This window comes from Chenopodium album, chromosome 2, assembly GCF_948465745.1.
Source record: "Chenopodium album chromosome 2, dcCheAlbu1.1, whole genome shotgun sequence".
In the NCBI taxonomy this organism is placed as follows: Eukaryota; Viridiplantae; Streptophyta; class Magnoliopsida; order Caryophyllales; family Amaranthaceae; genus Chenopodium; species Chenopodium album.
In genome coordinates this window covers 7,741,708-7,794,479 of record NC_137835.1, presented here as the reverse complement: position 1 = coordinate 7,794,479, position 52,772 = coordinate 7,741,708, and the positions used below count along the sequence as shown (strand labels likewise).

The following is a 52,772-nucleotide window of genomic DNA, read 5'->3' as shown; positions in this document are numbered from 1 at the left end:
TTGTTGTTTCACTAAATTAGAACTCGTGCGATGCACAATTTATATAAAAACCTATTTTTAATTTGTATATTTTAAAAATAAACTGCTATTATTCATGAATTAAATAAAAATTACGTACATTTGATTATTTAAATTTTTTTTATATTCATCAAATTATGATATGGTGTCCGTTCAACGTCGTCTAGTTTATAGTTCAATATATGAGGTCATTTATTAGTGTTCAATTTAAAATTGTTTCAATTTCCTACGATAAATTAATAGGTTTTAAATTTAAAAAATGTTAAATATGATAACTCTACAAAAAAAAATGACATCATCGTTGCATTTAGGCGGAAATCTAATCTAATCTAATATATATAAATAAAGTAGGCATTTTTCGGAGCATTCGACGCGCCTTATAAGAAAAGGTATTATTTTGACCAATGAAATTTTAGATTAATAATTTATTTTAGAATTAAAAAATTCACTCGCCACCTAAGAAAAAGTGACGAGTAAGATTTAAGAATTTTGCCACATAGATAAAAATAAAAACAATTAAAATTTAAATTATTTAAAAAAACTAATAATTATCTTTTTTGCATATATGGATGTAAATCTTTGATCGTAAATATCTTTAATCTCTCCCTAACAAATATTATAAAAGCTAAACTTTTAGCCAGGTCACGAGATAGTGACACTTGGCATTCCAACTTTTCGCCAAGTGTCGTGTCACGTTGAATAGATTTAAATATATTTCATTAGATAAAAAATTCAGTTTAGATTTCTATTTGGATAGAATTTTAGAATAAAATTGTTAATTTAGAGTTTTATTTTCGATAAAATACTTCAATTCCTAACTAATTTGTATCAATAATATATTTTAAAATTTGACATATATCTTAAAATTAATTTACAAAACTAATATATAAAGCTAAACTTCTAGCAAGGTCACGAGGCAGCGACACTTGACATTCTAACTTTTCGCCAAGTGTCGCGCCACGTTGGATAAATTTAAATAGACTAGATAAAAAAAAAAAAAAAAAAAAAAAAAAAGTTAGTTTGAAATTCTATTTTGAATCAAATTTGGATAAAATTTTAGGATAAAATTGTTAGTTTAGAGTTTTATTTTCGATAAAATAAAATTTAAGTGTCGCGCCAAGTTGGATAGATTTAAATAGACTTCATAAACAACCCGGGCATCGCACGGGGCACAAAACTAGTATATATATAAAGGGGAGTTTTTCCCCAAGTTTTTAGAGAGTCACGTAGGATTTAATTTTCTTAGCGCGCCATGTAGGATTATAAATTTAAGTGGTAGCCAATTAAATAAGAGATTATTAATTTCTTTTACATTAAATAATTCAAATGCCACGTAAGCAAAATTGGCGAATGAGATTTTAAATTTTAAATTAATTAAGTACAAAATATTGTCTTTTGAGGTTAGGAATTTTATCTAATATTTTAAAACTAATATAATAACAATTTTAATCACATAAATATGATTTTTTTTTAAAAAAAAAAATACTAACAAACCGTGCATCGCACGGGCTTCATAAGTATATATATATATAAAGGGGAATTTTTTTCCGAGTTTTTAGAGAGCCACGTAGAATTTAATTTTTTTTTAGCGCGCCACATAAGATAAACAATTTGAGTGGTAGCCAATTAAATACGAGATTATTAATTTATTTTAGAATTAAATAATTTAAATGACACGCAAGCAAAATTGGTGAATGAGGTTTCCCAGTTTAAATTAATTAAATATAAAATATTATCTTTTGATATCAGGAATTTTATCTAAATATATAAGAAATTTTAGCACATAAATATATTTATAAATTTTTTTAAAATAAAATTTAAACAAACCGTGCATCGCACGGGCTTCATCTAGTTAGATATTAAAAATGTATTCATCGAAACAAATAAAACTAAATCTCATATCATTATGTTTTTCCTTATATACAAAGAGAAATTTAGAAGATTCCCCCTTATTTTTTTAATAGTTAAAAGATTTTAGATGAGACTAAAATTTTGAAACAGAACGAGTATATAAAAAACGCATTTGCAAAGGACTTATTTTAATCAATAAATAAAATGATTTGTCATTTATTTTTTATTAAGCAAAATTGAAGAATAAGGTTTGGGATTTTAAATTCAAGCGCCATGTAAAATAAATAAACCTACAAAAGATAACTTTAGTGTTAAAATTTAAAAAAAATAAATTATGTTATGATACTAGGAATTTTATTCAAAAATCCGATGAATGATCTTCATATAAATTAAGTTAATTAAAAATATTTACTAGATCCGTGCATCGCACGGGCTTATATCTAGTTTTTTTATTAAGAGAGCGACGCATATGCAGTGGTAACGTCAGCATCTTCTGTTTTGGTAATAATTAATAGATAAATTTGTTTTTTACAACTCTTAACTCAGATTAAATAAAATAAAAAAAAAGTAATGCTAATTTATTCCGATATTTTTTAAAAAAAAAAAATCAAAGTTAACCTGTTTGGCGAAACTTGTGGTAGCTGGTAACTTTTAGCGGTCGGGTAGCGGGTAGCTGTTAGAGTATTGGATAGTTTTTAATTAGTAGTGGGTAGAGGTTAGCTGTCAATGTAGTAGTTAATAATATGAGTATATGGCAAAAATTTATGTTAAAATAATAAAAGTTTGTATAAATAATACAGGTATTATTGATAAAATAGAATGAGCTGAAATATTATTCACACAAACTTTGTGCTATTTTCTTATACCTTGTGTTAGTTTGCTTAAAATTGATAATTTTTTGTATTCAAAACCAACTTATGTGTATTCTCATTTCTTTGAGAGAATTAAATATTACATGAAAATTAATGTTAAGAATATGGCATATTCAAATTAACACAAGAGCTTTATACAGTGAAAAGATCAATGTTGAATATAAAAAAATACAATACATGTATAAAATATCATTTACTTATTTAAAAATAAAATATATAAAAATTGAAATAATAAGAAATTCACATCAAAATAACATGAAATTATGAACTTGGATTACCTTGTGCATGGTATACCAGGAGTACACATGAAAATATGAAATTGCGCATCAAAGTAGTGTAAGGCCATGTTCACTTCATCTTACAAAAAATATGTTCAGTAAAAATAATTTCAGTTCAGCAAAATTAATTTCAATTCATTAAGATAATTTCAGTTTAGTAAAAATTATTTCAATTTAGCAAAATTAATCTCATTTCAGTAAAATAATTTCAGTTTGGTAAAAATTATAGTTCAACAAATTTAATTAAAATCCAATAATAAAAATAATGTCAGTTCATCAAAATTTATTTCAATTCGTAAAAATAATTTATGTTCAACAAAAATAAGGTGAAGTGAATAGGACCAAAGTATAATAAATGTTGTATGGTAAACTTGACACTTTGACAGCCCGTCTTTGTTATGTCTTAGTAGAGTCTTTTAGTGGCATGTGTTCGGTCATGTTCCCCCCAAAAATGATAAAGCATATTGTATAATAATTGGAAATTAGGGTGCGGTTTGGACAGTGCCCTGAGTTACTATTTTGTACTTGTTTAATTTGATAATAATATTCGATTGTCTTTTATTAGCTAGTGTATTGATAATCAAATTTGTACTTGTTTAATTTGATAATAATCTTCGACTATTTTTTTTATTAATGTATTGATATTTGATAATCACTTTTTTTTTGTTTTACACAGTATTGATAATCATGTTGAAAATTTAATATTTTGAAGAAAAAAATATTTGTATTAGGAGAACCAAATTCATTCTTGTATGTTGTGATTTGAATTTATTAAAAATATTTAACATAAAATTCTTATTTTTCACCAAATCCAAAAAGAATACAATTTTTCAGACTTCAAAATAAAACTATTAATTTTTTTTAAACCTGTTAATTATCTTATGATATGTAACAAATAATGCAATTAAAGACTTATCATCTTATCTAAGTTAAGTATAATTCTGTTGGATAAAATTGCACAATACATAGATAGTTTAGGTGGTAATATTTGTAACATATTACTTGTGACATAGTATACCCATTTATTAATTGGTGGTTGGTGCAGGCGGATGCACGATCCGCATTGTGCATCCGCCGCAAAACGACATTGCTTTGTTAACAAAACGCAGGCCTTCAATTTCTAAAAAACGCGGAATGTACATTACGTTGTGTAATAAGGTACATGGTAGTAGAAAAAGAACATTTTATTCAATTTTAATGAACATAAGTTGTTTTAACCTTAAGTTTTGTAAAAAAGGAAAAGGATAAAAAAAGATAAACATAGTAATTTTTTTTTTTTACCATTTCATACTATACTCTCTCTCTCTCTAAAATTTTATTTCTCTAGAATATTTCTCTCTCTATAAGTTTTCTCTACCAAACCGATTCAAATTCTTGAAACCCTAAGATTAATTTGGTGAATTTCGAACTTGTTGGTGCAAAATTGTTCAAGTGTGGTTGACGAAATTGTTCGACTGTAAGTAGTTTTTACAACTTTCTGTTTTTTAATTCTTTTTGTGCTTGGTTTGATTTTTGAGTTCAAATCGATTTTTTGTTTTATTTTTTTTATTTGTTTTTTTTTTATTATGGTTTTGCAGAGAAAAACCAAATGAAAGTGATGAGAATGATGATGAAAACCGTACAATAGTTTCATTATTGAAGGAGAAAAGAACAAGGAAAGGGACAAATTCAAAGAAGAAAACAAATCCAAACACTATTGTGGACCCTAAAATTCTAGAAGAAATAGTTACAGAAAGTTCAATTTTATATTTTTTTAAGAGATTTTGTTTTTTTTTTTTTTTTTTGCTTTTTATAGATCTACTCGTATGATTGGATTTTTTTAATGTTTGGATTAAAAAAGTGTAGATGTTTATTCTCCATGTATTTATTGTTCTTTATTTAGTTGGATTTTTTTTTTTTTTACATAATATTATTTACATTAGATGATACAATGTTCTTTATTAGATAATAAGATGTTCTTTGTTAGATGTTACAATGTTCTTTGTTAGATGGTGGAAAGTTCTTTGTTAGATGATGTATTTAATGTTCTTTATTTAGTTGATGCAATGTTTTTTGATAGCTTATGCAATGTTCACATGTAATTTATGATTAGTTCTTTGGGTTGCTTGGTTTTGTTCAGCTTGTTATGGCAGCAAACCACACACATTTTTGTAGCCTAGTTATGGTAGAGTCTCGTCGGTTGTTCCTTGTTTGTTGCTAAGTAGTACCATATTAACCAGTATAAAACAAGCATCATTAAAGGCACCAGGATATTGCTAATGTAGTACCCATTATGTAGTTATCTCATTGGGTGGGTGGATGGAGGGTATGTGCATTTTATTCAATTACTATAAATTTTCTTCAATCATTGCTTTATAAGCACATACAAGGAAGAGCAACATATTCTAATAGCAGTGATATGGAGCGGGGCAGGGGTGGTAAATAGGGGTCAGGGTTTTGGTGCTTTTTACTTGGTTGGACAGAACTACGCAGTTTTTGTAGGGAGTTTCAGTCCGGCAAATACTTTTTGGATTAGCATAGGACTAATTAACTTTATGTAACTATGAATTATAAGTAATTAATTCGTAAGTAAAAAAAATATCAACTTAGGTTTCTCTTCTAGACTCTAAAAGCATGAGGAATTGAACTTCACGCAGAGGAAATTAAACTGCCACAACTAGTAGAAAATAGAAAAAGGTTTATGAGGCCTGAATCATCAAGATTAGATCAAGTACTTCGTATATGCATCTCTTGTCATAAAATATTACTCGTAACTATCATATCAACAAGAATTTTCTTTAGCCAATATATTACCTCATGTGAAGCTATATAATAGAAGTTGCCAAGTCAAAGGGCAATGGATATATTATGACAAATGAGTGGGCTTGGTAGTTCATGTGTATACTTTTTCATTCAAGTGTATACTTTTTCATTTCAAGTGTCTAACTTTCTTTTAACTATGTGTAAGGTTGCTCATGTACTTTACTTTTATGTCATGTGTATATTCAGATCTCGAGGACAAGTATAGGAACATGTAGTGGAGGAAAAGAAGGAGCCTAAAACAGAAAAAGAATCACAAAGATGCTAAAAAAGGCAAAGAAAAATACCATTTTAAACAAATAGCAACAAAAAAAAAGTAAGCAAATACTATGTTATAATGTTTTTTTTTTGTTGATATTCTATATTATATTGATATGCTAATAGTCTACATTAATAATAGCAAAATTAAGAAGAAAGGAAAAGCTCCTATAGAAGTTGAGGAACAAGAAAAGGAACAAGAGCATAAAGAGAAGAAATCAATTGTTTTGAAAAAAAGAAGGGCTCCAATTGGTGAGCCTTATTTCCCGGTTAAAGAACAACCTGAAAAAGGTGCTTCTCAATCAGTTTCTCAAGTACCAGGAGGTTCAACGATTGTAGAAGTGAGGCAGCCACTTAATAAGAGGGCAAAGAAAGAAATTATACTTGCAAGTGATACTAATGAGGAAGATAAAGAGGAAGATGATGATTCTGATTTTGATGACATCGACCCAATGAGTACAAGGCAATCTGCACAACCTATGATGGTTTTGGTAAGGAGTATACAGGAACAAGATGACAAATTGCAAGCTATTAGAGACATGGGCTTTGGTGGACTTCTTCATCTAGATTTTCCAAGATATAAACCATCCTTTTCTGCAATGTTGATATCCCAATTTGAAACACATGGAGTGTATATAAAGTGTGATAGGAGCAGAGCACTTGAAATTGATGCAAAGGATGTCCATTGTGTATATGGAATTCCATATGGTGGTGAGAAAATTGTTGAGCCCAAGCCTGAAGATCCTTTGTACAAGGAGATGTGTAGTCGTTACAAGAAATATCATGGGGGCATAATTCCTACATTGGGAAAAGTTGCCAATACATTAGCAAAGCTTAATACTCGTGTTGATGATGACTGGAAGAGGAGTTTCTTAGTTTTGGCTGTGAATTGTTGCATCAAGAGCACAAGCAACAAACAACCTTTGCTAAGGTATAATGTTCTTTTCTTTTATATTTATTCTTTTTTATTGGGGAACGTTCATTTATAAATGTACTCTATGTTTTTTAGTTCCTTTTTAGTAATGTTCCTTATTATTATTAGCAATGTTCTTTACTATTATGGTGTGTGTTCTTTTCTTTTATATTGATTGTTCTTTTTGAATAGACTGAATGTTCTTTCTAAAAATATTGAATGTTATTTGTTTAGGTTTTTGTACACTGCCAAGGAGACCAATAGAATTGCTGAATATGATTGGTGTGACTATACCATTGGAAGCTTAATTGATGCTACAGATTATGTGAATGGTGAAATAGGCAGATATTTCTATGGTCCACTTCCTTTCATCATGGTAAGACTAATACATAGTTTCTAACTTATAATATATTAATTATATTGTATAGGTTATAATTTTTTTTATTTTTAAATTTCATTGATGATATATTGGTAATTGGAAACTAGGTTTGTTATTTTGATCGTTAACAAAAGAAGAACGTGATTGAGCCAAGAGAGCATCCACTCATCAAGGTGTGGAAAGGGAAGAAAATCAAAGACAGGGTCAAGCTTGAGATTAGATCAGGAATTGGGCTTGGAACATTGTTGGATAGAATCCAACTTCCAATTTTTGTGAGGAATCAAAATTTGATGATTGAAGGCCAAGAAGAACAACAGCAAGAACAACAGCAGCAAGTAGAAGAAAATATTGAGAATCAACAGCACAAGGAAGAAGAACCACAACAAAAACAGCAACAAAACAACACCCATCAGACTGCTCCAAACAATGTTCAGGCATTAATATTTGTTTCATATAATTAATTTTTATAATTTATATGTTGCTCATTCATTAGATATACAATGTTCTTTATATCTTAATAATATGTTCATTCATATGATATACAATGTCTTTATTTGATAGTAATGTACATGATGTTTGATATGTCTAGTTTATATAGTGTTTTTATCCCCGTCCCTTGGTCGTTATTAGTAGTGTTTTTGGCTCTTTCGGACCACTTTTATTACTAATTTGTGTGTTCTAGTGTTTTCGTAGTTTTAGTTGTATTTTACAGGAAATTGCACTCTTGGAGCATTTTCCCGGGCTTTATTGGATCGACTACGGGAGCCAGAAGGACACGACCACTTTTGGAGCCCAGGATCGGTGAGAGTCGGTGATTAAGGGCTCGGTAATTGGGATCACGAGGCATTTGGACCAAGTATTCGAGACCCGAGAGGAAATCCGGATTGGGCCGAGAGATCTAGCCCAATCGAAGTTCAAGCCTCGAAGAAGAAGACCGGGCCCGATCGGGCAAGCATACGCCCGATCGGGCGGCTGCGCGCATTAGGACCCTCAAGGAAGAGGCGCGCCCGATCGGGTGAGCTAAGCTCGATCGGGCGCGACACATCAGTAAAGGGCATTGTAAAAAAGGCGGGCCCGATCGGGCGCGTGTTTTCTTAGAAGCTGATTAGTTTAGTTTTAATTCTTGTTTTAGGGGAGGTTTAAATACGTTTTGTACGGAATTATTAGTTAACTTCCCTCTTAGACTTTCTCTCTCTACTTAGTATTTTTATCTCTCTTAAATTCTCTCTAAACTTTTGTTCTTAATTCTTCCTTTAATTCCAGATTTATTTTGGTAACGATTCTTCTTCCCTTAATCTTAGTTGTTTATTTTATTCCTTTCATCATAATTTATTTTATTACCTTGATTAGTTTAGTTTTAAATATGTGTGAGTAGTTTAATTTCTAGGGTTTATGGGGATCTAATAAATAATATGAAGGGGTAAATTATTGTTGTTGATTATCAATGCTAGATTAATTTCCTATTGATTGATTTAATGCTCTGTGACTAGATTAGGCCTATCTTTTATGCATGAGTTTGACAATATTGATTCAAGAATCGAGAGATGAGAATTAATGTTTAGGTCTAGCTTCAATAGGCAAGTTAATTTATAAATGGTTAAGTCAAGATTCGAGAGATGAGATTTAATACCGGTAAATTAATTGTGTGATTGTAATACGTAGCGAGAGCCCTTTACAATCTGGTTAATTGATGCATTGATGATTGACTATTATTGATTATTGGTATTGCATGATAATTTCTTATTGGATTGTTTTAATGTTTTACAATTGCGGCTTGTAAAAGTATAGCAATATTAAATTGATGAATCGAGCAGATGTTAATTTGATATTAAAGGCTATTTTCAATAAGAACTTAGATCTAGTAAATTGCGAGAGCCTGTTAGATCTATGTTGATTAATAAATTGCGAGAGCCTGTTAATCATGTTATTTATGCAATGTCAATGATTGATTACTATGTTTTACCCTGGAGTATTATTTATTGGTGAACCTATGCCCTAGATCCTTTCATATAATGTTATATTCCTATTCTCAACCTTAGTAGTTTAGTTTCTTACTTAATTATAAATATTGGTTACTTAAATAATTTAGATTATAATAATAAATTAGAATTAAAAAGACCTGTTTCCCTGTGGAGTTCGACCCTACTTCCCTATCTACTTTAGTTAGAGATTTAGGTAATTATTTTTGATTAGGGGATACGACTTTACCCTGTCAAAATTTTGGCGCCGTTGCCGGGGAAACGGTTTTATTTTTATTTCTGATTGTTTTTGTAGTCTAGATTATTTCTCTTTTGTCTCAGAGAGCGTTAGTTCTCTGAGACAAATCTCATATTTGCTTCTAGTTTTTGTTTATGCCCAGGTGTTCCAGATCAGGTTACATCCCATTCGATCCTGAGATCGAACGTTCCTTCCATAGACAGAAAAACTTCTACAAGCAAATCCTGGCGGATTCTGGTGATAATAACAATAATCACCGCGATCCTCCAACTGATTCTAGCGATTTAGAGGCATCATCAGACACAAAATCAGAGATGACGGCTCCAAAGAAGCTTAGTGATTATTCACAACCAAAGCTTACGGATTTTCCACATCTCACCCCTACTCCGGCTCTTGACGGGGTTCAATTTGAAATCAAACCTCAATTTATAACGATGATAGAGAGGAAGCAATTCAGTGGAGCCAAGGGTGAAGACCTGAATCTTCACATTGCCGACTATTGTCAATATTGCAACACCATCAGGCAAGCCGGGGTCACTCAAGACCAAATCAGGGAGATTATCTTCCCTTTCTCTTTAACTGGAAAAGCTAAATTGTGGTTTAATGGCTTAAATAGAATTACACTTGGTATAACTGACTGGGAATCTCTTGTTTTGAATTTCTATAACAAGTATTATCCTGCAGAGAGAACAACAGTACTACGGAGTGCGATTCAGAACTTTGCCCAAGAAGCCGATGAGTCTTTATATGAGGCTTGGGAGAGGTTCAAGGACTTACAAAGAGAATGCCCTCACTATAATTTAGCGCAATGGCAGTTAATCCAAGCCTTTTATAACGGCATTGGAAATTCCTCTAGAATAATTTTAGACTCTGCAGCTAGTGGGAGATTTATGAATCTTAATGTTGATGATGCAGGTCAGGTTATTGAAGATATGGCGATACACAATTCCCAATATGGGAATCCTAGAGGATTTGCTAACAAGGGGAAGCATAGTGTCGACTCTGTATCCTTTTTGCAAGCTCAACTGACCTCTATTTGCCAAAAATTAGATAATCTGAGTACTGCTAATGTAGCCAATGTTTATCCGGTTAATAATAATTCTAATGAGGCTTTCTGTGAAAATTGTGGTATTGTAGGTCATTGGGAGCAGGATTGCAGGAGTTCCGTGGAGCAAGTTAATGCCTTCCAAGCTTATAGGCAGAATAACCCATACTCCAACACTTACAATCCTGGGTATCGGAATCATCCATACCTTTCCTACCGGAGCACTAATGTTCAAAATCCACCACCACAAGAACCACAGGCGCCACAGCAACAGCAGCAGAAATATTACCATCCCAATGCTAGCCAGAAGAATCAACCACAACAACCCCCCTCATCTTCCGACCCTTCTCTGGCGGAAATTAGAGCAATGTTGGTCAATATGCAAAAGCACATGGAGAGCAGTGATGCGACAATTGATCAAATTTTAGCGCATAATAAAATTGTAGATAATCAAATTGCGCAACTCTCCGCTACTCTACAAGCCCGCCAACAGGGAGCCTTGCCGGCATAGCCTACAAGGCCTACGGATCAAGCATTTGCAATTACTCTAAGGAGTGGTTCGAACTATGAAGGGCCCTCTATGCCCAGAGTTGATGAACCTGTTTTATTAAATAATGCTAATCTTGATTCCATTAAACCAAACAATGTAGTTGATAGCCCTGCAGGGCTAAAGGATAATACTAACATATCTAATTCTACATTGCAGGGTACAACTCTAGAGAAGGTGGCTACTCCAGACAAGAATAAGAATGCTCCAAAGCCAATCATCAAACTTCCTTTCCCCAATCGTCAATTGAAGACAAACTTGGATAAGCAGTTTGGTAAGTTCCTGGAGGTGGTTAAAGATTTGAAGGTAACAGTCCCCTTTACTAAATTGATCACACAAATCCCCTCATATGCAAAATTTATGAAAGAAATATTGACGAGAAAAAGGTCTATTAGTGAGGTAGAGACAATAGCTTTCACTGCAGAGTGTAGTGCCGTACTTCAAAATAAGTCTCCGCCTAAATCAAAAGATCCGGGTAGTTTTTCTATCCCTTGTCATATTGGCAATCTCTTGATTGATAATGCATTATGTGATTTGGGTGCTAGTGTTAGCGTCATGCCATTATCTGTGTTCTAAGTTGAATATGGGTAAGTTAAAAGCTACCAATATAACTCTACAAATGGTCGACCGCTCTTTCAAATACCCCTTAGGTGTTTTAGAGGATGTCCCCGTTAGAGTAGGTAAATTTTATATACCTGTGGATTTTGTTGTTCTTGATATGGCTGAGGATATGCAAACCCCAATTATTTTGGGTAGACCATTCCTTAACACTGCAGGAGCAGTCATAGATGTAAGAAGTGGTAACTTAACACTATCAGTAGGGGATGATAAAGTTGTTTTTAATCTGAATAATGCCCCTAAAAGCTCCATGACTGAGGAGAAATGTTTCAGTGTTAATGTGGTTGTAAATTATTCTAACAAGCCCCAAGCTCTTGAAAAAGATCCCTTGGAGGCGGTATCTTGCGTTGCATCTTTTTCAGATGAGATAGACAAATGGCAGAAGGAAGTCGATGCAATAGAAAGAGCACTCTACAATGTTGGTCTTGGTTTCGAGGATGAACAAGTGGAACCGATCGAGCAAGTTGTGCGAATCGAGCCTACGGTAAGTGTTCCGCCAGATCGAGTTGCAAGTGTTGAATGCAATGACAATTTGAAGCAATCCTCGATCGAAGAAGGATTTTTAGTGCGTAGCATTGAAGATCCCCCGGTCCAAGTCAAGGAGGATCCACCAGATAAGGCGTCTTGGCGTCCCACAGGTTATGTCAGGAAGCCGCATCGCAGCCTAAACATCGCTAGACCGGGTGAGAAACCACCCGATCAAGCGTTAGGCCAAGGGTCCTAGATTTTGTACTTGGTAAGACGGTCGTGCGGGACCTAGATAAACCAGCGCTTTGCGGGAGGCAACCCGTATTTCTTGCTTTCTGTTCTATTTCTCCTTTTCTTTAATTTTTATTTTGAGAGGCGAGGAGAGTGAAACTTTACCGTTTATAAGTGTTTTTGAACAGGTATAGGTTTAAGAGGTCGAAAGACTTAGAAAAATTTGAAGACGAAGAAAAGCTAAGGAAATATGACCGGGCACGGGCCCGATCGGGCGGAGCTCGCCCGATCGGGCGCGCAGGGTGAGCTGAACAGTCGAGCAACCCTCGTCCGATCGGGCGCGTAAAGAGAGTCAGAAACTCCAGAAAATTTCGCCCGATCGGGCGAGGTTGCCCGATCGGGCACAAATCGAGTGGAGGAAAAGATATGTTGGGCGAAGCTCGCCCGATCGGGCGAGCCACAGGGCGAATTTTTCATTCGTGTTCGCGCACGATCGGGCGGAGCTCGCCCGATCGGGCGCGCAACTGCGATTCTGGAATAACAATTATCCGCCCGATCGGGCGCGCCTATTTTTGGCCGTCCCTTATACTTTTCTTCTCCTTTCTTTCCTCATTTCCTCCTTACTTCATCTTCTTCCACTTTACTTTCTCTCTCTAAAACCTCCATTTTTATACCTTCAAACCACTTATTCTTCAAGATCCTCTCCAATCCTTCCATCAAAACTCAAATTTTTTTACATATTTCTAATGCTTTCACCTTTCTCTGCAATCTAAACCCAATTTCTACCATTTTCTCTCAACTTTTTCTAAACCCTAAGAGAGAGAAACCACTAAATTCCTATTATTTACACCATCAATGGCTTTCAAGAGGTCAAGAATGGTGAAGGGCGAAGGCTCAAGGAACCAAGAGGCGAGAATTGACCCGGACTTGCAAATTCCGGGATGGGAGAGGGTGGTCATCACCACCCAAGAGCAAAAACAGAGGATGCTTAACCTCATTACGAGGCAGGTAATTCCCACTCGTTTCATTCATCACCCTACCCTCATTAGACTAGGAATTGATAAGCATGTGGAAAAATTATTTAAAGGAGTTGGCATGAGCGGTTTCTTTAACATGCATTACGATACTTATGATTATTTAACCTTAGAATTCGTTTCTAGTTTTAATGTCATAAAATCAAATGCCTTAATTTCTCATGTTCAATTTCGGTTATTCAATAATGATATTAGATTGACTTTGAAAGAGTTTGGTAAAATTTTTGAGTTGAGATCGGATAGGCCTCTTGAACCACCCCAAGACAACATTGCCGTTGTCTACCAATCCCTTACGGGGGATCCTAACTTGAACCTCCAACATGCTAAAGGTACTTGGATACAACATCCCGTGCCAAAGATTTGGCAACGGTTTGTTGGCCTTACCATTTTTGGAAGGCATGAACCCGCAAATGTTAGGCGGGATGAGCTTGAATTACTAGGATCATACATGATCCCTAGGAGTGAAAAGCTTAATATAGTCCACAAAATGGCCAACCACTTCCAACGGGTGGCCAATGCGGCCGAGGCGGGTAGGTCTAAGGTACCCATTTACTTTGGTGGCCTAGTTACACATATAGCGGTCAAACACCTTAGCTTTGTCCCTAACGATGATGGTAAGGTAGACGGCCCAACTCTTATGGACCTACCCTATCTAGGTAGCCTTAATTGGGTTAATGTCATGGGAGGGGATACTTGGTGGGTGATTCAACGGGTATCGGGTAGGAGAGATAATGCTTTCACTTTACCCCACCCCACCTTGACCAAATTTGAGAAGGGGAAGCCTTCTTACACTTTTGAGCTCAACGGTCAAGGCGAGGTGCAACCACCTCACCCTTCACCTCAACCCCATCACTCTCCCATTGACCTCTCACCTCCTCACCATTCACCACGTTATCCACCACCTCAACCCTTTACATACGATATCCCCACTTCCTCTACCAACTATAACATAGACCCCAACGCCCCTTATGACTTCTCGGCTTTTAGGAGCCAATTGGATAGGATTGAGACGGGGCAAGGGAGAGTTGAGGGTTTGGTTCGGGATTTGGATTCTAGACTAGGGTCTCTAGATAGAAGGGTAGGTCATGTGGAGAGGAACCTAGGGAGGGGTTTATACCCCATGTATGATGACTACGCCCGTCGGGGGGCTATTCCCCCCGATTCACTTGTCCCTGATTGGTTCCGATATCCGCAGGGTGGATATACGAACCCAAGTGCCTTTGGTACCTACGTCGACTACTCATCGGTCCATGGCTATGGGACCGATGTACCTTTTGGTGGGCTTGGGGGGAATTTGGACCCTAACTACTTTGCGGGTGGTTCGGGGTATGGTGGTGGTGGCTCTAGCCATGGAGGAGCTGGTTCTAGCCACGGCGGGGGCTATTCGAGGATGGATGAGGATGAGGAGTGGGCTACTCTCCCAAGTCAATGAGGACATTGCTTGATTTGGCTTGGGGGGGTGTTCTTTCACTTGGTAATTCTCTTCCTTTTCTCTCTTTATTTGCTTTCTAGTATAGTTTTTATTTGCTTTCCTAGTGTAGTTTTTATTGCTTTCTTATATATGAAAAATACAAAAAAATTGAAAAATAAAAAAAATTCAAAAATACGTTCCAATGAATTATGAACCATACTTCCCTGTGCCCCGAACTTGAGAAAAATTTGTTTTGATTCTTGGTTATTGATAATGATATTGTGGATTTGTTGGTCATGATTTGAAGTTTGATTGCTTGGATTCCTAAACATGCGTCAATTTTTGTCCAACTACTTGTGAATATAGTGCTTGACTAGTTGATTTGGTAAGGAATGTGTGATAGTTCCATAATTCCTGGTATGTCAATGAATTTGAGTATTGATTTGCAACTATGAGTAGTGTTTCATGACTTATTATTATGCACATGAGAAGGACGAAGGCGTTCATTCTTTTAGGTAGCCTTCAGAGTATTTAGATACATTTGTTCCCTTCTTGTTACCCATGTTGTTGCTTGTGCCCTTTTATTGTTTATTTAGCCACATTACGAGCCTATATGAGCCCCATTGGTTACTAGTCCCAAGCTTGGCTTGGGGGAGCTATTAGTTGGTGAGGTGAGGGAGTTGTGGTGTGCACATTGTTTGCACAATGTGGGAATAAAAGAAGAGTGATTGTTCTTTGATTTTTGATTGGAAAATATTGATGTTGTGTTCAAAGTTGAAAATTCCAATATGAGTTAAAAAGAAAAAAAAAGAGCAAAAGAAAAATTTATTAATGCTCAAATGTTCTATTTGAAGGTTGTTTTAAAGAAGAAAAAAAAAGAGAAAAATTCAAGTTTGAAAAAAAGTAATAAAGAATGAGTTCAAAGTTTGTTATTCACTCTTGTTCCATATTATCATATTTTTATGAGTGAATATGTAAGTGTTGGGATTGTTTATATTGTTTGGAGTATATTTGGTGGTTTTTGTTGGAGTTGGTTATGTTTATGGAGATGTATGATCATCATTATTTTGATCATGGGTTATTTAGGTTTTGGCTCCCTTTTAGCATAGCTTTTCTCTCACATAATCCCAAATTTATCCTACCTTTACCCTAGCCTTACATTACAAGCTTAAAAGACCTTCCGACTTTGTGCATAGAAGTTATGTAAATGTGAAAGTGTTGTTTATCAATGCAAGTTATGACTTGGCATATTTCGAGTCGACTAGTAGGATGAGCGTTCAATGTTTTTATACACACGAGAGTGTGAGTTGGGAGGGTTGTAATACCCGAATATTTTATGATTTTATATATTATATTTTATAAAAAAGAAATAGTTATTTTTATTTATTATATAACTTTTCTAATCTAATAATTTTATTTAGAGTTAAAAAAGGTTTAAAACCCTATTTTAATTTAAATATGTCTCTTTATTTTTAAGCGAGTATAAACTATTCTAACCCTATTAAGTTTTTGGGATACAATAATATTGTGCAGCCGTTTTTATTTATAATTCTTAGCTTTTCCTTCGTGGGTTTATAGCTGTAGCCTTCTATCAATCTTGGCTTTAGAATAAGTTTATCTCCATGATCACTAATTGGTCAAACTAACTACCCTTTATTCCAAAATTGAGTCATGCACTCATGCGCATAGTGGTGAATTGGTGATCGAGCTGAGCAGTGGAAGTTTGGAGTAATCATATCATGTGAAATTACATTATTGCGTCCTTGTATCTACGTAGTATTAGATCGGTAATCACACGTATCTATTTTAGAGTTGTTTATATTATTATTGAATGATTAATTGTTCATATGCTTTAATTTATATGTATGATTAATGTATACAATTTCATGATTTGATCAGATTTAATGTCTTGTTATTATTGTTGTACGTATATGATGAATCGTATAAATATGTTAGGGTTTTTATTGTTGTTGTTATAGGGAGTATTGTTTTATCGAGGTTTTAGGGTTGTTAATGCAGAGTATTATTTTGGGTTGAGAATTGATTATTTTTGGGAACTAGTTTTATTTCCCTAAGAGTTGAGATGTTTTTGAATTGAATTGAGTTGATCTTGTTATATTATTTGGGAACATGTGCCAATATTGAGATACTATTTATTATCAAGCTTATGATTATTTGATCAAGTATGAGATCAAAAGGTTGAGAATTATTATTTTGTTATTGGTTTGAGGCTCGGCGTTATAGACCTAGTCCTTGGTATGTTGGTAATGAGATAATGATCATGAGTTAGGAATGAGGTACAATCTTTATCTATTTTTCTATGGTCCCCTACAGTGGGAATTGGCCCGTATGTGGTCTGGTTTAAGGTGTTTTCTGGTTATTGGGAGTATTCAAGTTTTTATACTTGTTGGTTTTATTCGAATTACCCATGTCCAAGGCTAGGTATAGAACAAAGAGCATGGCACACTATTGGTTATGAGTTGAGTAAAGGTTCGTACTATTATTCGAGGTTGAGTTGTTAAAGGTTATTTTCAGAGCACAATGTGTAATGTAGTTTCGAACTACATTGTTTAATTGATCTAGTAATGTTAATTATTATATTATTCTTTGTATTCTGATATGTGGTGATTACTCAGCTTTTTTGCTGACGTGTGTGTTATTTTGTTTTGCTACTTGTGTTTGCGGCCATGTCTTTTTCTTATGGTGGCCCTGCGACGATCTATTTTGGAATTTGTCCTTAATGGTGAGCAGTCAAGATTTTCTAAGCAGGTTGATCAAGTGGTCGTAGCTAAAGGAGCTCAAGTGTTTCGATTAGTGTGATGTCATGAGTTTATAAAGTTGTATAAATAGCTCACCTAGTTTATTGGGTTGTAATTATTGGGATTTTGTAAGCCTTAACACTCGATAGGTTGTTGAGTGTGGCGGTAATACCTCCGATTTAAGTGTATGCTTCCGCAATTTTATTTAAAGGTTGTCTATTTTTCCTTTATTTCTTATTTATTATTAATTAGTAAATCGGGGGTGTTACAAGGGCATTGTTCACATTAAAGGGGTTGGTTGGAGAGCGATCGAGTACATTCTTTACTCGCCACAAAAATGAGAGTTGAGTGTGTGAGCACTAGTCTTGAATTCTATATGCTCTTGTGGTTTGCTCTATTTGACAATTGTTGGGGAGGAAGGGTGATTAGATGAATAAGATTGATTGATGTTGAAGCATGTTCACTAGATTTGCCTTGAATCATTGGTTTTTGATTTGATTATTGGGGTGAAGTATGTTTTATATGTTCATTGATGAGCTCTTTGCTTAGGGACAAGCAAAGGTTTGGCTTGGGGGAGTTTGACATGTCTAGTTTATATAGTGTTTTTATCCCCGTCCCTTGGTCGTTATTAGTAGTGTTTTTGGCTCTTTCGGGCCACTTTTATTACTAATTTGTGTGTTCTAGTGTTTTCGTAGTTTTAGTTGTATTTTACAGGAAATTGCACTCTTGGAGCATTTTCCCGGGCTTTATTGGATCGACTACGGGAGCCAGAAGGACACGACCACTTTTGGAGCCCAGGATCGGTGAGAGCCGGTGATTAAGGGCTCGGTAATTGGGATCACGAGGCATTTGGACCAAGTATTCGAGACCCGAGAGGAAATCCGGATTGGGCCGAGAGATCTAGCCCAATCGAAGTTCAAGCCTCGAAGAAGAAGACCGGGCCCGATCGGGCAAGCATACGCCCGATCGGGCGGCTGCGCGCATTAGGACCCTCAAGGAAGAGGCGCGCCCGATCGGGTGAGCTAAGCTCGATCGGGCGCGACACATCAGTAAAGGGCATTGTAAAAAAGGCGGGCCCGATCGGGCGCGTGTTTTCTTAGAAGCTGATTAGTTTAGTTTTAATTCTTGTTTTAGGGGAGGTTTAAATACGTTTTGTACGGAATTATTAGTTAACTTCCCTCTTAGACTTTCTCTCTCTACTTAGTATTTTTATCTCTCTTAAATTCTCTCTAAACTTTTGTTCTTAATTCTTCCTTTAATTCCAGATTTATTTTGGTAACGATTCTTCTTCCCTTAATCTTAGTTGTTTATTTTATTCCTTTCATCATAATTTATTTTATTACCTTGATTAGTTTAGTTTTAAATATGTGTGAGTAGTTTAATTTCTAGGGTTTATGGGGATCTAATAAATAATATGAAGGGGTAAATTATTGTTGTTGATTATCAATGCTAGATTAATTTCCTATTGATTGATTTAATGCTCTGTGACTAGATTAGGCCTATCTTTTATGCATGAGTTTGACAATATTGATTCAAGAATCGAGAGATGAGAATTAATGTTTAGGTCTAGCTTCAATAGGCAAGTTAATTTATAAATGGTTAAGTCAAGATTCGAGAGATGAGATTTAATACCGGTAAATTAATTGTGTGATTGTAATACGTAGCGAGAGCCCTTTACAATCTGGTTAATTGATGCATTGATGATTGACTATTATTGATTATTGGTATTGCATGATAATTTCTTATTGGATTGTTTTAATGTTTTACAATTGCGGCTTGTAAAAGTATAGCAATATTAAATTGATGAATCGAGCAGATGTTAATTTGATATTAAAGGCTATTTTCAATAAGAACTTAGATCTAGTAAATTGCGAGAGCCTGTTAGATCTATGTTGATTAATAAATTGCAAGAGCCTGTTAATCATGTTATTTATGCAATGTCAATGATTGATTACTATGTTTTACCCTGGAGTATTATTTATTGGTGAACCTATGCCCTAGATCCTTTCATATAATGTTATATTCCTATTCTCAACCTTAGTAGTTTAGTTTCTTACTTAATTATAAATATTGGTTACTTAAATAATTTAGATTATAATAATAAATTAGAATTAAAAAGACCTGTTTCCCTGTGGAGTTCGACCCTACTTCCCTATCTACTTTAGTTAGAGATTTAGGTAATTATTTTTTATTAGGGGATACGACTTTATCCTGTCAATGTTCATTCATAATATATACATTGTTCTTTATAAAATAGTAACATATTCTCTCTATAACAACTTCATGTACTTTTATAATGTATCTATAGGAGTATAACAAAATGCTTCGTGAAGAAACAGAGAGAATTGCAGTTGATTTTGTCAATCTCTCAAATGTGCTGAAGATGGGAGAGAAATTCTACTCTTCTCCTTTGGTTGAAGAGAACGCAATGAACAATGTTACATCCATGTGGTCAAAGTGTTGTGGGTACAAGATGTCAGCAGAACTTCAACCACAGACTGAAATTGAAAGAGGGGAGGGCATCTCAATACTTAGTCAAGACAATGACTTGTTTGGAGCTGACTGGTTTGGAGAAATGATTGATGAGGTGGTTATGAATTTTATAAAGCAAGACAACCATGTTGAAGAAAACCAGCCAATCAATCAACAACAACCAGAGCCAAACGACCATGTTGAAGAAGACAAATCAACCAACCAACAACAGCAAGAGCAGTACATCAGTACACCAATCCAATCCCCAATATTGCAACCTCTCGTATTCAGTCAAGTGGCTACACCCACAACTTATGGGATGTCTGAGCAGTCATTTGTTCTAGAGTTGAAGCTCTGTTTAGGATCAGCTGATGTTAAGGTACCAGAAATGGAGTTTGATGCAATTGACTATGACATTTTCAAAGAGCAATAACTAGAGATTAATGCTGTTGACAAGGCTCTGAATAAAGGAAAAAGTAATGTGGACAAGACAGGGTAAACTATTGTCCTTAATGCTTGTATTTTATTTATGTTGGTGGTATGTAATATTTTCATGTGCTTTGTTAGTGTACTTTAGTTGTGCTTGTATTTTATTTATGTTGGTTTGTAATATTCTATTTATGTTTCTTGAATGTATCAAACAGTGTTGTGTTATTTGGTGGTTTGTATTATGATATCTAGTCTAGTACTATTATGTTCTTTAGTGAAATGTTGGATGTTCTTTAGTTATATGTGGGATGTTATTTAAATTAATATAAAATGTTCCTTAGTTTTATCAATATTTATTTTGATGCTTTTTTCATACTATATGATGTCTGTCATGGTAATCAGTGAAGAAATTCAGAACGATGCTGATGTTGAGAATTCAAAAGCTGAAAATGTCTTACAGAGGTATATTCATGTACCTTCAATCTACAATGTTCTTTTTATTCATGTATTTTTGCTCTTTAATTCTATTTTTATTTATTTAGTTTTATATATGATGATTTTTCTGCTGTTCTTATAGAGATGTGGTTAACGATAAAAGGAATGATGAAGAGGAAGTGACAAAGTCAGAGAATGAAGTAGGTGTTGCAGAAAAAAATGAAAATCAAAATGAAAAAGAAAAAGGATTTTATGAAAGGAGGTATGTTTTTTCTCAATTTATATGATTTTTTTTAATATGTATATATATTTATATAATAATGTGTTATATTAAATGATCTTTATGTTTGAAATGAAGGGATTCAATTACTGAAGAAAAAGATGGGTCAGAGGATGTAACAAAGAAGATAAAAAACAAAGGAAATATGGTTAAAGGGTATATATTAATCCTAAATATTAATATAATGTTCTTTACATTATTACATAATGTTCTTTGATTCCTAGTATGTTGATTTTGAATTGTAAAATGTGTTTTTGTAGTGATGAATCACCAAGAATTGAAAAGAGAAAAAGGAAGTTGCCTTTGATCTTCAAATCTCCATATTTAGTTAAATATTCACATTTGTTGGAAGGTTCAGAAGAAGAACAACATATGATGCTGGAATTTGTCCTTACAAATGATTATCCAGGAGAGTAAGTATTCATTCTAGTGATATTGGATGTTCTTTTTAATCTTGGGCAATGTTCTATTTGAATTAAGATAATGTTCTTTATTAAGACATTTGATGTTCACTAAGATGATTTATTAAGATGTTATTTTTGTTTTGTGTAAATGTTCTTTTTAATAAGATGATTACTTCTTTTTTTTTTCCAGTACCTTGTTGTATGATGATGGTACAACTATGTTTAACCGCACACAATTTCAGACACTTTTGAGTGATACATATGTATACAATGAGGTGGTAGATGCTTGGGCAAATATTCTGAACTACAAGAATGTTGAGAGAAATGAGAATAGATTATTTTTCACCAACCATCTATTTGTAAGTATCATTCCAATTGCTTGACAGTTAACTTGAATGTTATCCATGCTTATATGTGCATATTTATGCAGAATTGGTTGTGTATGGATGATGGATATAATGATAGTAGTCAAGATATCACTTTGGAACATAGAACTAACCAGTTCTTGGAAACACTAAAGTTTTATTTGGAAGCAATGGTGATTGAAGACATTAGTAACTTCCAATTGGTAAGCTTTATTAAAAAATTTCTTCTCTTTTTCAATTGTTGTTCTTTGTTTTCCTCATTGAATGTTCTTTCTTTTTTAAATGAAAATTTTATACTTTCTATATTGATGTTGGTTTTTTAATTATCAGACTGTCAGGTTTTCTTTCCGGTGTATGCATCCTTACACTTCTACATTTTCTGCATCAACATGAAAAAAAAATGCTTGGAAATCATCGACAACCTTCCTCTTGTAGAAGGTGTCAAAATAAATGACAAGCATCATGACTACGCAGAGAAAATTGTAAGTGATTTTTAATTTTTACAACATTTTTTGCGTAATTATATATTGTTCTTTTAATAACAATGTGATATGCTGGTTATAATTTATTTTTTGTCATATTAATGTAATGTTCTTTTCTTGATTGTGTGATGTTCTTTTGTTTTTAATTAAGTAATGTTCTTTTGTTAATTATAGAATGTTCTTTTTCAATGTTTGGAAAAATCGTTGAACGCTTATGCAACTTATCTTGGGACTAAAGGAGTGAAGGGTCATGAGAAGGTTCGAAACTTCTCTGTGTCTTTGTTAACTATGGCATGGCAGACAAGCACAAACAAGGTTGATTGTGCCATATACGCAATGAGGCATATGGAGTGCTATTACGGCAAAAAGAGATGGAATTGTGGCCTAAAACCCTCAAATGTAAGCATGTCTTACTTATTGTGTATAGTTCTGAAAAATAATTTTATTTATTATTAACTTGGGTTGAAATATTTATCAAATTTTAGTATGAACCTGTGAAGAAGTTGAGGATGCAATATGCGTATGAGTTGATGAGTCATGCAATGAACAGGATGAGGGCAGAAGTTCGTTATGTTGCATCCAAATACATCCAAAATTTAGTTTGATGAATGAACTACATTTTGTTTTTTAAAAACCAAAGTTATAAGAAACTTATTGATATGTACAATTGGATATATTATAATTTTAGTGGTTGTTCTTTATTTGAAATATTATGTTCTTTATCCCAAACATTATGCTCTACTTTTACTGTATGTTCTTTATACTTTAACAGTATGTTCTTTATATGATTATAGTTTGTTCTTTACCTTATAACAATATGTTCTTTACTTTATAACAATATGTTCTTTAATTTATGTTGTCATGGTCATTTATATTTATGATTGGTTGTTGTGATATATGTTGACACATGTTGTATGTCCGTTGATATATATAATTTAATTATAAACTAAAGCATTTTATTTATAGATGAAAGTAATTATAAAAAACCAAAAAAAAAATGTGTACTATATTGTGTAAAAGGAATTATTACATGAAATCAAAGAAATGTATTGTGTCCGTGATAAAAGTATCTTGTTGTAAAAATGATTTATGTAAACTATAAAAAAAAAATTGATACTCGAACACTGTTGACAAAGCCTACGAAAAATGTAAACCAAGATTAATTAGTAAATAGACTTTTAAATATTAAAATGTAAAATAAATTAAAACTAATTAGTTATTAGGAAAGAGACATACCTTTTACTCTATAACCGGGGCTATATGCACTCCAAAATATTCATCAGGTTCGAAATACTCTATTGAACCACCAAAAAGTTCTGAATGAGCCAATATATTTCCTTCGGGAACAGCCAAAGACTCCTACAAATATAAAGGTAGCCTATTTAAAAAAGCACATTATGAACAAATACAAAGAACATTGTGAACAAATACAAAGAACATAATGAATAGATATAAAGAACATTATTTAAAAGACATTATTATCATGAAATATAATATACCTTTATTGTTTTCTGAGCTTTCTTTTTCATTATGGATACACCTTTTGCACTCTTCTTCTTCCATGACTTAATCTTTTGCCCTTTCAACTTGTTGCATATTTTTTCTTGAGTGCTCTTAAGCCGGGTGTTCCGTTGTCCTTTCTTCCTCGTACTAATGGGGTTTTTAACGGTGGATTCCTTCTCATTTTCAACTGAAATTTCAGCAACTTCTGTCGGTTCTTCATTACCAGCTTGTAACACATCAATAGGCTCTAATAAATTGTCAACTTCAGAGCATTGTGTAGCAGCTTGTCCATTTGTGTTTTCTTCACCTTGTCCTACTTCCTTGTCATCATTTCTCAACAAGACTTCAATTCTACTAGTACACTCAGCAATGGCTTCCTCAATTATATTACGTGTACTTAAATCATGCTGCCCACGATCAACTAATCGAATGAAAGTCCTTACTTGTTGTAATCTCCAAACACTTGAAGGGGTCACCCCAGACTTTTCAACAACATGATCATCCACCCTTGTGCACATAGCAGCCTTAGTCCATCTTTTCATAATGTATTTCTTAGGAATGTAGGTAATATTGTTGAGATGTAGGACACGAAGAGCATGCTTACAAAGTAATCCAACTTCACTATAATTCTTACAAGTACACTCAACCGTAGCATCCGACTCATCAAAAGTTACTGTATGCATAATCAAGTCCTTTTTTGGATGTCCAACATGATACTCAAAGAGTGGAGACTGCATTGCAATAACCTTTGCAATACATGGAACACCATTTATAAAATTGTCTTCAAATTGAAGATAAACTTGAATGGTGTAAATTTTTCTAGCATGCTCTAACAAACCCACATCAGCCCACACTAAATGGCGATTCCCTGTCATACTGTCATAGTCTTTGTCATTTTCTTTGCTCCTCCACTCATCAACAACCTCAATAAATGACTTGTAAAAATCACAAAGACCATGAGTAAAATGAAGTCTACGTGAAACGGATTTATTTGTAGTTTCACTCTTTTGAGAAGAAAGAATTCCTCCACTGAAAAAGTCTTTTGAATATGCAGGACACCACATCTCTCTAATATTATGCAGATTGCTGAGCCATTTGTTATCATTGCATTTGTATTTTGTAATCATACTGAACATATAAAATAAAGAACATCATTCATATTAAAAATGAACATTGCATTTAATCAAAATGAACATATTGTGTATTTATAAAGTACATATTTCACAACTAAAAAACTACAGCAGGTAGGACATACATTATTAATTTCTGAACTAAGAACATACATTATTTCTGAAAAGAATATATAATACTTCTTAATAGAGCATACGTGTAAATAAAAAAGAACATACTATAAAATAAAAAGAACATACTCTAAAATTTTAATGAACATGAACACTGAACAAAGAACATTGAAATTATAAGTAAACAACATTGCAATAAAAATAAAGAACATGAACTTATAAATTAAAAAAAAATAAAATAGAGCAAAATAATTAAAAACAATTCAAAGACATACCTTGTCCAATAATGTTCGAACTCTGCAATTGTATCAGTGTATTTTAGGACAATGTCAAATAAGTCAGTAAAGCCTTCCTTTGCCCTTAGTCCTTTGATGTTTTTCTTGGCATTTTCACCAATGTGCCAAGTGCATAATCGATGTCGACTGTTAGGGAATACAATCCTAATAGCTTTGGCCATTGATGCAGCTTGGTCAGTCATGACGGTAATTGGATGTTTGCCATTCATTGATCTTAAGAAAGTATTGAAGAGCCACTGAAAAGATTCCCACTTTTCATTGATGAGAAATCCAATACCAAACATTACATTCTTATTATGATGGATCATACCCACGAAAGGACCACATATCATACCATACTTATTAGTACGATATGTAGTATCATGGACTAGCAAATCACCAAAAGCATCATAATCAACCTTCATCCTGCTATCCCGAAAGAAAAATGACTGAAGATGCCCTTTTTCATCAACATCAAAATCATAATAAAAGTCATACTCCAAAGCCTTCCTTTCTTTAAAATAACAAATAAGTTGTTTTGTGTCACAACCGTCGAACTTCTTTTTTTTCTCACTAGCTAATGCAACGTAAAGATCTCTTTGAAGAAAGGTAAGATTAGCTTCACCGCCAGCTTGGTTCCTTATTATACGATATGCATCAGCAATAGGAATACCATTTTCAGTCAAGGTAGATACCATTTGAATCTGATCCTCATAAACCTGTAATGAAAACATTATCACATACATGTTCTTTATCAAATAATACAATGTACATTAAAATACAGTACTATGTTCTTTTACTATATGAGTAATTTTCTTTAATGTTGACCAACCTTTCTATGAGATCTTATCAAGTGCCTCTTGAAACGGGAACCCTGCTATGATTATGCTCCATTTCATGTTTGACAACATGATACAAACCAGTGTCCTTATCAACATCAAACTGGATAAATGCTTTGCAACCGGTACGGTAATCCTTTTTTTGGTACACAGAATCAGACTTCACTTTCTTAAAGCCAGCATAGCTACAAACAAGAGTTCGCATTCGAATTGTCTTTTTATCCTCCCTTGTCTTTTTAAGTGCTTTGCGTGTACCAAATCCATGCTTTAAAGCATATGAATTGTACAAATCACATGCTTCTTTGTCTGACATTACTTTTCTAAATAGTAGCTCAGAAGTAGTAGATTTTGTAAAGCCTGTACATAGCAATTAATAAAATTGTGGATTCTCATAAATATAAATGAACATTATAGTCAAAATAAATTAACATTGTAGTTAAAATAAATGAACATTATAGTCAACTTAAATGAACATTAGCCAAAATATAAATGAATATTGTATCCAAAATTAATGAGCATCATATTCAAATTTGATTGGTGTAGAAAGAGACATAATGAACATTGTAGCTAATATAAATGTACATTGGTTAACAAAACAACATTATATATAAGATTCATGTAATGTACATTATATGCAACATTAAATAACATTAAAATATACGGAAATTTCATCAAATGCCCCTGAGTTATTTTTTTATTCACCATATACCCATGAAAATTTTCAAATTCACCATATGTCCCTGAGTTTTAAAAAAATATCACCAATTGCCCAAATGACTAACGGATGTTAAACTCCGTTAGTCATTAGGGTTAAGTACGCCACGTGGCTAGATCTAATTGGTTATTTTTTAAATATTATTTAACTAAATATTATATATATATATATTTCAAAAAAAAAAAAAAACTAAAATAAAATTTCAAAAAAAAAAAGACCTTTAACCCCAACCTGCTTCTGCCGGCGAACCCTAAACCCAGCCACCTCCCCAGAACCGCCACCCACCAGCCTCCCCACTACACACTAGCGCCGTCGGTTCCACCAATCTCGCTCGCCGACAACTCAATCCCCTCCCCCACACTGCTCACCAAAGCCGAAAACCACCACCTAAAAACATTAAACCCCCAAAATTAAAACCCTAGGTTTCAGTTTGTGGGGTTTTTGATTTTGTTAATCGACGCGGTGTTTCATGGGGTTGGAGATGGCAGGGGGAGGGGGGTTTGGGCTCGCCGACACTCTTAGCCAAAAACCACCACCCTTAAACACCAAAACCCCAAAATCAAAACCTTAAAAATCAAATTTAGGGTTTCGATTTTGGGTTTTTTTATTTATTTTTGGGTCCGGCATGGTGGTTCACGGAATGGACACGACTGGGAGGAGGTGCGGCTTGGGTTCGCTGGCGTGGGGATAGGAATTCGGACACCGACGCGGTGGGGAGGGGATTTCAAGGAAGAGATGAAGGGGCGGTTTGGGGAGTAGGTGGTTTGCGTCGGGTTTGGGGTGGCGGTGGGGTGGGGTGGCAGCGTGGGCTGGTTTGTGTCGGATTTGGGGTGGCGCCGGCGCTGGGGTTTTTACGGAAACTGGCAGGTGGTGGCTGGGGCTGGGCGGTGGTTGTGGTTATGGTGGGTGAGTTATTTTTTTTTTAATTTTTTTGATAATTAATTAAATAATTATTTTAAAATTTAAATTATATAAATAACAACCAATCATAGGTTGCCACGTGGCAAATTTAGCCTTAATGATTAACGGAGTTAACGTCCGTTAGTCATTTGGGCAATTGGTGACATTTTTTTTAAAACTCAGGGACATATGGTGAATTTGAAAATTTTCATAGGTATATGGTGAATAAAAAAATAACTCAGGGGCAATTGGTGACATTTTTTTTAAAACTCAGGGACATATGGTGAATTTGAAAATTTTCATAGGTATATGGTGAATAAAAAAATAACTCAGGGGCAATTGGTGACATTTTTTTTAAAACTCAGGGACATATGGTGAATTTGAAAATTTTCATAGGTATATGGTGAATAAAAAAATAACTCAGGGGCATTTGATGAAATTTCCGTAAAATATAATATAATGAACATGTGTGCTAATTTTAAAGAACGTCATCTTCATCATCTTCAACGTGACACATTATAAATAAAAAAACAGAGCAATACATTAATAATTCCAGAAATCAATGCAATCAACTAATAATTCAAGAAATCAATGCAATAATTCATCATTGTGAAAAATAATTATAATTCAATTCAATCAAATGATAATTCAAGATATCAATTCAATCAAATTCAACGAAATTATAAAATCAATAAGAAAATCATGAAATTCAATTAAATTACAAAAAAATAAAACTACATTACCTTTTCCTTCTGTAACAATGTCTTGAGTCTCGCCGAAATCATCATCATCTTGATCATCAAACGCAAAACGGCGATGTGAATCATGTCGAAATTCGGCATGATTGGCCATGTTCTTTAGCTTCTCTCTCTTAAAGTTTGATTTCTCCCTATTTCTCTCTCTACAAATTCACTCAATTTGAAAATTGAAGTCTGAATATAAATTTCCTAGTTTAGACACTATATATATAGAAAGAAGATCCAAAAATCAAGTAATTAATAGTATCCAAAAAACAGAGATTCTTTTTTTCTAAAAAAAAAAAAAAAAAAAACATGCGTTTAGGAGGTGGATGCACCATGCATGGTGAATCCGCCTCCAGGAAGAAAATTTCACCCATTTATTGATATTTATGGTAGATATATTATGGATAAATGAGAAGGAAATACATTATTATAGTACACTAAATATTCTTTTAACCATTTGATAAAATAATACGGAGTAATAAGAAACTCATTGTTTTGGAAAAAAACAACACCATAAAGTGACGTGTGTCATTCGATATTACCCTATAATTTTCCTAAAGCTTTGTCCATACTTTACGATTACGATATTATGAAACGGAGAGTGTACTTCGTAAGTTAATTTAAGGAGTACTCTCTCTGTTCCCATTTAATTGACGCATTGAAATGGGCATGGAGTTTATGAAATGTTTGAGTGGGATAGTTTATAAAGATGTTTATTGTAAAGTGAACTTAGTGGAATATTATTTTATTAATAGAAATAGTGCATGGGCCATTGTAAAGTGAAGTTAGGCCCTCTTCAGTTTACTTTTAAAAATAATACAGAGTTTTCAGTAAAAATAATTTTAGTTTAGTAAAATTAATTTCAATTTAGTAAAAATCAATAACTTAAAAGAAGAAATATATTAGAAAATCAGTAAAAAATAATTTTAGTTTAGCAAATATAAATTAAGTTTAACAAAATTAAGGCGGAGTAATAGGGTCTAAGTTACTCATATGTGTCAATGGGTCTAGAGTAATATCTTGCTGTTTCATAGCGAGGATGGTATCCATAGTAACTGAATTACCAATTTTATAGTAATTCTTTGGTGTTTATGGATCAATAGGAATGGGAAGATTTTCAAAGGGAAGGAGGGAAACTTGGCTAATCTAAAGCGCCACATTGACACAGCAAGAAAGGATATGGACATCTACAGATCACAGCCGAGAGCACACGAGGAAAACTCAACAGTTAGCACGAGACCACCAGGTTTTGAGTATGTGTCTATAGGGAGGGAAGACTACAAACTACACCACAATCAGGTGAGGAGCCAAGGGGTTACAATCGAATTTGATGGTTCGTGGCAAAAGCTGACGGGCAATGCAAGTCTAGGATAGACAAGGATAAAGGAGGAAGATGAAACTGAAGAAGGGGGAGGCCACTACTGCAAGGCGATTTCAAGCCTTCACGCTTAAGCTCTAGCTTGTTTAAAAGCCATCAACTGGGCTCATGGGAAAGGATACATAAAAATATTTCTTCTCACATATTGTATTAACTTGGTTAATATTTTAGGAAGACGCCAGAAGCCGGACGTGGGGATCTTGTGGACAATTAGGGACATTTGGAATAAAGCAAATGAGTTTAAAAATTGTGTAATATGGAAGGTTAGCAGGAGCCAAGTTCAGAGGGCACACCAAAGGGCAAATGAGTGCAAAACCAATTTTACTTGCTTTATTACTTAGTTCTTTCTTTCTATGATGTCAAAAAAAAAAAAAAAAAAGTAAATAGGGTCTAAGTGAAATGTTTGAGTGGGGAGTGACGATAATTTTAATATAAACCTTTTAAGTGTCCGTAAAAAAAAAAATCTTTAAACCGGTGAGCCATTGTGTAATAATATAGAAAATAACTTAATATTAATGAATCCTCGCCATCTTTAATTATTTAGAAACAACCAACAAAAGGAAGAGCAAATTCAAGTTACTCAATTTGAGTAACAATCCATATTACTTAGGGATACGCCGATCATTTCACCGGCTAAGGTAGGGGTAAATTATTAGTCACGCTTGGATTAAAGTAAAGAAGATGGAGTTAAGGTGACGAAAAAACGATGAGAAGGAAAAAACGATGAACTGGGGAAACCGAGATCTTCATTATTTAATAGTGGAGGCTGAACAATTTTTCAACGATGGAGGGAACACTCACAAACAATAACAAATGCCTACCATTTAAGGTTAACCATGTCCTTAACTTCTAATTTTTTTTTAGGGTTTTCATAGTGTTGGGATCGGAGTTTGTTGTGGTGTTAGTAGTGTTGAGGATGATCTATGTTTGTGGTGTTGGACGAATAACACCATTGTTATACTCTTACAGACAAGTGAAGAAGGAAGAAGAAGAGATAGATGAAGAAGGAAGGACTGCTATACACGAATTTCAAGACTAAGGCCCTGTTCTTATTGACTCAACTCAGCTGAACTGAACTGAACTCAACTCAACTGAATTGAACTGAAATGAATATTTTATAAGAGAAGGAAATTAAAAGCTGAATTGAACTGAAAAAAAATTTAACCAGATTGTCATTTGAGTAACAATATTTGATTATTTGTTTCCCTTATTTAAAAATGGAGGGAGTATATAAGTGTAGAAGAAGGGCAAAGCTACAAAAAGCATAGACTAGGCAAAAGCCTTCCTAGCTCTTTATCATCAATCAAATCAAAAACAAAAGAAAACGAGAGAATGGCCGTTGCCTTCTCTCCCCGCCTAAGACCACACATTGCCATTCGTATCTTTGCTCAGTCTCTCCTTCCTACGACCACAACCCTTAGTAATTCAATTCTTCCGAAACCTCGCTTATGCTTCTCCTCCGCTCATCATTCTTCTCCTCTGCCTCGTCGGAGATGCTTCTGCACTCTCATCTCCTCTGCCGGCGAAGATATTAAGCCGCCGGAAAATGCCGATTCCGGTAGTAAAGTCGGACTGTTTCGTAAGAGGTTGAAAATTGCTGATATTAAGGGCGGTCCTGACCAGGGTTTGGACCGTTTAGGCCATACTTTGCTCGTTCGAGGCTGGGTTCGCACCATTCGGATGCAGAGCAGCGTCACTTTTATTGAGGTTTTTTTTTTTTTTTTGAAGAAATGTTTCTAATTCTCTATTGTTGGAATTCACTGATTTATATATTATTATGGCAGGTGAATGATGGGTCGTGTCTCTCAAATATGCAATGTGTGGTGAGCTCAGATGCTGAAGGTTATGATCAGGTACTCCGTCCAAATCTAATTGTCACATTGACAGTACTGTAACAACTAAAGCGAATGTTGCTTATCAATATTTATAGTAAATGAAAACGAGAATTTATCGAATGTTGCTATTGGACATCTAGCTAGTTGAATTATCGAATGTTGATGTAGATGGAAATACTTTAGTTGAAAACTTTTTTATTCGAGTCGAAGCGCCCCAAGCTTGGCGACATGATCAAATTGTGGTTCTTAAAGGGTCAATTGGTGAAAAATACCCTGTATTGATAGTGTTTGTGTTGATCCCTGTTAGGAAACTGTGATACAGTTTGAATCCTCAAATGTTTTACAGTTGTGAAGAAATGAAACTTCTTTAATCACCTATTGTCTTTGCTCCTACACCACAGACTTGTTTTGATGTGGCAACATTATTTCAACTACCATAATGTAATAATGTGACTAGCACTCACATCATATTTTCCAGTCATCCATTCACTATTTTTATTTTATTTTATTTTTTATTTTTTTTCAGGTAGAAGCTGGTTGCATCTCTACAGGAGCATCAATCTTGGTCCATGGCACCATAGTTGGAAGCCCAGGATCGAAACAGAAAGTTGAGTTAAAAGTTAACAAGATTGTGCTGGTATATCATCTTCCTTGGTTGTTGATACATGTTTTACTGTGCAAACTGTTAGGAACTAAATCATGAAAGGAAAGAACGAGTACTGATTAATTGTGATTACCACACATTAATTACAATGAAGACTATTAGCAATAGACTAGCATGAAGGAGACAAGAACATATTTTATCATGGGAAACCCGGAGAAAAACCCACCAATACACTATAGAGTAATAATTTGATGTAGAATGATGGAGGCTTTAAGCTTCAATACACCATTGAAGCGCCCTCCTCAATAAAACTTCTCTCACACTTAAACCCTAAGTGTTTGTGCTATTACAATTGAGGCCCTTTTTTTTTTAATCAAAACTTTTTACATCTATTCCTTCTTACCATATACAATGGCTAACATGAATGTATATTGTGCAAGACATAAAAAAAATCATATAGACAAGAAGGCTCCACATTGCTTGATAAAACATAAATCACTAAATAGGGGCATGAAGGTTTGGTTGGACTATTTACCCATATCACTTGTTTCCATATTCTTCTTCAAGTTAGTGTGAATTGCCATCCATCTCTGGGTGAACAACTCTTCTTCCACCATGATTTAGCCCTGAACCATCTCTCCACACTGTTCCAAACCCAACAATATATTGCAAGGATGCAACTTAGTTCCTTTTTCTTCCTTGCTTCAAGTTATTATTTATAGGTGTCATTCATATCTAATTTATACATGCAAGAAGCTTATAGGGTATAAGTATTCTAAGAGTTATTGAGAACAAATGGAAGTAATAGTTCTTGTATCCTAAAGAAATTACACATTTACAGTAGTTGGGGTTCATAAATCTTTGGACTCTTTTCTCCTTTCACATATTCATTAGATTTTCCTTTGAAATGGAAAAGGAATGTTCCTTTATCTTATGTAACAAATTGTTTTAAATAGGCTGCTTTCCGTAGACACATGAGAAAAAATGAAAATTCTTTTACTATACACCCCTTAAGTCTTGATGTGGATGCGGATGACATTTCCTTTGAAGCGTGCTTTTCCTAACTATAGATAATGAATTTCAACCTCCTGGTGCTCGTCACATATTATGATCATGGTATCAAATTGGAATATGTGTTTATAATTTCTAAAGTAAACCATGAATATCCTGTTAATTATCATGAAAAGGATGTCAACTTGCAGTAAATATATATTTTAGTTCCTTCATCTTTTCTTGCATCTCTTCTATTGAGCTATGTGTAATATGGTGCTGAAATATTACTTTTGTGTTTTTTCTTCTCTCTCTTTTACCGTTTCAGATTGGTGAAAGTGATTCTTCGTTTCCTATACAAAAGAAAAGGGTTAGCAGAGAGTTTTTGAGGACTAAAGCTCATCTTCGCCCTAGAACCAATACTTTTGGTGCGGTATGATCTCATCTTAGTGTTTTTACTAATATACTCATAAAGTCCATCTTTTGGTAAACTAAATGATGTTTGACTTCAAGTATAAATAAAAGAAATATCTTTTTCTTTCATGAATTTTGTTAGTTTAATTACTTATATTTTAGTTGTAGATTTTTTTCGTATTAGAAATGTCATCTTTTTAATGTGATGCTATCATCTTTGATCGTTTTGGCATATATGTTATCCCATCATGGTTATATATATATATATATATATATTTTTTTTTTTTTTCCTTGAATATTACGTGGTTCATGTCTCTCAAATCCATTAAATCATTTCATATATATATATATATATATATATATATATATACACACTTCCTCCATTATATTTTAATTGCAATGTTGGGAGTTTCACGTTTGCCTGTGCACATCTTATATCATGAGTATCTTTAATTTTTATTTTAGTAAATATATATAGGAAGTAAAATTTTGGGAGTATTTATATTGAAATGAATCTAACAAGATCTAACATGACTACATACAATCTCACGTATAAAGCACAAAAGATGATGAAAGGATTGTGTGTGAATAGTGTAAAAATTCAAACGTTACGAATAGAAAAAAACAGGGGAAGTATATATATAATCTTGCTTTTATGTAAAATGTCATCTGCTTATAAATATCAGTTGCTTATTCAGATGCGTGTTTGTCTCTTCAACCGGAATTATAGTTTCTTAATGTATTTGCATTTGATAAAGATGTACCACATTAAGTATCTCAGGTTTATTGTCATTGCAAGCTGATATAGGTTGCAAGGGTGAGGAATGCTTTAGCCTATGCTACACACAAATTCTTCCAAGAGAATGGGTTTGTCTGGATCTCAAATCCCATTATCACTGCTTCAGATTGTGAAGGTGCTGGTGAACAATTTTGTGTGACTACTTTGGTAAGTGGTTGGCAGAGAATTTCTATTTTATTTTCAATTCGCCGGTAGAGTTTTGGGATTTACATTTTTTACGTGGCTAAAGAATTGTGGGTGAGTGCCTTGTATGTTATTCCCTCAGTCCCTAGTAGTTTGCCCATGTTCTATTTTGGGTCGTCCGTTAAAAGTTGCCCTATTTCCTTATATAGTAACATATCACACCATTTATTCCATTTGCATACACTCATAGAAGTTAGAAAGACAAAGATACCCTCACCCACTTTCAAAAGTTTGGTCCAAGCCTTAATAAAACACATTTTCCCCCCACAGAGTATAAATTATTTCCTCTGAAGTTTATTTGATTTTCCATGGAAATTTGTAGTAGGCTTTGTGCTAAAAAAAGCCTTAGTATCCGGAAGTGAATAATTGCTTGTAAATTTGTGTGCTGCAGTGCTGCACCTTGAAATTGCATTAATAGAAGTTGTTTATTGAAAAAATCAGCTTTGACTCTAATTTTGGGAAAATACAATGTAATGCAAGTTGTAGTCCAAATAAGGTTTCTTTGACATTACTACATACGTTTTATTTAGCATTTGTCTTGTTCATTTCAATTCCTATAATATTTTTGTTAATCAACAGATTCCAACCTCCCTGGAAGCTATGGATTCTTCTGCAGGTAAAATCCCAAAAACAGATGAGGGTTTGATTGATTGGTCGCAGGTGAGTCTGATTGCTTTAAAATGGTATGAGAAAATCAGCTAATTTTCCTTTTTTCTTGGATAAAAAAGACTTTGAATCTTGAGACATCTATATGCTTTGACCTTTTGAGGTCTAAAGATGGACTAGTCATCAAGCTCATCAAATATTGGTAAAGGATATATTTGTGATTATCTATTTATATAATCTTGGTTCATGCAGCTGACCCCATCATATTGGGATTAAGGATTTGGTTGTTTGTTGTTATATGTATTTTTTTTTTAATTAATATAATTGGCCTTTATTTCACTGTTGCACATGTAAGGCCAGCGGGTTGGTTATATTCTGATTAGATAGATATAGGATGCCTATATCAGTAGTGAGAGTCTTGCATCGGAAGAATATCACCTATAAGAGTTGCTGCCTCTTTCAAATTTTATGCCATATCCTACCAGCCGATGATATAGCCTGTCAAAAGTTATTCATTTGATGATATTAAACTTAATTTATATCCCCTGTCAGGATTTTTTTGGGAAGCCGGCATTTTTGACTGTCTCAGGCCAACTTAATGCTGAAACTTATGCTACTGCTCTTTCTGATGTAAGCTTGTCTTCTTTTGATTACCTACTGGGTTTGTTGTTGTATCTTTATTCTGATTATCTATGCTTTCCCTTTTGATTTATTGATGTCTTTCTGCCAGGTATATACATTTGGCCCAACATTTCGAGCTGAGAATTCAAATACCTCTAGACATTTAGCCGAATTTTGGGTATACCTTTTTGCTGCTGATTACCTATTTGCTGTTGTCGCGATCACATTTTCAGTTATGGTGTTTATTTTACTGGTTTTGTAGATGATTGAACCAGAACTTGCATTTGCTGATCTCAATGATGACATGGCTTGTGCCACTGCTTACCTCCAGTATGTAGTATGTTATCTCACACTTCTATTGTTATGTTTGATATGTTTATCTGGTATGCTTATAATATTACCTTGCACTTCTTATACGTTTGGTTCTGTTTCTTGTAGGTGAGACACATTCTTGAAAATTGCAAGGAAGATATGGATTTTTTTAACACGTGGGTTGAGAAAGACATCATTAATCGATTGAATGTATGGTTTTTTATTGAAACAATAAATTCTGTTTATCATTGCGCTTTCTTCCATTCCAATTTCTCAATTTAAACAAACTTTTCTTATTCAATTTTCTGTCTATTTAAAGTAACAATCGATACGATGCACAATCACTTGTAATTTTTATAATAAAAAATGCAATATAGAGTGTAACTTGCCAGTTGTCAATATCAATGCATTACTCTCTTTAATGGCCCGATCTGTTGGCAAAGCCTTAAATTTAAAAACAGAGTGACTCTTGAGCTTAGTTTATTTGGGTGCCTTTCTTGGTCAGACCAACCCAACCGGTGATTTCTGTTTGATGCCTAGATGTATGTTCTGTTTTAGAATTTATAATTCTTTGTCTCATCTGCAGGATGTGGCTGTGAAAGATTTTGAGCAGCTTACTTATACTGATGCTGTTAATATTCTTCTGAAAGCAAATAAGAAATTTGAATTCCCGGTATGCTTTGTTGCTTTTGTTATTTTTTAATAGTTATGTATTGATACTGGAGTTTAAGTATGTTGAAATTGTAGTATTACCTGTGTTTAGACTTATTTTCAAGTATAATTTCATTCTCTATTTACTGTTCAGTAAGGTTTTTATGCCCTTCTTTCCCCAGCAAAATCTTCCACTGTTATCGTTTATTGAAATTGCTGCAATTGAACATTAATGGGTAACTAGCTCTACATGTGTCTTCAACTTTTAATCTTTTAGTCTTTATAGTAAATGTTGAGGAAATGAACATTTACGGATGTCTAGCAATTGTTGGTTGTTTGGTACTTTGGTGGATCAGATTATCAAGTTCCAGCTATTTTACAGATATATAGTTGCTAATTGCTACTACTATACCTGATTTCGTGGTTTTCCTCTTTGAGGTATCTTGTATCCATCTGTTTTGTACATTAATATAATAGGTTACTATTCACTTAAGGCTATCTTTTGAACGCTGTCCTTTTTAGTGTGCTTGGATAAGATTGATTGGACTAAAAGGGAGGGGATGGTCTTTGTGAATCAGATCTTTCCTTGGATAAGGAGATTTGGAAAGAAAATGGAAGCACACTCTTCCCTTTCCTTCCTCGTGTCCCTCCATATATGCTAATCAAACACACTGTTACTACACTAGTGCTCGGAAGAGACTATATCCTTTTCTTATTATCTTTACGCATATATGATCACTCTGGATTCTCTTGTTTAAATTGAGTGGTGTTTCAGTTGCTTCACATTTTGGAATTAAAGCTTTGATATTGTAATGCTTCTCACTTTATTAGTATTATTGGTATATTTTGACTCGATAGGTTGAGTAATGATTATTTTGAGCTCTTAAATCGAGTGACAATGTGTTAACTATGCTTCACCCATGAAATAGTAATTGTTGCTTCTCACTTTATCAATATTGTTGTATGTTGTTGATTCAACAGGTTAAGTGGGGTTATGATCTGCAGAGTGAGCACGAGCGATATATTACGGAAGAGGCATTTGGTGGTTGTCCTGTAATCATTAGAGACTATCCCAAGGCATGTTATGATCTGCAGAGTGAGCACGAGGGATATATTTTAATTTTTATGAAGCTAAGAGGCAATTTTATTATGAATTATCCAGGAAATCAAGGCATTCTACATGAGGCAAAACGATGATGGGAAGACTGTAGCTGCAATGGATTTGCTGGTTCCAAGGGTAAGTTCTTGATGCATCTTCTCTGATGATTTATGTACTTTTACACTATCTATTTCCGTACCCCCCCCCCCCCCCCCTTTTGGAATACATGCCACTTTCTCTTGCTTCTCACTTGCTTTTAAATAAATGAACAACACTCTTTCCTCATTGCTACCAATTTTTTAATTGAGTCTTTTTACTTCCATTGATTCTATTCTTGTTTAGTATCCTATTTCATTTCTAAAGTTGTACTCCCTATGTATTTAATTAATTGCTCCACTTTTCTTTTGCGGCCATTTTTAAATAATTGCTCCTTGGAAACTTTTAACAATATTTTACTATTTTTCTCTCCACTAGTAGTCCCTTCATATCACATTTATAGTTTTTAATTCTCTCTCCTCCCTACTTATAACCGCTTTTGCTTTTTCAGAATTTTTATTCTTCAACCAACCCCAAGTCAATCATAAAAATATTACTCTCTTCGTTTCAAAATGATCCTCTTGCTTTACATTTTGTGTATTTCAAAACGATCTTCCCATTTTCTATTTTAATTCCTCACTTATCCTAATTATTAACCCATATTACCCTAGTTTAATGGTCCCAATCCAAAAAAATTGGTCCCAATGTACTTAATTTAAAAATTATAAGTGGTCCCAATGTACTTTATTCCAATAAAGGATGATTTTATTGTATTTAAATAGTCCAAATGTACTTTATTTCAAGATTTTCCCCTTACCTTATGCACAAAAGATTTCAAGTGAGAAGATGATTTTGAAATTCCTTCTAAATCTCCGTGTCCAGAGACGTGGAACAATTAATTACGTACAAAAGGAGTACTCATGAATTATTAGGTTTGGTAATTTGTGGTGTTTAGGACTGTAGGAGGTCATTGATTAATCCATGAGTAAATTGGAAGTATCATTGAACTTTTTGCATTCTTCTGATCTACCAAGTTTTAAATCAATATTTTGAGATTGATCAACTTTTGATTCCTCATTCTTGTTAGGGAACTTGTGGTTTGTAGATTGGTTAAACCCATACTTAATATTTGTTTAAGAAAATTTTAATTTCTAAACACTTACCTTAAACCCAAAAGTATAAGGTTTAGAAGCTCAGATGGGATCATACCACAACTTTGCTCTAGTCATCAAATAAAAAGAAAAAATCATTTCTAAACAACAATCGAACACAAGGTATTAAGAATCAAGTTTCTAACTCTATATCACCTTATATTATGATTTATACATTAAGAAAAAAATATAGTCATGTGGAATCTTGTTGAATTCGTCTCATTCACAATATCAACTTTTTATACACCTTCTATCCCAAATTACTCGCAACGTTTTGATTTTTTGCACTATTCACACATCTCACTTTGACCATCTTTTTTAGCTATTATATAAAAGTTAATGTAATCATGTAAGATATTGTTAGCTCTATTTTAATGTATAGTTTCTTAATATAAACCCTTTATAGCTTTTATAAATATTTAATACTCCCTCCGTTACGAGTTACTCGCAACAAAGAGGGAGTTTGCGGACTTCTAGGCAAAATATCTTAAGTGTAATTATTGGAAAATAAGGGATGTGCTTAGTATTAATCCAATAAAAAAAAAAAACACCAAGCACCACAACCACGAAACCACCACCACCTAGCAAAACCACAACCACGAAAACACCACCACCCAGCGCACCACCAACGAGCCCAGCACCACCACCACCACCACCTGCGAACCCACTACAACCAACCACCACCCACCTCGAAACCCATAACCCCACGAACCCAGACCCACAACCTCGAAACCCATAACCCACGAACCCAAATCCACCACCACCACCATAGAGGACCACGAGACCACCCACGAATTCAAACCCAGAAATTCGAACCCACAAAACCACCCACGAAATTCAAACCCAGCACCACCAAACTCTGAAATTTGAACCCAGAAATTCGACCCACCAAGCACCACAAATTCGACCTACCAAGCACCACAATCGAGCCACCAAACAAACAACGAACCTAGAAAAAGTCAGATCTAGAAAAGGAAGAGAGAGAAAACGAAGGCATCGACAAGGAAGAACGGCGGTGACGATAGTAGCGATCGGTGGTGGTGGTGGTTGTTGCCAATGAAGGTGATGGTGGTAGTGGCCAATGAAGGTGATGATGAATTTAGATGGGAGGTGTTTAATTCAATGTTAATGTTTAACTTAATAAGATAAAATAAGGGGCCGTTTGGTTTACACGGGGTAAACGGAATGGAATGAACAAAGGGAAAGAAATAGAATGGAATGAAATTACCCAAAATTTTCTATGCTGTTTGTTTTAAAAACAAAGGAAAACACTATCACCAATCCCACCACCACACAACCACCACACCACCACCTAAGTTCTTCACTTCCCATCTTTTCCAGCCACCACCCTACCCCCACCACCACTCGCCGCACATCCCCAACCACTCACCGCCCTTCGCCGCCGCTCCCTTGCTCATCGTCGCTGCCCTCCGCCCCCATAAAACCTTCCCCAACCCCTCAAAAAACCATAGAATCAACTCCCTCTCTCCCCGTATAACCGTGCACTAGCTCTACCCCCATCCTCGAGGGTGGCCGGCGGTTTTTACATGGAGGAGGAGATCGAGATTCTAGGGTTTTTGAGGTAAAGGAGAGATTTCTGGGCGGCGAAGAAGGGCTACGAGAGGTAGGTTTTTGGACGGCGAAGAAGGGCGGTGACTCGGCGAGGGTAACTGGGTGGTGGCTGGGCGGTGGGATGGTCGAGTGGTGGCCGAAAAGTTTAAGAAATTAGCTATTTATGTGGTGGGGGAAGGTTTTTAGGGGAGGGGAAGGGGCGGCGGTGACCGAGGAAGGGGCGGCGGTGGTCGGGGAAGGGGCAGCGATGGCGGTGGAGGTGTGACTAGTGGTAGTTGGGTGGTGGATAGTGTGGGTGTGGTGGTAGAGGAGTGGCTAAGGAAAGGGAATGGAAAAGTCTAGGGGGGGTGGGGAATGAAGTTGGAAGGATTTGGGATAATGGAGGGGGTAAAGGGAATGAAAAAAAGTGTCCAACAAACAACAACAAAGGGAATCGGGTCCTTTGATTGCCATTCCCTTTGATGAATTCCTCCAACCAAACGGCCCCTAAGTAGTTTAATTAGGGTGTTTAGAAAAAAAAGTAAGGGTAATGTTGTAATATCACACAAAAAAAACTTACCAAAATAAGAAAGAAATAAGTTTGTGGCAAGTAATGTGTACCGACCATTTTGAGTAATTGTTGTGAGTAATTCGTAACGGAGGGAGTAAAAGATATCGATAGTCAAACATATGCATCGGCAATCGTGTCCAGTCAAAATGTTGCAAGTAAATTGGACAGATGCAGTAATTTTTACTCTTACACAATTATAGATATTTAGCATATAAAATGTGCTTTGTGATGCGTAATTTCATCTTTGTTGCAACATTAATAGAATGGAAAAAGTATGAGTTTATTGAAGCACCCAATCTAAAATTTATAACTTTAAAATGTTTTGGTTTATGGAGGGCAAGGGAGGGTTTATTAATTAAATACAAGGCAAGTTCAAATCTATATAGGTAAGGTTCTAAGGGTCACCCTTATGTTGGTAAGTGGTAACCTCCTGGGAAAGGCGAGTGCGATAAACCGGGTACTTGTTTCCTATATGATGAGAGTTGGTTATTACGTGTCATTCTTTTCCATCTCATGCATAATAAATTGAACAATACCTTTTTAGGCATAGCTACCCCAATAATTTTGAATTTTAATTTGAAATATTTCTTATTTTTTGGTCCCTTTATTTCATTTAACGTCTATGAGTATTCTATAATAGTAATAATAATATTTCACCATCTTCCATCACAATTACTTTTTTATTTTATTTATATAATATAAAAATTAGATATGATAACCCCAACTTATTAAATAGAATATATCGGAGGATGAGGAATAAAAGGGATCGTATATTTCCTCTAGGCACGTAACATAGTCGTTTTATTAATAGCTTATTAGCGTAACATAGTCGTTTTTCTCAAAGGAAGCAAACAAAAATTCATATTGCTTTCTCGATCGGGCACAACGTCTCCACATAATGGAGAAAGGCAAAGCTTAAATCAGTCGACATTCCCTTATGGCCTGTTTGGAATCTATCATTTCATTTCAAATGATGGAATTGCCTCAAATAGCCTGTTTGGAAATTAATAGAATTTGCATTTGGATTTGACTCAAATTCTAGCCTTTCATTATAAAGGTTTAGTTTGTAGAATTTGAAATCCAGTATCAATTGATGGCATTTCAAATCCTTCAAACCATTTCTTCTCTTTCCTTTTTGATTTTCCCTTTCTAGTTACTCGATCTTTATCACTTTAATTGTGGCTAACCGTAACACCCCAAAAATTCTCTCTTAAAAACCTGTGAGAAACCTGTATATAACCTGAACAATTTCAAGAGAATTACTGGTGTGCTACCGCCACGTGTTCAAACGTTAAGGCTATCTCATAAACTAGCAGCGGAAAACCAAAACAGTTTTAAATAAACCTCAAAACAAAGGAATTAAATCAAAATAAGTATTACAAGTTGGAACCATTAAGGCCCTTATTCAAAACCCAAGAAAAGTAGTAAGTGATTAAATTCAGAGTTCCAATAATTTCAACCTCAAAAGAATTAGTGTCAACTAAAAACGAATTAAAATAAATTCAAACTTTGCAAAATAAATAATATGGAAACAACCAACTCTCTACTCAAGATCCCACAACCCTGATGAATGCTGCATGTGTAAGATCATGTGGTAATTCTGCTCCCCAATATTACAAGTGTAAAAATTGGATCGTCACAGGGTCATTGAAAGGCGAAGGCCATGACCAAAGAAAGACACACAAAGCACGCGAGTACATACAAGCCGCAAAATAAATTAAGAAATCCATAACATGCTACTAATAATCAATCATCATGCATCATTAAATTATAGACTCAGCACACGACTCAACTATTTATATTACTAAGACTCCATTAATTAATAATAGGTAAATCATTATTTTTATTCATTGGATTACGCAATAGACAAGGTTGTCCAACCCATTTGGAACATCAATAAAAGAAAAACCCCATGCCTCCTTTCGGAAACATCAATAAACATCCAACGACCACGGACGCGACTCCGTGACCGTAGTTAGTATGAGATCTCACCTAACTCCTAGTTTTGAAAAATATTTGAAATAAGAGACTCGTAGATCAGACGGCCTCGAGAAAAGTACACGGCTAATACCCCATGTACCCCAAACCCCTGATTGTCATTACTCCAGAAGTGCACCAATCCAGAGTTTTATTGCTCATCCATCTTGCACTTTACGTGATTTACAGGTTTAGACTTGGTGATGACTCATATACATAACAATACAAACATTCTAAACACAATTTAATCAAACAAGACAAGTTTCCAATTTCAATTCTTGATTTATTAGTGACAAACAACACTTATTATTTAATCCTTTACTACCTCGGTGTATAAACACCTTGAGTGCATAAGGCACCCCAAAACCTTAACCTCGTCTTATAAGACTTAATTTTTTTACCAATCACATACCTTTGCCTCTAAACGCACCTTGCATAATTAGAGCACAAATAATACTTGCATTATAAAATAGTGCACATCATTTGAAATTCACAATGTATAACCAAACAATTTAACCCAGTCAATCCTATACATGATACTAAGTTCTCGATCCGTCCTTAAACATGCACCTAAAAGAAAGGTTTCGTAACTTGTACGTACCTTGAGCAAACGAATTGGTATGCCACTTTACTAACTAGAAATCACCTTCAATAAACTCCTCTCCTAAGCCAAATAATAACATCTCAATCAATACCCAATCAATCAAATTTACAGCAATACTAACTTACTTTAAAACCTTGAAAATCCAAATCAAACAACACTTTAAAACCTTCCCTTTAGTTAAAATTAAAGGCTTATATATAGTTCTTTAAATTTTTCTTCATAAAAACCTTAAAATACACTCTTATACATGAAATTACAGCAAGTTCAAAGTCTAATAAAAATCTGAAAATTATATAAAAACCCCTAAAAATCTCCCTTTTTAATGGGTGATTAAACCCTCTTTATAAAACATCAAAAGTAGTACTTAGAAACTATTTCCAACACTTAAAACTTCAATAAAAACATATATTTATGCTTAATTAACTTTAAACATAATTAATTTTATTAATAAAACTCAAGGATAATATTTTAAGTATAAAAAAACTTCGTTAAAATAAAAAACTGCCCGAAAATCATATTTAGAGGCTGAATTTGGCCACGAGAGGGTGGTGCTCACTACCAAAGGTAGTGAGTCTTTCTTAAAACGTTGTTTCCACATGGAAAACACTACTTTTTCATCAAAATCGGATGAGTTCAGAATCTGATCGGGATTAAAACGGGATTAATATTAACGAACGAAAATCTAAAAATTAAAACACGAATCTATGTGTTCAAAATAATCTGGAATTAAGTTAAACTAATCAGTAGTTATAATCACCAAAATTTCAAAACATCATTACTATAAAAGCCCTAAATCAATTGTTCATAAAAACCCTAAAATCATGATTTTCAATAAATTGAAACCCTAGGTTTATAATTCATAAAATATGAAATTTATAACATAAATATAATCTGAAATTTATAATCTTTATACCATTAAAATATAATTTGATACTAAAAATATAATCTTTATACTAAAATCAAAACCCAAAACAATTAAATTAACATTAAGCAAAATAATGAAACAAAGGAGGATGAAAATAAGACTAACCTTTTTGTGTGGGAAATTTTTGGAGATTCATGGGGTATTTATAGGAAGGAATTATTGTAGGGTAAAAAGAAAGATTGGGCCTCATAAAAATAATGGGTCGATTAAGTAAACAAATGGGTTAGGCTTGTGTGATTGGATTTAAATTGTAGAATAAAGGTGCATAAAATAATTTGTTCAAATAATTTTCGACCCAGATTTATAATTTGAAACTTTTGAAATTAAATTATGAAAAATAACAAATAAATATTATAAATAAAATAAATTTTCATTTATAAAATATTTAAAAATACGGGGGATTACACTAACATTATCTCGTATACCCACTCTAAACCGACTTCATTTGTCTTCACGTCGACAACCTTCGTAATTGTTGACGTAACGTCGACAACCATTATAGCCGTTGCCTTCACCTTCGTGAACCACCTCCTTCATCGTTGCAATTTCACCACTGTAACCTCCGTTACAAGAATATGTTATTAAGTCCTTCAACGGCAGCATTGTCTTGAAATTCATAAACCTAATCTCAGTTTTAGAAAAGGAGAAATAAAAAGATATGCAGATATAAGTTATTTTGAGCCATACTTTCACCAATTTGGGAATTTTGGATGAACATTTGAGGTGCAGAGAGAGCTAAGAGAAGCAATGTAAGAGGGGAGAGAATGGCTAGTATTGGTAAGTGGCAATGGTGTATGGCAAATAATTTTGAAATGATAAATTTGAAATTCTTATTTCTCCCAAACAGATAATTTGTAATTGAATGTGAGTAATTGCAATTCTAGATTTCAAATTCCATATTTGAAGTGAAATGGTTGAATCCAAACACTACCAAATTGTGTAAACTGCTTTGCATTAACACCAAGGATAATCATTATACTAATGCTTAACTCATATATGTACCTATAAGACATTTATCTATAGATGTTCCAATGTTATCTCCTAAAACGCTGTGCACTTTCTACCTTCTTGTTTTACAAATTTTTAAGATGTCAAATAAACCTGCGGTTGAGAATTGGCTCAAGTATACTCAATGTGATCTTTCTCTTCCGTAATGTGTATGATCTATTTTTCTTGACATATTGTTGCCTCTGTATATGTCAGGTAGGTGAGCTTATTGGTGGCAGTCAAAGAGAGGAACGTTTGGAATGTCTTGAAACCCGTCTAGATGAATTAAAGCTTAAAAGGGAAAGTTATTGGTGGTATCTTGACTTGCGTCGTTATGGATCAGGTTAGATTCTTGCCATCTGTTTTCCTACTGTACAGATTTTCAAATTTTTGTGACTGCTCATTTTCTTAGGGCTGCTCTTATTTCTGGCATATATATTCTTTTGACGGATTGCAAGGATCTTCAACGAAAGCATGCCTATTGAAAGCATTTGTGCTTTATTGATGTCCCAACATTGAAATTAATTTTTTTTTATTGAAGTTATGGAGTGCTCATTATCTGAAAATCTGAACCTTATAGGCTAGTTCAAGTCAATGTGAATGTTTATGTGAAATGACAGAAGCTTTGTTGCTCAATTGATGTCCCAACATTGAGATGCTGGGCATCAATAGCATTTCCAAATTACACAATTTACCTTTCACCTCAGGCTCCGTTACTTTTGATGGAAAACAATTTTATAATGGAAAACATAATTTGTAAAAAAGGAAAATGGAAGTACAAGGGAGGGGAAGGATAGAGGAGAGAAAATAAGACATGAAGCGTAAAGAGGAAAATGTAGCATACCATCTTTATAGAAGGAAAATGGGGAAATGAAATGGAGCCTCAGTGTCTCCAACACTTTCACCACCTTAACACTGTGTTTGGATAACACTGAAGGAAGGAACGGGAAGGAGAAGGAAAGAAGGGAAGGGAAGGGGAGGGGAGGGGGATGGAGGATGGAACTCAAAATTCTTTGTTTGGATAGGAGAGAAGAGGAGGGAAGGGGAAGGGGAAGGTGGAAAAGAGAGGTTAGCTACCAAGTTGTGTATTCTATTAAGCATATCATCAAACACTTGGTGTGCTTATAAATAAGATTACAAGGATATGCATATAATGAAAATTCAACATAATAATTTGATACAACAAATTATGAAATACCAACATAATAGAATTAAACAGAAAATTCAGCTTGAAATTTAACAACAACCAATTATACATAATTCAAACAAGTTTGAAAAAAAATTAATCAAACGTATCTAAATTCAATGAAGAATAGAAGTATAGAACGAAATTATGCTTGATATTAGGACGAATATCAATGAATTTGATGTAGAAATTTGTAATTTGGTGAAAGATCTAGCATAAATCAGTGTTTGAATTTGGGGAAATTTTTTGGAGAGACAAGATTATGAGAGAATGAAATATAGTGTCTCGTGATATCACAATGTTTAGAAGAATACTGTCTTTTGATAATTAGTGCTGTTTCGATATCTTATTTCCTTCCAAATCTTTCCAAATTTGAAGAGATTTATTTCTTAAATAAAAAGGATCATATTTTCCCTCCATTTCCCTTCCTTCCTACCATTGTTATCCAAACAATGGAAATTGTCCCCCTCCCTTTCCCTTCCATCCCTTTCCTTCCTTCAAGGTCTATCCAAACACAGTGTAAATGAGTATGTTGATAAGGTGTCAAAAGTCAGGAGGGATTAGGACCTGAATCAGTAGACAGAAATTTGGAGTTCAGCTGTCATTTACTTCAGTCTATTTGGATCCCAATCTTTAATGCCTTGTTTTTTGCTTGGCAGTCCCGCATGCGGGTTTTGGACTAGGTTTTGAGAGGCTGGTTCAATTTGCAACTGGAATTGATAACATCAGAGATGCAATACCATTCCCTCGGACACCAGGCTCTGCTGAATTTTGATTCAACCTGCGCATCTCATTTTTGGGTTTCCAGTGTTTAACCATTTACATGTAAAACTTTTTCATTTACATTTATTTTAAATGAAGTGCATCTTTTATATAAACAATACTTTCAGGGAGCTATGGAGTTTGTCATTGATAATTTAGCATAAGAATAAACATATACACTATTATAAATTGCAAAATAATTATTGTATTCACTATTTAAACACATGCTATCAATTTTCAATGTATTCTGTACATTATATGAACATACGAAGTACAATTTTTTCCAACACACTACAAAAATCTTTTTTTCAACTAATTGAATTTGTGTTAGAGCTCATCTACTGCTGCTTTCCCATTCCACAACATTGTATTATGATTGACAACAGACATTTTTTTTCATTTCTGGGGTGAAATTCCAGCAATTTATGACCTTTGATGAGAATCTCGACAGTACTTGGTTAATTGGTTCAATATCAATTAATCAGTAGAGCTTGTTAAACCCAGGAGGTGGTGGAGACTCATTCAATCTGCTGGGCAAGAATGCTTCCCTTTCTAAAGAAACTTGAAGAGTCGCCAGAACTCTAGTGAAAGAAACCCACAAAAGAGGAGAAGCGCAGAAGGCATAGGCAAATACGGAAAGTGCCCTCACAACCCCATCCTTGTACCAAGGGCATGCCATGACTAGGAGTACCCCAAATATGCCAATACATGGGGTCAGCACAGCTAGTGTTGGCAAGAGGAAGGCGTTGATCGCTATTGAGCAAAGAGAGAAAGACCCTAACAAATAAAGGCTCCACCCTATCATAGGATGAATGGTGTAAGGGATTAATAAAAAGGGAACAATATAGGCTGCAAGAATGGATGCCAAGGCTAGGAATTTTAAACTTGCATGGTACACCGTTACACTCTTGTCAAAACGGCGATAGCAAAGTTTAGAGAAGTTTGGCCGAGCTAAACGAGTGAGGGCTATAATTCCCAAGTAAAGAATCACCTCGAGTATCACCATGGACATCTCTGCACCATACCTAGAAAAAGAATAGTTGAGCTTTAATTATTTGTTTTGTGTCATGACCAGTAAAATACATAGTGTCTTTTGAAATAAAGACGACATGAACAAAGAGTTCCAAAAGCTTACCCTAGAGAATTGCGACGCTGTTCATGCCATGAGAAACCAAGAGGAAGAACAGGCCATGACCACCAATACCACGGCTTCATCCAAACTGCTCCAGGGAAGGTTATGACACTATTTGGTCCACAAGGTACATTCCAGCGGAGTTTCAGGTCTGGAACACGAATAGGATTATAAATTCATGTACATTTAGACATAATATTAATTCTGAACTAAGAAGAGTTTGCTTTCAGTTTTAACTGTTTGCTCTGCCATATCACATTTAACTTCTGCTAGAGTTTTTAGTCATTAAAATGATATTTTGAAATAGAGCTAGATTAATGCATGGAACTAAACTAAATCATAACTTACAATAATAAGAAGCATCCATTTGATATCCCAAAGGAAGCCTATACTGGCCTTGGAGTTTGGTTCCATTTGGCGGTGGATGAAACATGGGCATATCAAGCAAATTGGAGAAGTAACTACCCAAAAATCCTTGATCTGCTCCGTCTGAGTTTGGCCTTCGAATTTCGACTTCATGGAGCATGTCTTTGAAAATTTCTGCTGATGGCTGCATATGTTGTCAAATTTCCAGGGCCAACAAACCAACATAATTAATAAAAAACTTTTATCACTCTCTACTCAATAGCCTTTGCTATATTTTGAAATCTATGATATGACGAGAAAAGTGCAACAATAGGCGAAAAAATGAAGCATGTAGATGCAGAACATACATACCTGTAAGACAAAGAGGCCTGTGTGGAAAATACAGGGGTTGATGAAGACAGCACAAAATTGACCACATTGAAACAATTCATCGGTGTTTTGAAGGAAAAGATTGTCGGCGTCAAGCATGATCACCCTTTCATAGTCGACTAGGTTCCAAGCGTAGAGCTTGTTCATAGTTAACTTGAATCTGTCGTTAGGATTGTCAGCCCTGTAAGGGTTATATATGTTCTCCACTCTAACTACCTTCAGTCCATCTTCTACTTCCCTGCCAATGATAATTATATACATTTCTCGTTAGCTCTTTTGTTTATTATAGTATTCCTGTATATACTATATAGTATTCCTGTATATATTAGTGATTCTATATTGTAGTATTCACTAATGATTCTATCCTAGTGAAATGCAGGTTCATAGATATACAAATTATGCAATAATATATATTAGTGATATATATTACTCCGTATGAACTATGTACATCAGTACTGTACATATACCACTCGTACAAAGTATATTAGTATTTTTTTTTTTAAAAGTAACGGAGTACATGTACATATACATATACTTGTTGAAATCAATACCCTTAAAAAAAAAATTTAAAAAAAAAAAAAAAAACGACAAGACCACATCCCATGGTTTTTGGAACTAATTAATGTCTAATGTTAATTATTTTCTGGGAAGTTATGTATTCTCTCTGATCATCCAATTTGCGAATTCACCATTGTTCTCCCTAAACCCGAAAAAGCTTGAAATCCACCATTGAAATTGAGTAATTCCATGATTATAATAGCAAGCAGCAATAAAAGAAGATTGAATGAAAAAGCTTACATGGCGCGCACCCAACGAAGGGGGACGTCAACGGAGGCAATGACAACTCGATCAGCTTGAACCTGATGTTGAAGGAGAGATCTCATCATCACACGTGTTGCAACATAGAACTCATAATCCCTCGGTGTTCCCATATACATCATCGTTGCATATGCATTCTTGTATTTATTATTATTGCTCTTGTCTTCTCTATCTCCCTTATTATTTCTCCTCCCTTCCGTTACCGCCGCCGCTGCTGACGCCCGTAATAATATACTTATTATCACCACCACCACTATCTCCGCCGTCCGCCGCCACATCATTTGATTGATTTATTTATTTCTCCGATTCTGTTTATGTATATTGTTGACCAATAGATCAGATAATTTAAGGATACCAGTAATATAGATTAGCTGTCTTTGGTATGTTTTTTATAAACTCTTTTATTTGTATTTATTTATATACACATACATACTCAAATGTATAGTCAAGTAGATAGGGAAAAGGAGGATATTTAAATCAACTTGGGAGATTATAGAATTGGGGAGGAAGGAGCTTCGAAAAAGTTATCAAGATTAGAACAAATCAACGCTGACTCACTATGCCCCAAATTAAGGATGATGACTGCTGTATTTTGTATAATATATATTACTCCTATCCTAGCTAGGACACCATTCATGAACATTCTGATTTCTCTTTTCTGTTTTTGCGTCTGATTCCATCAACGGCTCTTTTTTTTGTGGGTGCTCTATATATACATATACTCTATAATACACGGTATACACGAATTACCCTTCCGTTGACGGTTGACCGCATATAAAATAAGGGATATTTCTTACCAATTGATTATCGATGCAGTGGTGATTGGGATGCATTTGATAGGAAAGATTGCGTGTTAGATCCCCCACAACAATAATTGGAGAGAGAATAAAACCTAATCACCCAAAACTAAGCTCGAATCAAATTAGCCAAAAAGGATGAATCGGGTGAAAACAACAAAAAAATTAAAAAAATTAAATTATTATAATATATTTTATACGAGTACTTATTTCATATCCGTTACGTAGTTAATTAATTATATCCACTTTGAGGCTAATTTTCGGATCTGAATCGGGTCGGTTTATTCGGACCTCCGAAATGTTCCAAATATTTTTTACTTGTATATTTTCTTTTGTAACGTGTGATATATCTATAATTGTTTGTATTGTCATACTGAGTAATGTATAATAATAACTTATTTAGCTTATGAACTAAGTTACATAATAAAATTTTGCTATAAAACAAGCAAGCAATTGTCCCAAGTTATAAAGCATATACTCATACTCTCGGAGTCGAAATAGACTTCGTCGGGCTTTGCATAGGGTCTAAGTCCAATCCGCCTCCCATTCGGATTCGGATTAATTTTAATGGATTCGTATCGGATTTCTTTTTCTTTGGATTGGATCGGATTCGAATCGAACTCGAATGAATTGTCATCCCTAGTTACTAATATCAAATCACTAGGGATGATAGTGAGCCAGGTTAAATGGGAGACCCGCCCCATCCCCACCGAAGTGGGGCGGGGATGGAGGGAGGTTTGGCGGGTGATGGGGCGGGGATGAGTATAAAATGTGTACCCGCCATGGGTGATGGGGCGGGTATGGATTTTAGAGTAGACCCGCCCCAAATCCACCCCACCCCGTACCCACCTTATATCCGCACCATATTTCTTTTAGAAGAGTTGAGAATTATTTATGAAACTTGATACCCCCTAAGACCCAATAAACTTAAATAGTGAAAGTCCCAATTTTCTTAACCTAATTTGATATAGTTGTCATTTCAGAGTAGATTAGATTTAAATTTTGGCTCAAAAAAGAAGAATAAATAAATATTTAAATTTTTTTCAAAAAAAAATATATAGATCATTTCAGAGTAGATTAGATTAGTCTTTTTTTTTTTAAATTAAAGAGTAGATTAGATTAGAAGAGATCAACAAAATTACAAAGATAAGGTAAACTAAACCCTTAAAAGGAAATTAATATGGAACTTTGAAGTCTAGTTTAATTTAATTTATTATATAATCGCAATTGCAATAATCAGAAGTGCTTCCGCAAACTTTTCAGATG

General features: G+C 34.3%; 3 protein-coding genes and 1 non-coding gene across 4 annotated transcripts; 1 reads left to right on the top strand and 3 right to left on the bottom strand.

Annotated features, from left to right (window-relative positions):
- Positions 1 to 10,280: 10,280 nt before the first annotated feature.
- Positions 10,281 to 10,387, bottom strand: LOC145607941 (small nucleolar RNA R71). The gene has a single exon (XR_014105669.1). It is a non-coding gene; the product is annotated as a small nucleolar RNA R71 (small nucleolar RNA).
- Positions 10,388 to 23,804: 13,417 nt separating this feature from the next.
- On the bottom strand, positions 23,805 to 28,890 carry LOC145567717 (protein FAR1-RELATED SEQUENCE 9-like). The gene is made up of 5 exons (XM_081627081.1): positions 28,782 to 28,890; positions 26,452 to 26,780; positions 25,585 to 26,303; positions 24,065 to 25,196; positions 23,805 to 23,924 (listed from the first exon to the last, which is right to left on the bottom strand). The coding sequence occupies exons 1-5, from the start codon at positions 28,888 to 28,890 to the stop codon at positions 23,805 to 23,807; spliced, it is 2,409 nt and encodes an 802-aa protein (XP_081483207.1).
- Positions 28,891 to 31,429: 2,539 nt separating this feature from the next.
- LOC145594988 (asparagine--tRNA ligase, chloroplastic/mitochondrial-like) lies at positions 31,430 to 48,156 on the top strand. The gene is made up of 15 exons (XM_081651345.1): positions 31,430 to 31,866; positions 31,944 to 32,012; positions 32,521 to 32,631; positions 33,917 to 34,021; positions 34,811 to 34,948; positions 35,564 to 35,644; positions 36,143 to 36,220; positions 36,321 to 36,389; positions 36,474 to 36,548; positions 36,650 to 36,733; positions 37,110 to 37,196; positions 38,156 to 38,251; positions 38,337 to 38,411; positions 46,292 to 46,418; positions 47,921 to 48,156. Exons 1-15 carry the CDS (start codon positions 31,492 to 31,494, stop codon positions 48,034 to 48,036), a joined length of 1,686 nt encoding a protein of 561 aa, XP_081507471.1. The 5' UTR covers positions 31,430 to 31,491; the 3' UTR covers positions 48,037 to 48,156.
- Positions 48,157 to 48,304: 148 nt separating this feature from the next.
- LOC145594999 (putative glucuronosyltransferase PGSIP8) lies at positions 48,305 to 50,987 on the bottom strand. The gene is made up of 5 exons (XM_081651354.1): positions 50,689 to 50,987; positions 49,873 to 50,128; positions 49,504 to 49,705; positions 49,159 to 49,306; positions 48,305 to 49,048 (listed from the first exon to the last, which is right to left on the bottom strand). Exons 1-5 carry the CDS (start codon positions 50,985 to 50,987, stop codon positions 48,505 to 48,507), a joined length of 1,449 nt encoding a protein of 482 aa, XP_081507480.1. The 3' UTR covers positions 48,305 to 48,504.
- Positions 50,988 to 52,772: the final 1,785 nt, after the last annotated feature.

Bases quoted from the DNA above. Each gene is read 5' to 3' on its own strand.
- LOC145567717 (XM_081627081.1), bottom strand. From the start codon at position 28,890: ATGGCCAATCATGCCGAATTTCGACATGATTCACATCGCCGTTTTGCG. The intron at 26,781-28,781 runs GTAATGTAGTTT...TGCTATGTACAG, and splicing joins CATTGTTACAGAAGGAAAAG to GCTTTACAAAATCTACTACT. The intron at 25,197-25,584 runs GTATGTCTTTGA...TTATATGTTCAG, and splicing joins TTCGAACATTATTGGACAAG to TATGATTACAAAATACAAAT.
- LOC145594999 (XM_081651354.1), bottom strand. From the start codon at position 50,987: ATGTGGCGGCGGACGGCGGAGATAGTGGTGGTGGTGATAATAAGTATA. The intron at 50,129-50,688 runs GTAAGCTTTTTC...TATCATTGGCAG, and splicing joins CTTCGTTGGGTGCGCGCCAT to GGAAGTAGAAGATGGACTGA. The intron at 49,307-49,503 runs GTAAGTTATGAT...TTCGTGTTCCAG, and splicing joins AATGGATGCTTCTTATTATT to ACCTGAAACTCCGCTGGAAT.
- LOC145594988 (XM_081651345.1), top strand. From the start codon at position 31,492: ATGGCCGTTGCCTTCTCTCCCCGCCTAAGACCACACATTGCCATTCGT. The intron at 31,867-31,943 runs GTTTTTTTTTTT...TTATTATGGCAG, and splicing joins GCAGCGTCACTTTTATTGAG to GTGAATGATGGGTCGTGTCT. The intron at 38,252-38,336 runs GCATGTTATGAT...TGAATTATCCAG, and splicing joins TCATTAGAGACTATCCCAAG to GAAATCAAGGCATTCTACAT.